The sequence below is a fragment of the Gasterosteus aculeatus genome, chromosome 17 (assembly GCF_964276395.1).
Source record: "Gasterosteus aculeatus chromosome 17, fGasAcu3.hap1.1, whole genome shotgun sequence".
Lineage (NCBI taxonomy): Eukaryota > Metazoa > Chordata > Actinopteri > Perciformes > Gasterosteidae > Gasterosteus > Gasterosteus aculeatus.
Genome location: NC_135705.1, coordinates 14,641,329 through 14,710,846, shown reverse-complemented (window position 1 = coordinate 14,710,846; position 69,518 = coordinate 14,641,329). Strand labels below are relative to the sequence as shown.

At 42.2% G+C, this 69,518-nt stretch overlaps 6 protein-coding genes and 1 long non-coding RNA gene across 11 annotated transcripts; 5 read left to right on the top strand and 2 right to left on the bottom strand.

The window, feature by feature from the left end:
• The first annotated feature begins 23,413 nt into the window (after positions 1-23,413).
• Positions 23,414-25,479, top strand: msx1a (muscle segment homeobox 1a). Its single transcript, XM_040204997.2, has 2 exons — positions 23,414-24,051; positions 24,260-25,479. The coding sequence occupies exons 1-2, from the start codon at positions 23,619-23,621 to the stop codon at positions 24,673-24,675; spliced, it is 849 nt and encodes a 282-aa protein (XP_040060931.1). The 5' UTR covers positions 23,414-23,618; the 3' UTR covers positions 24,676-25,479.
• Positions 25,480-31,477: 5,998 nt separating this feature from the next.
• On the bottom strand, positions 31,478-33,347 carry cytl1 (cytokine like 1). 2 transcript variants are annotated; one of them, XM_040203424.2, is made up of 4 exons: positions 33,040-33,347; positions 32,838-32,882; positions 32,337-32,483; positions 31,478-32,239 (listed from the first exon to the last, which is right to left on the bottom strand). In XM_040203424.2, the coding sequence occupies exons 1-4, from the start codon at positions 33,184-33,186 to the stop codon at positions 32,138-32,140; spliced, it is 441 nt and encodes a 146-aa protein (XP_040059358.2). In that variant the 5' UTR covers positions 33,187-33,347; the 3' UTR covers positions 31,478-32,137. The 2 variants fall into 2 exon arrangements, with proteins under 2 accessions (XP_040059358.2, XP_077947830.1); XM_078091704.1 differs by having other exon boundaries at positions 32,838-32,879; positions 33,040-33,223.
• LOC120834985 (uncharacterized) lies at positions 32,363-36,555 on the top strand. The gene is made up of 2 exons (XR_005714523.2): positions 32,363-32,502; positions 36,073-36,555. It is a non-coding gene; the product is annotated as an uncharacterized LOC120834985 (long non-coding RNA).
• LOC120834980 (limbin) lies at positions 33,456-44,056 on the bottom strand. Of its 2 annotated transcripts, none has more exons than XM_040203414.2 (23): positions 43,534-44,056; positions 43,099-43,174; positions 42,655-42,836; positions 42,426-42,482; positions 42,125-42,311; positions 41,905-42,005; positions 41,697-41,762; positions 41,448-41,582; positions 41,028-41,170; positions 40,443-40,767; positions 40,098-40,337; positions 39,667-39,842; positions 39,218-39,377; positions 38,891-39,067; positions 38,492-38,802; positions 37,982-38,156; positions 37,318-37,458; positions 36,856-37,083; positions 36,545-36,777; positions 36,366-36,453; positions 36,051-36,226; positions 34,430-34,531; positions 33,456-34,239 (listed from the first exon to the last, which is right to left on the bottom strand). In XM_040203414.2, the coding sequence occupies exons 1-23, from the start codon at positions 43,756-43,758 to the stop codon at positions 33,819-33,821; spliced, it is 4,125 nt and encodes a 1,374-aa protein (XP_040059348.2). In that variant the 5' UTR covers positions 43,759-44,056; the 3' UTR covers positions 33,456-33,818. The 2 variants fall into 2 exon arrangements, with proteins under 2 accessions (XP_040059348.2, XP_040059349.2); XM_040203415.2 differs by having other exon boundaries at positions 42,655-42,797.
• A 51-nt stretch (positions 44,057-44,107) lies between these two features.
• Positions 44,108-51,584, top strand: evc (EvC ciliary complex subunit 1). Its single transcript, XM_040203416.2, has 20 exons — positions 44,108-44,771; positions 44,880-44,978; positions 45,199-45,285; positions 45,576-45,799; positions 45,913-45,997; positions 46,132-46,230; positions 46,313-46,441; positions 46,545-46,706; positions 46,825-47,041; positions 47,802-47,950; positions 48,051-48,149; positions 48,327-48,539; positions 48,703-48,812; positions 48,990-49,191; positions 49,347-49,571; positions 49,652-49,787; positions 50,640-50,742; positions 50,861-50,987; positions 51,073-51,169; positions 51,251-51,584. The coding sequence occupies exons 1-20, from the start codon at positions 44,592-44,594 to the stop codon at positions 51,397-51,399; spliced, it is 2,892 nt and encodes a 963-aa protein (XP_040059350.2). The 5' UTR covers positions 44,108-44,591; the 3' UTR covers positions 51,400-51,584.
• An 865-nt stretch (positions 51,585-52,449) lies between these two features.
• Positions 52,450-56,784, top strand: minar1 (membrane integral NOTCH2 associated receptor 1). Of its 2 annotated transcripts, XM_040203419.2 has the most exons (4): positions 52,450-52,583; positions 53,344-55,336; positions 55,924-56,142; positions 56,464-56,784. In XM_040203419.2, exons 2-4 carry the CDS (start codon positions 53,354-53,356, stop codon positions 56,656-56,658), a joined length of 2,397 nt encoding a protein of 798 aa, XP_040059353.1. In that variant the 5' UTR covers positions 52,450-52,583; positions 53,344-53,353; the 3' UTR covers positions 56,659-56,784. The 2 variants fall into 2 exon arrangements, with proteins under 2 accessions (XP_040059353.1, XP_040059352.1); XM_040203418.2 differs by lacking the exon at positions 52,450-52,583 and having other exon boundaries at positions 52,858-55,336.
• Positions 56,785-59,357: 2,573 nt separating this feature from the next.
• Positions 59,358-66,954, top strand: LOC120834983 (rac GTPase-activating protein 1). Of its 2 annotated transcripts, none has more exons than XM_040203421.2 (17): positions 59,358-59,780; positions 60,149-60,255; positions 60,771-60,973; positions 61,134-61,288; positions 61,497-61,566; positions 61,694-61,747; positions 61,966-62,043; positions 62,244-62,358; positions 62,471-62,607; positions 62,701-62,865; positions 62,951-63,046; positions 63,179-63,377; positions 63,532-63,637; positions 63,873-64,005; positions 64,120-64,228; positions 64,418-64,526; positions 65,625-66,954. In XM_040203421.2, exons 2-17 carry the CDS (start codon positions 60,171-60,173, stop codon positions 65,698-65,700), a joined length of 1,890 nt encoding a protein of 629 aa, XP_040059355.2. In that variant the 5' UTR covers positions 59,358-59,780; positions 60,149-60,170; the 3' UTR covers positions 65,701-66,954. The 2 variants fall into 2 exon arrangements, with proteins under 2 accessions (XP_040059355.2, XP_040059356.2); XM_040203422.2 differs by having other exon boundaries at positions 59,526-59,780; positions 60,152-60,255.
• The last annotated feature ends 2,564 nt before the right edge of the window (positions 66,955-69,518 follow it).

Genomic DNA, 69,518 nt, shown 5'->3' with positions numbered 1-69,518 from the left:
GCCCTTCTACCCTGAATGAAGCGGTCCACAGCAATTTACTGCAGACATCGCTTTGAAGTGTCAGAGAGAAGTCCAGGTCCTGGACTGCACTTTTTGGACCACTCACCCTCTCCCTCTCCTTCCTCTGTTCTTTTTCTTTCTCTTGCCAACATCCAACGGCCAGCAGGACAGTGTGGACAGTCCAGCCGGACAGCGAAAGAGTCTTCTTGAGAACATTAAACGGTCAGCATCTTTGCTTTCTCCCTCTTTCCCTCCCTCCCTCCCGTCTAAGTAACAGAGGCATGCAGCGCTGGCATGTGGATAATCAGCCATGGGGCCCAGTGACATCAAAAGCTTGGAGAGCCCCTAAGAATACAAATGTGAGGCCTAATGGTACACTTCATTAATGTCCTCCCCATCAAAGGCCACTTTACTGACTTGGGAGATTGACTAATTTACACATTGTGGGAAATTGCTCCCAGCCATGCGTAAAACTGCCAAGCATTTATATAGAGAGAGTCAGGGAGAGAGGCTGGGGGGAGGTAAGTAGAAGGGACAGCCTGGGTTCTTTTTTCGAGTACTTTCTTTAACTGTTGGAAGTGGCTGAAGGCCAAGCCACACTATCACACATACAGCACCAGGGTGTGCACGCCTTTGTGTCTCATAAGGATTATTACTTTAGGCATTTCAGTGCTCTATCACCTCCCCCCCCCCTTCTTCTCTTTCTCATCCTCTTCTCTTCCCCCCCTGCTGATCCACTTTTCCCCCCCAGAGAAAGGAATAGTTCAACATTTCGCAGGATGGGCTCCTTTGCTCTTAAGATGAGAAGGTAAATGTTTATACATTTAGTGTGGAGTTGGAGCCAGCCCCAAGGAACAACTACAACATTGTTATAGCACCAACAATAGGAATTGCAGGTCAGGGAAGGGAAATATGAATTCATTCGACCCAATAAAAAACAAGAGCCATAACGGTACATGTTTGTATTGTCTTTACAGTGTGTGGTTTTAGGCAACAGTGATTATTCTGGCGCTGATGTTAAACACTAATCAGATGCAATCCACTTCTTTCTTTCTCTTTGCAGCAAAACATGAGTATAAACATTTTTTCATAATCACACACATCATCTACACGCACACACACACACACACTCAAAGTCATATTACTGTCATCACCTGTTATTACAAGCTGGAGTCATGTGCAGGCCAGCATGTTTTACAACCACGTTAACCATTCTATGGGGACTTAAGTGACTGCTTGAGAAATCTTTTGTAGCTGTCTTACATACATGTTAGTGTGAGCATGCACCATAGGTGTGTGTGTGTGTGTTTGAGGGGTCTGGAGGAGTTAACGCCTGCTTTGGGCCCTCACACCTGCAACACAGAGCGAGCCTTTCAGCAGGCAAATTATATGGCTTTAATTTGTCCCCTTAAAACAGTGAAGCTGGCCGCAAACACTGATGCCAAGAGCTGCTCGACTGTAGCATTGAGGAGAATGTTAAAAGTGTGTTGAGTGTCTGTATATGTAGCACAGCCCTGACATAAGTAAATACACTGCCTTGGGTGGAACACCTGTTTATGTTGGAGATGGGGGGAGCTGACAGATATTATAAAGGAGTTCTGAATGTTTTCCATGTTGCCAGAAAGTAGCAAAGAAACTTTTTCAAGAAGCCGCACTGGCAAAAGCGCTTTGTGTCCACAGTGCTTTGCCAGTGGACCAGGGTAGGCTGGCAGGAAGGGAAAGACTAATGTGTCTCGTTTGCAATCTGGACAGAGTTCTGTAGTTGGCCCAGTCTACAGCGGAACACACTTCAGTCATTGGCTGGTCAACAGAGACGATTTGAATATCGTGACTAATTTAACCAATTAAACTGTCAAAGGCTTATTTCCAATGGGCCTTTTTTGCAGGCTGCTCATCCATAATGCTCTCCTCTGTTTAGATTAGATTAGATTCAACTTTATTGTCATTGCACAGAGTACTGCTACTGAGGCAACGAAATGCAGTTTAGCATCTAACCAGAAAGTGCAAGAGTGCCGATAAAGGGCAGAGTATGTATATGTGGTATATATAAATAAAAAGTTGTTAGACTAAGTTGACTAAGTTGTTAGAACTGTACAGGTCTGCAGTCGTAGGTGAAGAGGGAGTAGAGGAGGGGGCTCAGCACACAGCCCTGTGGGACACCGGTGTTGAGGATGAGGGTTGAGCAGGTGTAGTTCTCTCCAACCTGACAGATTAGGGTCTGTTGGTTAGAGAGTCCAGTATCCAGTTACTGAGGGAGGTGTTGATGCCCAGATCCTTGAGTTTGGTGGGGATGATGGTGTTGAATGTTGAACTGTAGTCTATGAACAGCATTCTCACATATGTGTTGTTATTGTCCAGGTGAGAAAGGGAGGAGTGAAGTGCAATGCATCAGGGCCAACGGCCTTGCGTGCGTTGATCCAGCTCCGTTCAGCACATACGTCGGTGGGAGAGAGTGTGAGAGGCTGGTGGTCTGTCGTGAGCACAGCCTTGATGGCCACATCCTTATTCCCCCTGCCGAAGCGAGCGTCGAAGCTGTTCAGCTTGTCAGGGAGGGAGGTGTCACTGCTTTGCGGGGTAGAGTTAGTTGGCTTGTAGTCAGTGACGGCCTGGATGCCTTGCCACATGCGTTGGGGGTCGGAGTCACTCTTGAAGTGCTCCACGATCCTAAGCTTGTGGCTGTGCTTGGCCTTTTTGATGCCCCTTTTCAGGTCAGCCCTGGATGAGCTGTATAGGCCTAAGCATCACCTGATCTGAAAGCAGTGTTGTGTGCCTTCTGGTTGGGGAACGTGGTGATCTTTTTGAGGGTGGTGACACTGTCGACACTGGTGTAGATATAGTCCACAACAGAGGAGGCAAAGGCGTCTCTGTGGGCGTCCAGTGTGGCCTCGGTGGCAAACACACTCCAGTCCAAACCGGAGCTGTAGTGCAGAGTCTGCTCCCTCTGGCCATACTTTAACTGTCCTCACAGTGGGTTTCACCCGTCTGATGAGAGGTGTGTATTTTGGAAGAAGAACAATGAGAGGTGGTCAGACTGTCCTAGGTGGAGGAAGGGGGCAGCTTAGTAAGTGTCCGCCATGTTGGTGTGTTACCCCAGGGTTTGACTTTAACACACTCCATTCACGGTGAAGTGGGGCAATGAGCTGGCTGCAGTAGAGTATGTAAAAGCATAGCCAGAGGCTCCACTGGGACAAGCAGATGAGGGGGGATCTTTACAAATTGAACAATGAGGTCAGTATATGCTGTTTCAGACACTGTTGGATGCATGGAAATCAGAAGTGGTCGGGGTGGTTAAAACCAAATTAACTGGAATTATATGGAAATCTTGATAAATAAAATGTACTACTTCTGAACATAATTAGAAAAACTCCTGGTATCTGTAGTTAGATAGCTGTTTGTAAATTAAGATATCTGCGCAAAATATATGCTTTTCCTGCACATCCTCTCCGCTTGTCTCAGCTGGGCTCGGGCACTGTCCCAAAGCGGCGGGTCTAAGAAGCAGTTAGCCGAATAATGATAAAGTTAATGAGTGACGTTAAAATTTCAGCATCCTAAAATACACTGAGTTTTGAGCTCGCCCTTCGCCGACCTACGCTGCGCTCTCAACAGGATGAGTCTTTGCATGACGTGACCGTGTTAAAGTTAACATCGCTGCCCAGTTGTGACGCACAAAGGACTGCGGTGAAGACACACAAATAGGACGTGGATGAAAACAGGCACATTTTAATCAAAATAATTCATAATTGTGTGAAGTTTTGTGGGGCTTTTGAGTTGAGTTTTTCCTCAACGCACTATATATATATATATCGATATATTGATATAGATAGATAGATATATATTAATGTATATCCGCAGCCGGATGTGGTTGTGCACATTTGACACCATGGGAATGCAGCATGTTAATCATGTATTTACATGTTTTGTTTATGTATATGTGTGCTTCTTTCTTCAACCACATCATTAGGCATCTGTTATAGAAATATTCGGGTCATTGCAGTTTGCAGCCAACATAGATATCTGAGGTCTAGATAATGACAGTATCAATCGGCTCATTGTATAAACATGCAAAACATGTTTCATGCCTGGCTCTGTATTATTCTGCGATCAAACATCAACATACAGCATACATGCTGTCGAACACAAAGAATAAACATGTACAGGTATTGACAAAGATTAAGGTAACAAATGTGGATCATTGTGGGAAAGTTAACACACGTCTCGTTGAACATGAGACTTGCTACGTATGTATTTCAGTCATAATTATACAATTCAATTCGTTACTTTCATTGTTGTTATAACTGAAGTAGAACCACACTGCAGTCATGACCAACCAATGGAGACATTTTGGGAGACTGAGGGGAAACTTGACATCAATAGACTATAGTCAGGTCTCGTGAACCTGAAAGGGAGCGCTTGAATTCACCTTTTGTCCGTCCCTAAACGAGACGCTGGGGAGACTGCGACAATCTAGTCCGCAGATCTCAAAGAGAGGGAGAGCCACGCTTGGATTAAAGTAATGCGGTGCTCCTTGTTGAACAAATTCGCCATTGTGACTCGTTAGCCTGAAACTATGCACATACCTGCTTTTGGGGAATGCATGTGAAAAGGCGGTCTGGGGTCTCTGCCAAGAGGAGGGATGGGGTGGTGAGGAAAAAGGAGGGGCTCCACTTAATGGGTCACAAATTCACATTGAGAGGAGCCACATCTGCATTTTATCAGCAGGGCCCAGATAGTGTTACTGGGGACGATTGTCTGCAGATTGGCTACTCTGCCTTTTAAAGTGGTAAATTGTTGAAGAAAAGCAGAGCTGCACACAAGATGACGTAGCAGAGCGCTGCACGCCACTCACGGAGAATAGTGGGCAAACACCATTGAAAAGAGTATAATGAGTTTGAAGGATGGATTTAAATACTATAGACACTATTTGTTGTCAAAGTATGTTTGTGCAGGAGCATGTCGATACAGTCACATGCACGTATACAGGCATTGGAACAAGACAAGTCAGATTCAGACCATTTCAACTAATCTGTACTATACTTTACAGCTCAAGCCAATTCTCTTTATTTACGCTCCCCGACATCAGTAGCATCAGTGGTAATTTAGCAGAAAGCTGTTATCTGCTCAGACGTGATCTCTTCCCATGGCTGACCCAGAACATCCTCTGACACATCTTCTCCACGTGGAGCTGTGGACGTGGGGGCCAGCGTGGCCTCACAGCGAAACAAGTCCCAGGAGGCGTCCGAGTCCCCAGGGACCTCTTGTCTCTTCCCCTCCGCTTCATTAACATCTTCCCCCTTCTTTCTCCCCTTTCATCTGCAATCTATCGCTGGCTCCGAGCCCCTGCATCCGGGAATATGGTGAATAGGGGTGGGAGGATATAGACAGAGCAAGAGCGGATACGGGAAGAAGCAGAATAAACATTACAAAGAAAGGGGGGTTTCATTTCATTTTTTTAAGACATCTTCTAAACAATACAAATTGACACGATAATAGAAAAGGGGGCAAATGTTGCCCATTGGATGAAAGAAGTATATTTAACATAGCAGCTCAGGTGGTTTTAAACAACAATGTGGTTCATTTTTCTTCTCACAGCGACTTTCTCTGCCGGTGACGGGTTCAACTGAAAACTGGACTTCATCATGTATAGAACATGTAATTAGATATGACAGGCCAATAGCATTTTGTAAATTAAGTGGACAAAAAAATTGGAAACAGGGATGAAAGCATGAAGGGAAAAATGTATCACATCTGCAAAAAGCACTTCAGCGTTGATGCTGCTGGAGTTGATTCTCAGGTTTGCATTCATTATGTACCACTCGTTTTAACATGATCTTGATTTTGTTGTTAATTTAATTTGATTGTTCCCCTCTATGACATCAACCCCCAGTGAATGAATAAATCAGAAGGCCACATTGAACAGCTCAACAGACACAGCTTAAGAAAAGAGACAAGGGAAAGTTATTTCATTAGTCTTCAATGCAGCGGGGCCCATAAAAATGCTCCGCTGAATCTCCTCACTTTATCTTAATTGTCCAAGCAAATGGGAGGGAGAGCCATTCCATTTTTTATCACCTCTATGCCCTCTAATGATGTTTATGAAAAGGATGGGAGTAAACAAATTACTTGAGATGGACAGGATAACACACACACACAAACACACATGTAACTTCCACACTTTAAAGTGGCATTACTTTAAGTAAAACTCAAATTCTATTCTATCTATTGTTAGATGTCGCAAAGCATAACTTTGGGAGATCTAACAACGGCCATTTCCGCTAGATGTTATATTGCATTTGTTTACATTATTTTGACTTAATGAAATAGCGGGCTTCCTTTTGGATAGAGAATACAACAGTGACTGAAGGTGTCACAGTGTAGTAAGGAGAGCTCAAAGCACTGATAGGACAAGGTATCTGCTTACAATGTTGATTCACTGCCTCTGTGGCCCCTGGAAATTATACAAATATTTCAGACCTTAAAAACATCCGCCAACATAAATATTGCCCATCACTACAGTGTGAATGAGACCTTCACGTCGCTTGTATGGGGCACAATCATGGCAGCAAAATAATTCAAAGTTGCCTGTTATCACACTTACAGATTCTTTTTAAAATCCTAAATTCATTTTAATATTTAAAATGTTTCCTTGGATTGAAAAATGAAGCTAAATGACATGTAATTACTTTGAGCTATGTATATTTTCAAATTATGCTGTGATTCGCTGGCCAGACATTTGATCCCAAATTTAGCAGTTTCACCCAACAAGCGTTAGGTAACCGAGGCTAATTTATTGCTTTATTAGGGGCAGCTTGGAAAGGCATTTTCCCATTTTTTCTGACCTCCGACAGACGCACACCTTCCCTAAATGCACCAATAAATGGAAACATATACACACATAATAATCTTTGTTTATGTGCATTTCTTCTGTCTGTCTGTCTCTCTCTCACACACACACACACACACACACACACACACACACACACACACACACACTCCTTGCCAGGGCCCTTATCGCCAGACTCTCATGCATCCCCAGACTCCACTAATCAAGACAAACTCCAGCCATTCCCCTCACCCCCAAAACCCACCCTATCATATCCTTCTCTCATTCCTGCCTCCCCCTTTCCTCCACCCTCCCTCGTCCCCTCCCACCTGGCCCTCTGTGGCTGTTGGGCCGCACGGGGTCCTGCTGTAATTGGTTTAGACATAATTTACTGCCCACTTGGTAATGTAGCATTTCAGCATCTGATAAAAATCATATCAAGTCACAGCAATGGGCGCTACGGCTTGAAAGGGACTCATTGTAATCGTTTAGATACCAGAGGAGGTTCCTGCTCTCTCTCACTCAGCTACAATCTCTTTCGCTCCCATCTGTACTTCTGTTTCTGTCAGACAGAGACACACACACAGACACGCACACACAAAGAATAAGATATATAAAATGGTATATTCACCTAAATAAATTTCTCGGCTGTCATTTCACTCCTTCCTTGTTCACTTTACTCTTTACTGTGGGCTATTTGCAAGGTTGAAGAGCAAGCACTGTATCCATTATTGTTAAAAACTCATGTTACCCCCTTGACTACTTCTTTTTCTTGTTGAATAAGAGAGCAATAGAGGTAAACATGGGACTGGGGAGAAGGTCACTCTCAGAAATAGGGAGTATAATAAGGAAATGCACGTTATGTGAAGTTGAATTGATGAAATGTTATTATTGTGATTAATGTTGTTTGGGGCTTCACATGGAATTGCAGGAAGTGCGGCTGTCTTTTCTCTCTGTACTCTCAGTGAGCCATAAATTGAGCCTCGGGCTGATTTTGTTGCCACATTTGTTTCCACACTATCACTGCTGAGCTACTGTGCACTGTGGTTAAGAAATGATAGGGTTCGTCTACACTGGAACAGCGAAATGTGCTGTTTGTGGGTCAAACATACAACCTGCACATTACATTATTTTCAGAAATAAAAATCACTTTATTTTTAAAATATTGGGTATATTTTTAAATATACCCAGTTGTGTGAATTAATGTAAGTATTATCAACAACTATTGAACCTTGACAGAATCTGAGAGCAATACATGTGTATTTTAATCAATGTACATAGACTACAAACAGGAAAACTGAGTTTGGGTTCAGAGTTAGTCATACTCCTCAAGTTTAAAGGCTCTATATAACCGGATATTGAGATAATTGGTGCGATGCGTTAGGATATTAACTTTGGGTTCAATTGTGTGTGAAAGGACTTTTCTTCCAGACCCATGAGAGCGGAAAGGAGGCTTATGAACCAGCTAATCCAATGATAACACTTATTACCCCTTAGCTTGCAGACTTTGGTCTTGAACTATGTATACCTTTCCATATTAGAGTATATCTACGCAGCATTATTTGAAAAACTGATAATGTTAATTATTTTAAACCTTCTCCATATCACCCAATTAAAATGTATAGATTACAAGACAATATAGGTCTAGTAGATTTCATTCCATATGTGATAAAGAAAAAATAAATAACAAAGGGCAGCACTGAATTCACTTTCAGAAAGAATAATAAAGATAAAAACGTTCACCCGCCCACAGAGTTGAGACATTGAAGACTTTGTCTCTGTCGGCATGGGTATTTGAGATGGAAAATTAGTGACCCTATTTCCAGGTCCTGGTGTAGATAGCTATTAGCGCACAATTTGCCGCGTGTTTTATGAGCGGCACTAAATCTGTTTTCTATCAGTGTTAGGGAAAATCCTGATGCCCTCTTCGGGTTTCACTTACATTTGGTGCATTCAGCTCTCTCTTCAAGGCTCATCTGCTCCATGCTTGACCACACAAAGGAAGAAGCCACTCGGCTAACAAAGACGACATCTGAACACTAAACAGAGTGGCCGAGTGTAGAACCGTGCAGATAAGTAGACAAGTGATCAGGCTGTGATCAAAGACTCAACAAATACTTCCAAGGAGATTCTTTTCTTTAAAACAACATGAATGATTGCGCTAATTATCAACTGCCAACTCCCATTCAACAAGATAAGCACTTACTGCTCCATCTGCATGTGATGTGTGCGAGGAGAGTTTGAGCTTCATCAGCTGTTTGGCCTTCTCTATTTGTTAACAATAACTACATGAGCTGTATCTGCTTTTGCTTCTGCAGATATCTGGATTTTAAGAATCATGAAGGTTTTGAATTTTCAAGCGAAAACATTTTCTTGTTCCTTCCCAACGTGTCCCAATTAGACGCAGGGCAGAGCGAGAACCAAGGCCCAACCTGACAATTCTGCCACAGAGAGGTACCATCACAAACAAATACAATAATGCTCCATAACATTCACAACATTCGTAAAAATGATGCTGGCCAAAGCTGCTGTCAGGGTCAGGATGTGCCTCTCGCTTTTAGTGCGTTTCCATGTTACCCCCTCCTTGTGTTTCTTGTTTGGTGCCCAGTTTGTCCTTTTCTGTTTGTTCTTTTCTGTCTGTGTGTGTATGTTTGTCTGTGTGGCACTCTCTGCTGCTGACAATCAACGTGCACACCTGAGGTCCGTCCATTCATTTAGATCATGCTGTATATCTACACTGGATCTACAAACCAGACACGTCCCTTAGCCAGCCTTCTTTTGCACACGGCTCTGTTGTCTGTTCTAAATGTTAGATATAGCCACGGCCCCTGATTTGCATATAAGAACGTGAAATGTAAAACGGCATTATGAAATAAGTCTCTGGAAATGAAAAGTGGCATTATGAAATAAAAGACTCTAGAAATGAAAAGTGGCATTTAATTAGATGTATTTAATATTTATGTTTTTATTGCCTCTTATATTTATTTCATGATGTATTTCAAATGCATATTTCATGTATTTATGTATTTATTCATTTTTTTAATTTTGATTAATTTTGAGCCTTCCTCCACTGTCAGGACTGCAAGCTGTGTGATGGAGTCATGCTTTATAGTCTTACAAACGTAACATGGCAGTTGCAATATTATCCAGTGTCAGTCTACGTGTTATACGTGGCCTTTATGTTACATGAGAAAAAAGTTACATTTTATTTTTTGCAGGTTTGTTTATTTTTTCCCTAAAAGAAGTTGGAGATTTTTCTTAACACTCTACTTAGATAAACCCCGTCTTAACATCCTAGGCTTCAGCCCACACCCATGTTAATAAGTGCCCACAAACCACCCCTCGGTCCTGCCATCCCACTGGTAAGAAGTTACTCGTAGGTCTGGTTGGAGTTTCAACTGCAACCGATGGTGTCTAAACAGGTTATTTGTGCAAAAAAACAAACACAGTGCTGTCTGAGGTTTAACTGATTTGTTTCGGTGTCGTTTGCTTGTAGCAAAGGAGGCCGTCTCAGTGCTGCAAATCTCACTTGCCTCGGGGCCCCCATCCAAGTGAGAACTATTAGTACTCATTGTGAAAAGTGAGTTGTTCAAGTGCTCACTAAATCAAAGACAGACTTATATCTTCAGAGGAAGAAAGGCTGGTATGTAAAGCGGTGGTTTTTCTTGATCGTTCCAAAGTAAATAAGTTCGATAACTGTTTCCATCCACTTGGGTCCTCAATTGTCTGGGTCCTATTTACACCACAAGCTATTTAGCCATCTTACACCAACACATCCATGACCAAACATACAGCTGAAAGATATTGTACACTTAGAGAAAAACCTTGGGAGAGGCCAAATCTTGTTGAGTCGAAACAACAGAGCAAGGATTAGCAATGCGTGTGGCGACGTGGTTAAAATCCCAAATTCTGATTTGATCGCTTTTAACAACTTAATAATACGTACAAAAGGGCAAACGTGAGGCTCCAATTATAAGTGGACTGGAGAAAAATGCATGTGTTCACAGGATTCCTGCAGGACTGGAAACCATTTCAGAAACCAAAGGCAAGTTAGGTGTTATGCATTGCTATGGTTTGTTTAATGTAGCCTTTAGAAATCTGGTGTCACTGGCGGGCAGAGCAATTGCATATTAATCCCATCTAATGTGTTTCAAAACTGATTGATGGAACAATAAATTTGTATCGCCGCTTCTTACCTCCCGCGCTTGCAGCCGGTGGAACATAGTCAAACTTTCATAATCCTCTCACCCCAAAGGAAACTGCACAAGGAACTGAAACCTTATATCACTACTCGCTGTGGTCCTGATCGTCTGAATGGTGTGTGGACTCTCACCAGGCGCTCTCCCAACACAAGAGTGTGCACTAGATAAGACTTACGAGCCTCTTCAGAGTGGCGTTCAGCTGCTGTCAGGAGAAGTCAAGTGCAGCTCCTTGGCTTTGTTGCTGCCAAAATCGCTTTACATTGAGTCGTTCTTGAACTGCTCAAGAACCACGGGGCCATGCCATCCACCGCCTGAACGCAGTCTAGTGTCAAACCAGGGGATTAACTTCAGACCAATAACACGCAATTAGATTATTTCCCCCCCCCATCTTAAGCCTATTAAGCTACACACGAGCAGTCAGGGGTCGTGCTTTAGCTGAATTTAATTGTTTCTTATGCCCAATGAGCAGTGCACTGCAGGGCGCTCGGGGGGGTGGAAGAGGCCCTCGTGTCAGCCTCCAGTAGCCCAACAAAAAGCCACGCCCGAAGGGTTCACAAGCAACCGAGGTTGATCTCTGAGGTTCCTCGCCGGCGAGGGAGAAGTGGGAGCTCTTCAAACTGTAAAGTGAAACCGACACCCCCCCATAATCGTGTCACTTTACGCGTGTCCCCTTTCACGGGCTCGCTAATCCTGTTTCACAAAAATACAGAAAGTACCATGTCTCTCACTCTGAGGCCTTTCTCTGCTCGTTTTCCTTTGTATACATTGTTTACAAAGGCAAAAGCGTGTAATCTACATGTAGTTTGATCCACTTCTGTTGGCTGAGTGGCATTTCACAAAAGAATAGAGAAAGCAAGGTGAAATTACAAGTTCAAGTCCTTTGAGATTTTGATGAACGTGGTTGGAAAAAGAAAATAGTTGACATTTTTATCTCAGGGTTTTTAATATTTTTTGATCATTAAATATCATTACTGAATTAGAAAAATAACAAAACACAGCATTGTGCTTTCCAATCCCTTTTACTACAACTGCAAGTATAACATAGATGGCTTATGATTTCAGAAATGTGGCTTAACTGACCGTACAGTCTTATTCAGGTAAACAATAAACATTGATACCTATTCTTCTGATTACATTAACGTGCCAGGAACAAAATCATCTTCAAAGGGCTTCTCTGTACCCGCTTTCTCTTCAATTCGCCTGTCTCTTGCTCTCTTTTTTCACACCTTTACAATTGTAGGAATTGACAAATGACTTATCCATCCTTCCTTGTCAGGTGAATGCAACACCTTTGCCAGCAAATTGAATGAATCTATAAGAAGAGTAGTTAATCTTGTCATCCGTGTGGAATGAGCGACGCATACAGAACCTTAGTGGAAACATCACAAGTGGGAAGTAAAGCAAGTTATCATTTGTGTCTGTGAAAATAATTCTAATGCTCCCGTAGTGATTTTGCCGAAACGAAAAACATGACATACAGCACATAAAAAATCCACTGAGTCAGAAAACAGAATTACTGTATTAAATCCTGGTCACACTCCATGACACCAATCCTGGTATATCCAACAAATTGCTACTTTTAAAAGTCGATGGTCGAAACGACCATAATGAGACCAGTGAGCACTCAAAGACGCGTCCAGCCTCACGCGATCCAATCAGAACAAAAACAAACATCTGAAGCGGCAAACCCTCATTACACCATCATCGACCCAGACCCACACTTCAGTTTGAAACACTTCTTGATGACTGAACAAACAAATCTCAACATCTTTAGTGTTTGGCTTTCGGGGGGCAGATTAGTAATCATATATCTGTCCTGTTATTCTATGTCTGGGCTGGGAGTGGGGGTGGGGCGTGAAATACAAATGAAGGAGGGAGAGGGCTTGGTGGGCTTTTGCTGAAAACATAAGTGGCATGGCCCTGGTGACACTGTCCGTCAAATTGCGCTGTTCCTCTCTGTGTGCATTCGGCAGGGCCCCTGCAATGTTTCATTAAACAAGGAGCGGGGCCTCTGAGGAGATGTTTGTGCAGCCTTTGTGGCTCCACCACACAGCGAGCGGCGTACCTTGCCAACGCGGCCCTATGCAACTTTAATTAGCTATGCAACCCCAGCTCCTAATCCGTCTTAGTATGTATGTCTCTATGTGTGTTAACTCTTTGTATTTCATTAGATTTTGCTACAATAACCATTCGTTGCTGATGGTGGCTTCAACGTGTAGCAGTCCCAGGAAATGCAATGTGTTGCATGGAGGTACCGATACCCAGTGTTCTCATGTTGTATCTACAAACAAGAAATGGTTGCCATTTTTTGAGAATGAATCAGTTTTAAATATTGTCCAGGACTTTTAAGACAAGAAGGGGCAGCCAAAATATGCTTTTGGATGAAATATAGTTGGTTACCTTCAAAGCAAGATAATGAAACTCTGTGTCATTGCTCGTTGCACAATCTGAATAAGTCTGATTGACTTGACAGTTTCTCTTTATTTATTTCCTCTGACAAAGTAGCTGCTAAACAAGTTTGCCTAGTTCGCCCCGTAACAACCCAAGGGACATTCAATAAACTAGGTTAAAAATCTTAAGATGTATGACCTAGAAAACGTGAAAAATGTAACCTGTTCATTGTGACTCACTGCTGTTGGTGACTTGATCAGAAAGTCAAGCCAAAATAAAAGCATGCCTGAAAATTCACTGGGTCATTGCCGCTTGGTACGCGCATAGCTGCTTTCAAGTTAAGAAGAAAGTCAGACCAACTGAGCTGAATGGTATGATGTTAAACTAAATGAAGCATGGTTACATAAAAGTTATTCAATGATGCCGTCTGACTATTTCATCACAGGCTCGGTGCAATCATAAAGCCGGCCTTCCAGTAAAACATCTGAACCAGTTGAGGCGAAATACAATAAATTTCAATCTGCATGCCTCCAAATAATCACGTCAGCGTTTGTGATCGTGCGCAGTAACAGTAAACAACCATGTGTTGGAAGCAAAAACAATTACACAACGGTTACCCACATGACACAGAAAACATAAACCGAGATCCAGTTGTGCTTAAAAGGACCAAGGCTCCTGGTCACGGCCCTCAACTTCTACAGAGATAACCATCAGAGATATTGAAAAAGGGGGATGTGAAGATAATATGAAGCATGCAAGCCAGAGGAATCCACGCTGCCTTATAAGGTCCCGAATGGGGCCGCGAGGGCAAAGGGGTTACGGAGGGCACAAAACTGTGAACAGTACCAGCTCATCCATGGGAGAAAAAACTTTTGTATACAAAAGTGGAACTAAGAGAAGCTTAATAATTCATATCACGTGCCAAAGAGATTCCATTGTCGGTAGATCACTCGTCTCCCATCTGGTTCTAACGATCTGAGGTAAAGCCAACTTTTCTTCAACTTTTCATTTCAAAAACGGGGTTAGCAATGGAGTCAATCGCCATTTCTGAATTACCCATAATACCCCTATTCAAGTATCTCTCAGGGTTTTCCACTGAGCCATCCAATCCTGCCCTCCTACACGACGGTTAAAAGCTAGATCTATCACTAAATACCACGCTTGTACTCTGCTCATCTGTTCATTAAGTGAAATTGAATCATCACTCTCACAATTCCCATACGCTCAACAGAAGCTAGATATATACCTCTTTGGCTGGCTCCACACGTCCAGTTGTGTCTGCTAGCAATTAGTATATAGGTTTGTGCGACTCCATTGTTTGGACTGCCGGCCTCTCAGAGAGATAATGAACCATAATCGTTGAGTGACGCTATAATTGTCAAGGTGTATGGTGACACGACAGCCGACGCAATTACCCTACTTTTGACATCAACGCTCTCATTAAATGATGTCATCGAAACATGACACGTTGCATATACACACCTAGTCAGCCAGCCAACACACAACGCAATGAACACACAGTCTGTGAAAGGGTTTACACATATCTATATGTGCACCAAAGTTGCATGTATTACTCCACTGGATTTTTTTGGTGTTTTGAAAAGTCAGCAGATTACAACAAAAATCTGCTTATTAAAATACAAATTGTACTAATATTATAATTTATTCATGCAATAATATTATTAATATTATATTATCTACCCGTGTCCATGTGAAGAACTAATTACCTTTTTGCCTAAACCCTATTGTTTGCAATACATTATGAATACCCAAATCATCACTATTTTCAGATCAAACAAAGCCAAGAACATTTTATTTTCATTCCAGAAAGTATTTTTCAGAATCAATTCAACTTAAAATGGTGCCTGCTTCTCACTTTGCAAGCAGTCATCCAGTTAGAGGAACAAAGGTTTAGCTTTGCTTTTTCAGTCACCTCTGTGAAACTTGACCCATGCAAAGTGGCTGTAATATTCTTTTCTGTTTTCACTTAAATCTAGCTTAGAACTTCGTTTACAAGGTTCATGTGCAAAGCATTCAAAAGTATTTATTTTATTAAGTGCCAGCAGCTACTGGAGTGTTAGTCAGCACTTAAATATGTGCTGTAAAAATGTGTCAAGCAAATGACTTGTTACTGTTTTATTGTCACACCTAATACTATTAATCCAAATCCCTTGTCCCCACTGCACTTTAATGAAACTAAATTACGAAGCACTCAACACCCTTCTAGAACACAAACACATATTTAAATTGTTTTTCCTATTATATGACTCTATTGCTAAATATTTTCTTAGAAACACACACACTCTTTACACACACACAAACACCGACCAGCCAACACTCACAAACAAGAAAAAGGCTGTGACCATAAATAAACACATGAATTTGTAAGGTTGACTTTTGCAATTAGGACTGCAAGGGAGAATATATCTGTGAGAAACATTTTAATGAGCTTCTGGTAAGCATGCTCTCTAAAAAGAGCACCCCGATAACGGTTCATCACTCAAAAACTGATGTCGAGAAAATTCTCGAGTGTGTGAGATATTTCACTGGCTCCACTAAAGAGCCTTGGGCGTCATAAAACCTGAAGGCAATTAAAAGAGGTTATTTTTCACCGCCGTATCTCAATTCTGTAGCAATTAATCTGCCCAATTTGATTGTGAACGGCACAAATTAAACAATAAAGACCTGTCTAATGAGGGATTAATTATGGGTAGCCGGAGGGGAGTGGGACAGAGGCAACCGCCATAGCTCAGTGTCTCCTGCAGACAGCACAGGGTCATAAGGAAGACGGAGAGGCTCCTCGGCCATGTGGTCCCGCGCTGATAGGGCCCCCCTCATCACAGCTCAGTAGATCCACAGCCCATGGAGCCCATAAATGGGTGGGCCATAATTGAAAGTGCCAAAATCAATAGCGTTGACAGGCCTTAATTAAATTAAATATGTCTCCCATAGGAGCGGGGTGGGGTTGTGGAAGGAGCCGGGTACAAGTGCTGTTGCCCTGAGCTTACTGCCTGAGGAGCTGTGACCGTGGGGGAATCATGACAGCACTATTAAATGAGTGTTGTCATAACGTGACCACGCTATGACGTCATTAAACAGGCACTGACCTAGCAGAGGTGGCCTTTAGAAGCCTGTTTTCATCAACCACTTATTACTGCTGACCTCGGAGTACAAACAGCATAATGTCACGCGTCATGCCGAACTAGAGGCAACACTTCAGGTCACTTTCAGCCTGGCAAGTTTTGCAATGAGGTTTCTTTGCCCCACACCCAATATGTTGCACAGGTATCAACACAGAGGAAAGGACTACCTTGCAAACAAAATATAACTTTAACACATTGACGTTGGTATTTTCAGTTGGACTGGACCTTTAAAACATTTGGATCCAACCAATGTGACTGACAAAATGTCATTATTTTGTTAGACATTGGGCCTTCGCTCATAACTAACAAAGGGGATGTACCACAGTCCTGCATGCTGCAGACTGCTCAATGTGGGGTTTGCCGCACCCAAAGGATCCTGTGCTCCATTAGGCTGCCAGCCACAGGGAAACATGGAGAGGCAAAGGACATCACTTGTATAAAACTCCTCATCATTTTAGGCTTTTCCCATATTTAAAAGATTAAGCAGCGAGTCAGCAAAGGTTCACTAACAGAGTGTTCCTCTTGGTGGAGGCGGGCGGAGGACAGGGGAGGGTTAGAGGAGCTGGTGATGGGGGGCTAAGAGAGGCTCAACCCCCTCTGGATAAACTTGAGTTGCAGACTGTTGAGACTTGTGAGATTAGGATGGAGCCAAGTCTGCTGCGCTGTGATCTGAAGGACAGGGCACGCAGCGGCTCGCCGTCCGCTGTGCAACTTCCCAAACCCCCTGATTCTGCCCCCCTTTGTTGTTCTGCTTTTCTTTTCTTTGGCCAGATCTAAAGCGGGAGGGAACCACCTGAAATGATGAGCTTACGGTTTTATTTGTGAAGGGTGGTTTATGTACATGGTGTCACCGGGAGGGCAAGGCAGATATTTTGCAGTGATATTTTGTAATGGCTGAACCACACTGTATAAATCGTTATGATTGCATTTCAAATCCTCTCGATTTTATCTGATGTCAGTTAATTTCCAACACAATCACCTTGAGTTATTTATTCCTGCCTATCTTAAATGATCATAGTTTTCCAAGGGTAAAATTAATCTTTAGGGGATGGAAAATATTTTTGTAAAATGAAAATATATCTGTTTAAACATAAATAGTTCTATGTTGAACTCTGTAAAATATCGTTAATTACTGCATGAAATCCTGCTTGATACATTCAAACAGAAAAGGAATAGCTATGGTTTTAAAAAGAGGTCCTGTTATCTTTTTCTAAATTTTGTAAATTCCATCCGTTTACTTAAAAAGTGAAAAATATTTAAGTAAAAGTAAAAAATCAATAAATTGGAATTAAGAACATATATCAATCGCATTGTTTAGACTACAACAACAATTATAATAATAATAACAATAATAATAATTAAATAGTGGTTAAAACTGTTTTTCTGCTCTAAAGTAAGACTGAACATATTTTCATGATTGCTGCAATTTGTTTGGGGGGCTATTGTTGACTGTGTTTTGCTGTTGCTCATAATTTACTTCATCATTAACCGTCTTTTTGAACCCCAACATAACCATTATAGAAATGATTTGTTGCTCAAAAAATATTTCTTGTTATGCGCTTATTAGGCATTTAGTTTCTAATCAACAAGCGCACTTGCGTTTGAAAAAAGCCAAATGATCGATTTATCAAAATAAATCCCATAATTTGTCATTAGTTAATCATTCAATTTAGATGGCCCACATCATATTATCCAGGCCACTGATTTGCAAATGATTTTAGTATGCTTCCCGTTTAATGGCGTGAAAGAAATAAAGGAGATAATTCAATTTCACACCAATACCTCGGGTAATTGAGATGTCTTTGATTGAACGGTGGAATGTTGTAAATGTAAAAGCTGCAGTTTTATCTAAGTTTTACAGAGGAATCAACGGCGGGCAGAAACACTGATAGCGCCGCACACATCATGGAATTATTTTGATGTTAAAGTCATGCAGAGGTTAGGGTGTGAGGGATAGTGATCCTAATCTCACCGCGGCTCTGTGACCGCGCGTGCGCGCATTTGCGCGTACTTGTGTGAGTGTGTGTCCGTGTGCGGCTGAATCACGAAGGGGAAAATATATTTACAGACTACTTTAAATATATAAAGAGATGATACAAAAACCTCTCGACAAACCAATCAAAAAATGAGGATTTTAGCCTTTCTAATTACGTAAAAGTTCCTCGTAATTTGTATTTGAAAAGACAAATGTTTGTAATAATAATAATAATAATACATAGGCCCGGCAATTTTAGACACAAAATTGGCTACATCCATTCTACATTTTTAAATGAAGAAACAACAAATAAGTAATGTAAAACAACAAAGTAAGTAATCGTTGAGTCATCCATGCACATCACTATAATTGGGAATGTTGATCAGGCAGTTTCCAAATACAAAAAAGGGTATTTTGTATGCAGGTTGAAAATGCTGACACAGTGACCCACTAGAAGAAGTATTCGTCAGTAAATGATGCCAGCACACCGATGACATTCATTCAATGGTAATATTGTCACTGTACCTCGATCACCTCCATTGATATTCTTCAGTGACACCGAACTGGTTTTCATTTAGTGCCTTTATATTTAAACAAGCGTTGATTTTTTCCACGGGTGTGTGTTTAAATACCGCAAACTGGAACTGTTTGACAGTCCATTGACATTCCGAAAATATACATTTTAATTTACCTTAGACAAGACAACATAGATAAAAGAGGACATTTAATAACCGCAGCTGCAAGAATACCTTAGAGTGCCATGATATTCTGTTGCATGCAATCTTAAATCACCATGCATCATTTCCGAGTTATTATTGAAGCGATGCCAAGCAAGTAATTCTTTGAGAGGCTCCCTCACAATATGCCCCCCCCCCCCCTCTCCCCCCGCTAGGATGGCGACAGCGTCTTTCCCCCCCCTGAACCGCACGAGGGTTTTTATCATCACCGTGGGACGCATTCATTCTGCCTGTCAGCCGGGGGAAAGGTGAGGGAGATGAATGGGATGAAGTTCACTAAGCAGGGGATCTGATTGACTTGAAGAGTTAATAGTTTACCCCCAAAAAAAGACATCTATTTCTGCGTTTGCTTGTCTTTCTTCGAGCGGCTTCACATTGGCAGTCTGTGTTTTCTCTGTGCTGCTCTTTTCCTGCTGTTCACCGGGTCCTGTTGGACTGTACAAAATGCTTTAGGTTCAACTGTGATAAATTCTCTCTAAAGCACAAATAAATGTAGTGTTGAATAGTTTTATTAAACATCCATTTGGTACATGTTAAATGGTTTGTTTGGATTCACGTTATTTATGAGCTAACATTTAGCAGTTTTGACTAAATTATAATAGCACGTGTTACAGCATTTGAGTTGAATACTCAATGTCATATTTTTATTATGAATAACAATATTATTTTGTTATTCAACAACTTAAACTCAAGCTCAAGTTTTGCTGTCAATTTATCTGCCCGGGTTTTATGGTTGTTATTGTTGTTGTCATTATTTATTTATTTTAAGTACCACACTTTTTTTCATTTCATTTTCAGGATGTTTCATCGGTTGTCGATACAAAACGATAAAATGCAAACCTAATCTGCTATGTTGAAGGCGGGCTGCAGTTGTTATAAAAATGGTTTGACGTGCATTTCTCTGTGGTGGGAATGAGGAAACATAAACCGACTTGGTGATGACTACGGACACACACACCTGCCAAAATGACTGAAGCACTGCAGGAAGGCCCGTGAGCAACATGCATGAATTTCATGTCGAGGCGTAAATGACCGTGAGGCATTGTTACTAACCGGCAGCAAAGTGCCTGATGCGATAATTAATTGAAATAAGATACATTATGTATAATTATGGGGAACTTGAAATCGACCGCCGGCTTTTTTGTGTCATCTCTCCGAGTTGCTATGACGTTGCATCAAATTAATTTAAAATCACTCGATTACAGATTTAACTCTGATGTCACGTTTACTCAAATTAACTTTGCTTCTTCAGGAAATGTCTCCCAACATTTTAAAAATTAATTGTGATATAGGAGTTATATATGCTACTCACACGAGCGTCATTTTCCCACAGAAGAAAGTAATTTAAGAGCAAATGTAATGTAATGTAAGAGCAAATATGTTGCCTGAAAATGCCTTTTGACATCCCTCCCTTCTATGTCTCTACAGTCTAAATAGACAGACCCCGCATGAAAGGGGTTAAGACAACTTTGAGAGGGGGCAACAATGGCTCTTTGTCTGGAGTCCCTGCCTCCTTGACTGGGAATCAAAGTAGTTTATAAAGTTACACAAAGGCCCGATAGGCCTTACAGTTGTTTTGTACCTCAGCTTGGCCCTCATTTGTTTCCTCGGGATTTAAATGAAGCGTTATGGTAATCGTCTTCTCCGTGGACACTCGGTCTCCTCAAAAGGCCACTGTTTGGGATGCTAATTGCCACTAACATTGTTTTACAGCACCGACGTTGCTCTCGCCGGCCAGATAAACGGGAGACAAGGATAAACGGCAACAACGGACGCCCGCAGTCTGCTTAAATGTTCATCAAATCCGCTTTCCGGCGAGATCAGAATCATCTGATGAAAAGAATACGTGTTAAAGCCAACTAACATTAACCACCCGGTTATTCATCGTGTCACGTGTGATCATGTTTGCATGTTGTTCGGACTGACGATCTAATCAGAAAAAAAAAGTGTCCAACATGTGGGAAATAACCGATACGACAACGGCCCGCAAGAACTGCGCAAAACATTTGCGGGTTACACTTCAGCGGGAAAACTACGCGTTGTTGCCACACGTTAACGAACGGCTGGCGTTAATGCGTCTCACGTGTGCCTCTTTGTGTTAACGCAGTCTCGTTCAACGAGTTGCTGTCGGGTGGGTGTGGGGGGGTTAAGTGTCGGAGCCCCGAGCAGAGGGGAATACAGACGCACGCGGGAGCCCGGAGACGGCGGGGACTTCAAAGCCTTGGCGGCAGTGCGGCTCGTTCCACGTTGGACGCTTTAAGTGTTTCCAAATCCAACGCAGCTGCGCGGCGAGGCCCCCGTTTTACCTGCACGACACAGGATGTGCTGCGGAGGGAAACGATGAATTAAGCCCTGCGCGTTAAGGTCTAATAAAGCCATTGCATTGTAAAACACCAAAACAACTTTTTTTTTTGGGGGGGGGGGGGGGGGGGGGGGCGCCTGCGGCTGTAATTTAAATATGCATCTGACAAAGGAAAGACACTCTATAGCTGTTGTTCAATACGGTGTAATAATTACAACTTTATTTCCAACGCCATCGGTGAAACAACGAGACTTCAAAGACCCATTTCTTTTATTTGATTCCACTTCCCCTAAAATTACCATACAAGAAGGCCGAATAGCAAATGATTTACCTTATCGTGTGGTCTTTATCGCTCATGCATGCACAACAGGTAAAAGCCCCGTGTCACCTTGAATGCTATTGCAATGTTCGAATAAGCAAAAACATTCGGTATTTCAGCCATGACTGCACTACGGTCCATAAGTTAACATTTTATGAGGCATATTGGTTGAGGTCGGCGGTGCTGTGGTCCGGGAGAGGCTTATTTTAATCCCCCTTGGTGAAACGATCGCGCAGTGACGGATAGATTATGAGGATGATTTGGTTTGAGGTCTCACAATCCCCGCTGTGTTTTAACGCCTTGCATACTGCTGCACAAATCCCGAACAACAACCGCCTCGTCATAAGGGGGTCTGCGGTCCAATGTGCATCTTGGGAAACACTCGCACCGAGGAATCGGCCCCTTTCAGTCAGACCCTCTCCGAGAGTAGTGGGCGCTGACCTTTTCTTTCGAGGAGCACCGCCATATACACCGGTTTAGGAGCTAATTTGAATGGATGGGAATGGCGTGCGATCGGCTGGGAAAAAACTAATTTTTCATGCTGAATGGCTCGAGTGTCCCTGGGCTAGGGCGAGGAGGAGGAGGCGGTGCCGCGCTCTCCGTGCGGGGTTGAACTTTTTCAATAGTTTCCCTCGAGTCGAGCGCTTTGATCCGAGGACTGCTGGCGCCTACAAACAACATAACTTGTCTGCCCATTAGGAAGACTGACAAATCGTGACAGATCGTTCATGGTTGGCAATTAGCAACGCAGGCCCTTTCCCGAGGAACCGACTACGCAGCGACAAAAGAAAGGTGTTGTCTTTATACTCGCTAAGATTTGTGAATTTCCAATTTTAAACTGGGCTTTTTTTGAAAGGAAATCAGACAACGCCGCCCTTATATATTATATGGACGAGCTACAGCCCGTTTGGATCCATGCGGTATATCCCCTGCAAGATATAATGGTAATAAAAAAAAACACCCCCTTTAGTGACCCAAAATAATGAAAAGGTATATAGCAGGTAAATCAGTTAAATCCCTCCCTGGCTCCACCCCCCCTCCCTTTCCCCCGACTCCACATAATTCTTGACTTTAATGGATGTAGTCAAAGGGGGAAAATCCTCGTGATCCCTCCCCCAAGCCCGATAATTATCCCTAAATGACTACGAAGGCCTGTGTGTTTCAATCTGATTAGAGCCCCGCAGCCACCCATAAATAGCAGGTTCATCACACAAAGGGGAAGCAATAAACTGTTGTGCAACACTGAAGACTCTTTACCAGTGTTAGCACATGGCCAAGACCAATCCTCATTTAAGTTGTTGGCATAGAAGTTATTAAAAGATGGGATACACAAGATGAGCAATAATAAATATAAACATAATACCAGTAATGTGGATAGATATAACGTCAGTTTTGTTGGATGTAGTCTTAATGCAACATGGCCCATTAAGAGTTTGTTGTGTTTATGTCTATCTAAAGTTGCTTATTTAAAAAAAAAAAAGTAATTGTTGTTAACTTCTCCACGCAGATTTTTTTTCTCCTCAGCTAAGGACCGGCCCATCTCGCTCCTGATTGGCTGACCCGCTCCCGTGGCCTGCCTTATTACAGCCCTGCACCCCATTCCGGTCACATAAACATGAGGATACTGTCACGTTTGAGCGCCGCGCAATAACTTCTGTAGCGTAACTTCGGTGCCGTTCTTCTGCTGTACGCAGAAACAAGTCACTTTCCCCGCGCCGGTCGGACCTGTATGGCCCCATCGATCGCCATGTCAGCTTTGACCGCTGGTTTGAAAACTGAAGCTCTTCCTCCGCGTTCGGTCCTCGTCAGCAGAGACGAGATGCAGACCAGTCTGAGCCCCGCTAAGGAGACCGTGAAGCCCAAAGTCGCTATTTTGCCATTCAGCGTGGAGGCACTGATGGCGGATAGAAAACCTAGCAGAGAGGTGGTATCCCCGGATGCCACGTCCATTCCCGGGACGTCCCATGCTCTGGGAAAGGGCGCAAGGATGGGCTCTTTCGGTAGTCTGGATACTTCAGTTCCTGCTTTATCGATGGGCTCCTCGTTTTCAGTGGGCGACCTCATGAACATGCCAGAAGATGTGTTGATTAAACCCGAGAGCCCGGACAGTAACGAGAGGACTTCCTGGCTACAGAGTCCTCGTTTTTCTCCTACACCTCCACGTAAGTTTTGTGCCAGCTAGAAAACCTATTAAAACATACTAAACGTGTTCATTTGTGTACTCCAGTTGGGGTTTTAATATGATATATTTCTGATTCGACGCGTTGTTACAAACATACAATGATATTCGGTGCATTCGTCTTGGTGTTGTTTTGACATTGTGCATCGCAGATCAGGCTGTTAAAATTAAAGCGTTTCGTCCGCCTACAGGAAGGTTAAGTCCTCCTGCTTGTCCTCTACGAAAACACAAGACCAACCGAAAGCCTCGGACCCCTTTCACGACGTCCCAGCTGCTGGCCCTGGAGAGGAAGTTCCGCCAGAAGCAGTACCTTTCCATCGCCGAGCGCGCAGAGTTCTCCAGCTCCCTCAACTTGACGGAGACCCAAGTCAAAATCTGGTTTCAGAACAGAAGAGCCAAAGCCAAGCGGCTGCAGGAGGCAGAACTTGAAAAACTGAAAATGGCAGCTAAGCCTATGCTGCCTCCGGCTTTCGGCATTTCCTTTCCTCTCGGTGCGCACGTCCCCGCGTCATACGGGTCGCACCCGTTTCAGAGGCACTCGCTGCCGGTTTCCCCCATGGGACTGTACGCCGCGCACGTCGGATACAGCATGTACCACCTTGCTTGACACGGACGGAAGGACGAGGGGTTCAGTGGGACACAGGGGGGGGGGGGGGGTTAGACTACTTTCTGAGGGCCCCAAGCGACGGTGGCCCTCCGGACAGGTGAGGCCACACTAAATCAAAAGGCATGCGGGTGACACACCTCGAAAGGGGGCCCGGGCCTCCAAACAGCCGCTTCCTTTGAAGCTTGTTCACTTCTCTTGACCTCGCCAGTAAGCTCAGACACTGCAAAATGATCCAACTTTATTAGTCATTTTTAATTGAGTCTTAAAATCTGGACTAAATTGTAATGGAAATCTAGAGCTTAGAGATAAATCATATTTAATTGAAAACGATCTGACCATGAGTCTTAATGACTTTAAAGTAGAGGTTTTTGCGGTGCAAACATTTTAGTACTTGTATGGACGGTCGAGTGGACCACAATGAGTGCCTCAGTTTGTCAAAGATAGTTTCCCCTTCACCCACATCAGTCAGGTAAACAGGTCAATAAACCAGCTTCTTCGTGAGGCACACACTATTTTGTAGCTTCACATTTTGCACCAACAAACTTGCGTTGGGCTGTCAATTTGTTTTTCGCATTATGGATAACTATAGTGGGTTACCGAGTCCAGTGTCAATGAATGCTCTTTGTGAATTTGGAGAACCACAGCATTTGTTTTTATATAACAGCACTGTCTGTTGTTGGAATGGTTCCCTTCGAAAGGGATGTGTGTACTGTAAAATAATGTATATTTGAAGAATATCCTCATTTATATTATGAATATATTTGTGACATAACTTAACAATAAATTGTTTATTCTTTTTCATTACTCAGTTGTTAGTTTTGACTTGCATGGTGCCTATTTCATTTTTACAAACGCAGAGGGAAAAACTCAATTTACACTTTATTTTACTATATGACATTGCAGGTAATAGTTATTTAATTTTTATAATGTAATTGTACTTTTACTTCTAGGTTTGTATACCTGTTTGGGGAGTTGCAGCTTGTTGAATTTATCGCCTTTGAAGAAGTGTACATGGGCAAAAGTTGAAATGATTATGATTATTGGTCCTATCTTAAAAAAATCGAAAATAGCTACATTTTTCAGCGTACACAACATCACGCTTTTAGGAATGCCATGGAGGGGTCTGAAGGCTTTTTTTGACCCACGCCATAACAACATTGACAATATAATGTCCACATTTCTTCGCTGCTTTTGTGCAGCGTACATTTAAACTGCTAACATATCATTTGGAGGAATGTAATGCTACAGCTGTTGCCTATTGCTTTGAGACAACTAACCTAGATTTTGTTGGCGCCAGAAGAATTCAGGGGGTGGAGATGTGGAGAGAAGGGGGGGGGGGGGTCGCGCAACCAGTCGTGGACTTCAAAACACGCCGATAAATATTGGAGATTGCTTCCCTGGTTCAAATTGCTTGTAAACTACCCACCGGAGTGTCATTATGGAGTGTTTAGGGTGTAAAATGAGCCAGGTGACGCCCCATTGTGGAGAAGTCAGGGCGTTAGACCCCATGTGTACAAACACATTACCATCCTTTAGATGAGCGCTCATTTTCTGCCGTCAGGAAGACTTAAATGACAAAACGGCATTCCGATAGGGAGACAATTACAGAGCACTCCTGCGCAGTTTTAAAGGCTTTCTGTTGAGTTGTCTGCCATTCGGGCAAGGGTTACGTTGCAGTAAAATAATTGCTGTAATGAGCAAAGGCAATCTGCCGCAGACGGGGGCCGGCTCCAGCGAGGCTGTAGCTCCAGGCAAGGCGGAACTTTCATCATTCCTAAAATGTCAACGGGGGACTGGGAAGGGCAACACTTGTGTTCTCTGTGCTGTGATTTCCTCCCCAGAGCCGACAAGCTTCTGTCTCTATAACGTTCATTTAAATCCAATGTTTCCTAACAGTTTTAATTTGAGTCCTATAGTGGGTGATCTTTTTTCATTTATTTGGTATTTTATATTTTCCCCAGCCAATCTTACCCTGCGTTATTTCCACCGGGCATGAATTAATGCATACATCCGTGACAATGGGTTTAAATCACACGGATGGACGCTCTATCTGAAAAGGAAGAGAAACTTGACACAAAAGAGCCAAAGGGGATCCGTCCATTATTTCAACTCTTTTCATTCCTTTGTCCACGGCTCTTAATCCAGCCCGAAGCCCTGCAGAAAACAAAACGCACTTGTTTATGTCATCCAAAAGATCACAGGACGCTATTTGACTCTTCAGTTGAACTCCTTGATCCCCAACAAAAGGGAAAATGGTTTATTAGAAGTCACGTACAGCTCGGGGAGAGGACTGCGTGGGTGTTTAATAGACCTTCACCGTTATCAGATTTTCCTCCAAGACAAGCAGAAAATATTTTGATTTTTTTACAAGATTAATTTCTATAAATTTGTGAAAAAGTGTGCACCAAAAGTTTATTTCGGTGTATTCTTTAACACATTGTTTATTAAAGAATATTCAAGCAGACAAAAACACGGATAATGTGGCCAAATATATAACCATATAACTGGGCTTTTTTTACTATAGCCCTATTGATACTGATATTGATACTGGAATTAATTCAAGGACGTCACCAATTAAATATAAATAAACGGCATTTGTCTCTTCACTAAGAAGCATCAATGACCTAATACACTATCTGAACATTCCTTAGACTTATAGTGAAATAGATTTCAGTAACTGATACTTATGTTGTGCTGGTTATTCGTGCATTAGAGAGGTTGGCTACTGTCGTTTCAATCATAATATTAAAGAGTTTTGCTAAATACAACATTTTATAATAGGATAAAAAAATGTTATGAAATTAACCTAATAATAGATTCAAGGCAAAGTACATGACATATAAAAGCAATAGTGTTTCCTTCAGATACCACACCACCACCTTCTGTTCAAATTCGGAGTCACAAAAAAATGCTCTTTTGTTTAAAAAAACTGTATAATATTTGGAAATACACATATCACCTCAACACTTGACATCGACCCTAAAAAAATATTTTTCAAACTCAACATAAATGAATATATTTTACAATGATATTTGAGTAAGCCTGCACTTTCGAAGCCTTTTATTCAGAGTTTTCACGCGTTTTTTAGAGAGCCAAACAAACAAACAAAACAAACAAAATATTCACGGCAAAGAAATGAGAAAAAACGCTGCTTGGAAAAAACGTGAAGATAATGTGATTATGCCGCAATTCAGCCTTCATCATGATGAGATGCTGTACACGTATTTACATGCTGCTTGATGACAATATGTCCTCATGGAGAAAAGGGGGAAAAAAACGTATTGTATACAATTATAAAAAATACATACATCTAAATTATAGGCAGACAAACTTGAACGCACAGTCACGCTTGCCAATAAAAGTGCGTCACGTGCTCTCATTATTGACAACGCTGCAAGAATGTTATAAATCAATGTTCAGTTAACAGCAAAGATAGACATCACCACCAATTTCTCGTGGCTGCCTTTCCCAGAACGACCAATAAAATATCTTGCAGAAAACCAGATGTTCTTGTAAGCAATTGAAAGACAAACATTAGAAGTGGCCTGTTAAAAAGAGGAAATAAGGTCACCGTGCACACAGTAAAAGTCAATACAAAAGGCAAGACATACATTATTGCGTGGGACTTTATATTGAACATGCTGATAGTCAAGGTTGTATATGTCCACTGTATGCAATAAAGATAAACCCATTTATTGTTAAACAGTGGTCAACGTCTTGAAATGTTTCACAAAGATGGGCTCACTGTTTCCTTCAGCAGCTTATTTACTGTTTCAATGGCACACAGGGTCCACTAGAGAGCAGCCATGTTCTAAATATGGGAGAGTATTAAATTCTAAACAAAGTTACTTTGCAGCAAAAGTGTGGGGAGTGTGCCAATCATCTATTGGAAATTAAGAGGGGGTAACATTTCTTGTATTGACTAATGAGGGAACATTTCTTTTAAGATGCAATAAAAGTTCAAATTGCAATGGAAAATGGCCTGAAACCCCCCTAAACAAAACTGCATCACAAACTACATCAGCAATGCTTTAATGTAATTAGGCTTTGGAGCTGTTCTTTACAAGGTCATTTATTGCAACAAGGCAGAGAATGATTACGGTCACCCGTCGGCGAAGTTTTAAACATTTTATTGTGCAGCATTTTTGGTGGAGTGTCACAGCATTAGATTGTTAAATTATCCAGCCGCCTGTGGTTTTGTTCTTGTTTTCCCTCAATGAAAGAAATTAATATGGATTCTATAATGATGATCAATAAGCACAGCAATTAAGATAATTTCTTAACAAGGCACATGTTGCTGACTTACACTTTTGTTTTTGTTGGGCTAGTTAATAGTGTTCCAAGCTGACAGTTTAGAAGTGCAACCAGATGAAACAATTTATTTGCTTATTGGGTCAAAATAAACTGTAGGCTGGTAAATCATTACTGTGTTGTAAGAATAAAACTATTTCTGCAAAGTACTGATTTTAGTCCAAACATTTATCGAATAATCACATGGTTAATATTCTGCAACATTATGAAAAAAATCATGTTGAATCAACATGCTTATTAACATAACATTTAGTCTTGTCCTTTGACTGAAACGTTGTTATTTAGTGTTCATCCCAGCTGTTGACAGTTTGCACCGTTTTATCTTAAAAGCTGTAGATTGTACTTTGAGGTCAGTGTAACATCTCTATTTTAAAATAACATCTAAAACATAGTAATGATTACTGTCACTGAAACTAACAAAGCGAGAGAAAGTATACAGTTTAAACTTTAGCGACATAGAATGACTGAACATCATTGTCACCGGATAATCGGAAACCAGCACCACCTTGTGAAAAATGAAGCCACTGATGAAGCATTTCTTTGGACAAACCTGCAGCACTGCCATCAGTAAATGGATGCCCGTCGCATGGGGACCCTGACTCACAATCAGCATAGCGAAGTGTGCGAATGGCCTCGATCGGAAAGACCACCGTCTACTACTACTTGAGAAGGCAATCAATGATATTAAGTGTATGTTGTGAAAAGGTCATCTGAAGACAAGTCATTCAAACACACAAACGGTAATTGAATGAGTGAAATGATTTCTCTCATTAAATCAAACGTGTTCAAAGATGAAATCTAGCTTTAGATTATATTAGGCACGACAGCACCTATGGGCTAAAACATCTTGGCTTGTGTTGGAGAAGAGCACACATTTAAAGGATAAAATGCCCAAAAAGTCACAGAATACTTAAAATATGTGTATAAAATAGTTTACACAACTGCCCCTCTGTATGCAGATCGGAGAGACTGCCCCCAGAGGGCAGTAGAGGTTTTAAATGAAATTAGAGATAAGGATTTACTCCCAAATCTAACATGTAAATAACGGAAACTGCACCATTATTTGAGAGTGAAGAGTGTGTTTTTTCTTTTGACTTCACTTGCAGTCAAATGACATTTTGAAAACACAACAACCAGTGTAGTTCGCTTTGCAGAGGGAAAGGGCTTTTGTGCTCTGACCTCAACATTTCTTATTTGAAATGCATTCTATATTCATCCAGTGGATAAAACTTCATGTTGTCTCAATATTAATGAATTACATCAGTACTTGTTACAGGCCGAGTGGAAAACAGCAGGTGTCAAGTAACGAAGTACAAATACTTCGTTACTGTATTAAGTAGAAATTTTGGGTATAACACTAACCCTATTTTTATGACCTTTTACTTCTACTCCTTACATTTTAAAAATAAGTATCGTTACTTCCGGCTTCTCCAGATAAATGGCGCTATCCGGACAGAGTGAATGTGATTGTGTTTGGATGAGAAGTATAAACATTTAGCATCCAGACACCCGGTTGGTTTTCTCCGCGATGCGCCGGCAGATCGGAGTGACACCGGGTGGGAAAAGTGGTCGGTGGAAAGTTGGTATTTATCGACATGGAGCCTCCTCCTCTTCCTCCTCCTCTTCCTCACGCAGAGTCCATGTGACGTTAGATGAGTATATGACCGTGGGTTTGTCCTAAATGCTTTATTGAGAGTCTGGCACAACACAGCGACTTGCAAGCAGCGTATTAAATAAAGTGATGTGTGTCTTAATGCGGCTTTGGAAATGAACACAAAGGGATTCTGTATTTGTTCATAAAGCCTGAACATTCTGGTCATTTGGACAATGTTTTGATAACCGACCGCTGCCAGTTCAGTGTTTCCCATCATTATAAACCGGGGTGCGACCCCCCCCCATGACGTAGTAAACCAGGGGGAGACACTGCAGTCTACCTAATCGATGCGAACAACGTGTGTGTGTGACTCGTGTCACTGGAAAAATGGGTTGTGGTTTTATCTGTATAAGTTAGATACACGTGTTGTTTTGGTGTCGTGTCTCTGAAGGTCGCCATGTTTCCATCATCCCAACGGCAGGTCACGTGATCTGCAGGCACCTTCTGATCACATTGTAACGGACTGACGTGTTGTGTCAGCGAGGTTACGCATTAACAGTTTGTCCTTAATGGACTTTCTTACATTACTTTTACTTTTATACTTTAAGTAGTTTTGAAAACAGTACTTTTATACTTTTACTTAAGTAAAAAGCTTGAGTTGGTACTTAAACTTCTACAGGAGTCTTTTTAAACCCTAGTATATGTACTTCTATTGAATAATGAATGTGAATACTTTTGACACCTCTGGAAAACAGCCTCCCACATAGAAAAGGAGAAGAAAGGAAAAGAAAAAAGGACCTCATGCTGATTCACAGACTGGACAGTTTGTGTTTCCCAGAATCTTCTGGCCGACATTGAGGAACTTATTTAAGCAAGTAAAATAAAAAAAGTAAGAGCTTATGCATATAGTTATTTTTTATTACATACATGTGAGACATAATGTGTGTAGATAAAAACAGGGATTTTATTGATCAGTCAGATTTGCTCTGTTTTTCACCCAGTTGTTTTGAGAGCTTTTTGTTCAGCTTCAGCTGGAAAGTTATGTATTAAACAAAAGCAAGACAGAAACTTTTTAAGTGTCACAAATGTGAAAGAGCACACTCCACCAAACCTTTTTAACTCGTGTGTTCAGCTCTTCAAATGTTTTCAAAACGCTCCTTTAAGGCATCCAGGTCAGGGTTACTGCAATGCAACATATTTATTTTAATCAAACAGCAACCTTTAATCAGCCATGGTAAGTAAGCATCGCTTAAGCCCAGCTCACAAGCATCTCTTATTGCTTTATTATTCCAAGGTATTCATCGGCATGGTTGAAATTCAGCAAATTTCCTGTGGAAAGTTCTGCACTCCTGGCTGGAATGCAGCCACATATGTTCACCAACACGGGTCTGCAGCTGACAAAGAGCCAACTAGGTAGAAGCGGCGCTCTGGGTATCGTTTGTGATGCGTGTAATACAGGGCGGGCTGTGTTGTGTACATGCGTGACCATTCTAACAAATCACGGTGTTGTTGAATGTAACAGGGCGACGTAGGCCCGTCATCTGCAGTGTGTGCTGCTCATCTCTCCTCCTGCAGGAGCTGAAGCCGGTCTTCTGCATAGTGGGGCCTGGCATGTCCGGTGTCAATGGCCTCACAGTCATCTGTGAAAAACACCAGGTCCTGGAAACGAGGCAAAGACACGCGGTCAGGACACTGGAGCTTGAAAAACACGGATGTTATGCTCAAAAACAGCTGGGGAGTTTCTATTTGCTCTTACCCGATAACAGATTTTGTTGATGATGGTGTAGAGGTTCTGCATTTTACGTTTCAGCAGCAGCATTCTGGGACGCTCTCTGCAGTACTGGTTGGGATGGTTCAGGACCACGTACAGGATGTCACGCAGCTTGGTTGTGACGCACGAGTTCTAAAAAGAACATTCTGAGGTATTTACACTTTTTGGAATCTAGAGTAACTTTGTCTGACAGTACACGTTGATCTGCAATGTTTTGTTTGCCTTTGCATTGAAGAGTCACTGGTAATTGGTCAACTTGTTGATTGGGTGTTACATGAACCCCCTTAACTGTAAAAGTGACTTCACCCCAAGATCAGAGATACATATTTGTCCTGTTACCTGTAGAAGAATGTCCGTTTTTTACGAGTAACCGGCTCATTAATTGTTGACTTCAACAATTAATTGGCGCTTTGAGCACCACAATGAGGTACATTCTAGAATCATTGAATAACATCTCCTTCCGCATCTGGAGTGTTTGCAACTTACATGCACATCAAGGAAGATCGTGGGTAGAATGTCAGCGCAAGTCTTCTGCAAACCAACAAACAGGATCGTTACACAGAGTACCGCTCCAAACACAGTTCGCACACGCACACACGCACGCACGCGCACGCACACACACACACACACACGCACGCACGCACGCACGCACGCACACACACGCACACACACGCACGCACACGCTTACCGTGCGGTGGTACGTGTGTATTTTATCCAGCAGGGACATGATTTCTGCGCTCAGGCCGAGCGCTCTGGAGTAGCAGGTCGGCGGCGCGCAGTCCGACAGCCGCACGAAGGCGAGGAAACACACGAGGGAAGCGAGTCCGGGCTTCATGTCGGGGAAACGCCGCTGATCCGTCTACGGGGGCTTAAGTAGGGAAGAGGAGGACTCGCGGGCGGGTTGGAGGGGGCCGGGGGGACGATGACGTGAAATGCGCAGCGAGGCAGAGGGAAACATTTGGGTTCAGGTGGTGTTTTGAGAGCCAACTGTGTTCTCACGCGCTCCAAACACGGATGTCCTCCTTTTACCCGGTTGCGTGGCTTAAAATCAATACAATTGATCGATACCAGCTGTTAATGAACGATTGTTTGGATTTGCAGTTGTGAGGTTCATCAATGGGAACAAAGCAATGTTTATTTTACAAAGTTAATATAAACTTTTGAATGGAATCACAATGGAATCTGGTTACATTTCTAATGTCACTGTGCATCTTGAATTTAGAGGTATATGCAATCATCACAGCAAATAAATGTACACAATACATTAGTAATAATAATTTTTAAGGCAGTGCACACTAATGCTACAGGAAAGGGCTTAACTTCTTCTCCAAAACCCAATCGATAAATTGCTAACATTTTCAACGAGATTGAACTGGACTCCATTCAAACCAATGAACTGTTTGTCAACTACGTCTGTACTACTACTGTAATAGTATCATTCCAAAAAAAACCAAATGTCTGTAAATGTCAAGGTAGATTTGTTGGAGCCACTGAGCCTTTCTTCAGATTGAGAAAGTTCTTTTTCCTTTTTCTTTTTGGTGCCTCTGCACTGCCGCATGCTTCAGGTGGATGCCGGAACACAAACAACCTCTCTTCTGTAGCAGCGACGCCCCGTGCGGTGCTGGCAGAGGAGGGCACCATGTTTTCCTCTGCTGCGCTGTGTAATGTTTCATTCACTGTGTTCACGACACTTTCTTTTGCAGGGTGCTTCGGCTGCTGTGTAACTGGGTCTTCAGTGACGGCAGATTTATCAATAGTCCGTTGTGCTTTCCCTAAACCGGCCTCCCTCTCGTTCTCTTCAACCATCGGTGGTGCAACATCTCTTGGAGGCAGGTCACGGGATCTGGGGAGCAGTTTTTCCATAAAACTTTGCCTCTTTTCCTGGAGTCTGTAAGATTTAGAGGACAGAGGAGCTGTTGTGAGTGGGAGTGTTAAACTGCTGACCACATGCATGCAGTCACTATAGCTCAGGACTTGACTCGGATGATGAAAAAACTGAACTACAAATAACTCTTGGTTGTAGCATAACGTCCATAAGTAGCAGCCAGTAGGAAAAAACAGAACTGTGTTTCACTCACCTCCCGCTTTCCACAGCGCAGCTTGGCATATTTGGCATATTTTTATGCAACACGTCGTCTCTCAGTTTCACAAGAAGAAGTCTGTTCACCCCCCCGGCACACCTGGTCAAAAAGTTAGCAACATATTACGAAGCTGGTAACTGCGATTTGACCTCTGCAGACAAAGATTGGCTTTGATTAGAACATGTTCAGGGAACTGAAACACTGTGATGGCTTTTCACCGGTTCAGAGGGAGAGCTTTGTGATGTTGTCTATTAAGGTAAAAGATTACATCTTGAATTTCTTACTGAGTAAGGTACATCGTGTTAGTCTTGTGTAATTCAAAATGGTCCATCCATTATGGATAATTACAACTACAAAACCACACAAGACTCATTTTGTTTAGGTGAATTATTATTATAATATATAAGTGTAGTTGCTTCAAAATGTACCTATTGTAATAATTACAACTATGTATTACTTTAAGGTCCAAATGAGCAAGACATGGTAAAAAAAAAAAATCCAAAACACAAATGCCAGACATTTAAACGCAGACCAAAAAATCTGAAGTCAAATCTGTCTGAATGTATCTTGTGTTTCGGTATAGTTCTTTCATACGTATCAACACCAGCTCATCGGATCGTTGTCTCAACTGCTGTGGAAGCCCACTAAACCACTGTCCTCTGTCAGTCGGTCACAGGACATAAAAGTTTCTGTTTACAGTCAACTACACGGTGATAAGCAATTTTGATCAAGAATCTAATCTTAGAATTTCAGTATTGTATAAAAAATCCAGTCAATATGTCTTGGAGTTTCACATCTTACGGTTTACATGAACTCACATTAGTAAGATAAAAGAGCAGGTAAACTCTGTCCTACAAACAAGAAGCAGAAACAAGAGCCGAAAAAGAAAAGAAAAACACATGTCTTGCATATTGTTCCAAACTGAGCACTTTCATTTCCTTGTACTTTGGCCAGACAGCTCCTTTCCTCCTGCACGCCACATTATTCAGTGAACTAATCCAAACTCAGCGGGGGGACCAAACTTAAGTGTTCCATTGTATCAGGAAATTAAATGATGAGTAGAATTGTTTATTCTACCCGTCGTGGCTCGGGGAAAACAACCCTTGTGGAATCGTGCTCAAACAGTATTTCAATTTCAGATAATGATCAAAGATGTTTTTGTTTCGGCCAGCTGTGTTGAAATGCTGATTTTTATTAAATCAGTGACTTTACTCAGAGAACTACTTTCTTAAACCACATAACTGCGTACTTTGGGCTAAAAGGTTTTCCTTATATTAAATCTGTTCAGTTTTTTCCCCCCCTTAAAAAGATTGAGGAAAGGAAAGCAACAAGGACTACACTAGTGCGCAACAAAGGGTTTTGTTTGGCCTCTGCACCAGTTGGCAACCAAACTCAAAGCTCTATTTGCAAGTTGGAAGAGCATATGATGATGGGAAATCCTTCTGCTGCACAGGGCTTATTGAAACAGAAAATAATCCTCTCAAATAGAACTATACATTTATGATATTATACTAGCAATAAGTTTGGCCTCATGATAAAACACCCCTAATGTGACACAATACTGTGCAAATTGAAAATATAAAACTCTAAGTATGTCGATCCTGAACCTGTCTCTTACATGGATTGCTTCTGCTCTGCAGATGATGCAACAAGGATCTCTTTGGGGCAGAGGGCGTCGGTGATGGAGAGGAGTTCGCTTTCAGGCAGGGGGGGGAGGAGGAGACGCAGGGCCTCCAGGAGACCCTCAGCGGACACCTGACTCTGCTTCACCAACCGAGATGCAAACTCCAGATCCTGTGAGGAAACGCAGAGGCAGCTTCAACACACCGTTTCTTCTACTTGTCCCTGTATTTTCCCATTCCGTTTATATGACATTGTGTTCAATATAACATTGAAAAGAAAAGAAAGAAGAAAATGTTCCAGAAATTCCAACCTGGTCACAGTTTGCATAAAGCCTCCTGAGCTCCAGTTGCTCTTTTAAATCCTCCATGGCTTGGTCGTTGCTTGTCATTTCCTCCAACCTGAGAACACCACAGAGTTTCGACACTGTAGAATTTGGCGGGCCTGTGTCAATAAATACTCCTTAAGATAAAACTATTTGAGAGGGCTCACCTCTCGGCCAACCGTGTGATGACCTGGTCCCTTTTGTAGAGTGCCTCCTGGAGGATGGACGTCATCCTGCAATCCGGCCGCAGCTGAAACAGTTTCTCCAGTTCACTTCCCTCCTCAACGTCCCCAGAGTCCCCGCTCTGTGTTGGATTTGACTCGACTTTGGATCGAGACCTTTGCAGCACATCCAGCTCCCTCCTCTCCTTTTGGAGCTGTTGTTGGGCTTCATCTAGGCCCTGTGGGGAGATTCAAATTACATGAGAATATTTTATTTGAACCGTATTATATGTCTATATGAGTAAAGCACTGCCTACCAAGCAATGGTTCTGTATACTCTGTGCCATGTCTTGGCTCTCCAGGCTCTTTCTCTCTCTGAGCTGCTGAATGAGCAGGCTGGTCAGGGCGAGCATTGCTCTGGAAGTCTCCAAGACTTTGGTCCTCCTCTCTGCCTTCTGGTAGTGGATGGTAGCCATCTGCATCGCCAGGCTGTCGCCCTGAGCGTGCAGATCACTCTCCCTCTCCGTACGCATCTCCTCCATCACCTGCCAACATTAGGATGGATGTACCTCAGTCACTTGGTACGAACTCAGTCCCAATCTAGACATTGAACTTTAACACAGATAGTGTTTTGCTTGATCGGTAGCAGATGGCTTCTGCTACCGAGTTAACGTTTGATAAGTTAGAATATAAATGCATGCACCAGTCCTTTCTTGCTTTTTTAGTAACTTTATGCACTTATAAAGAATTTATACAAAAAGGTAATTTTGCGGCCTTACCTTGTCCATGACGGCCATCTCCATCTCCTTCTCCCTCTCAAAAAGTTGGACTCCATCTTCAAGCCTTTTCTTAAAAAGTATCAGGTCAGATGCGTCTGTTTTCTGTCTGGCCTCGCTGGATTTCCCCTTAGATATAGAAGTCTGCCAAAAAAAGACGTATCCAAATTACTCAGAGAGTGATGCTATGATGTGAATAAAATGAGAACACTCTTTAGAGGCCTGTTCTATAATTAAATAACAATGGGCACATTTGAGACTGATCACAATGTGGCTGTTAGCATTCTCTCTTTCTTACTCATTGAAGAAAATATTAAATGCATCATTGTGTACCGCTTTAGTTGATCTGATTCGCTTTAAACTGTAATAGCATCATGGGGAGATTTAAACAAGAAGGTACCATCTCTTTGCTAACCTTTAGCCCAGATTAAAATAAATTAGCATGGAAACCTACTTTCCACAAGAGATTATGGTATGTAATACCTGTGGAAGTTAGGAATGGGGGATTTATGCTGCATATGGTAGACTGATTCAATAACACGTGGTTTGGATCACTTTTGTAATCCCTATTCTTTTACAATTCATTGTTCTTAAACAGAGTTCAATTATTTTACAATTCCTAACAACATAACAACTGGTTTTGGTAATTGTTGTTGTATGTGTTCACCATCTGCTGCTCCCTCTCCTTCCTCCAAGCTGCCAGAGCGGTGTGGAGTTTGGTTCTGGAGACAGCGTGGGGCAGCACCAGACACAGGTCCATCACAGACAGACACTTCTGAAACTCCAGTTTCATCCGGAGCCGATCATCCTCAGACAGAGTCAGCTGGGACGAACACAAACAACTAGACAGGAAGAGAAAGGGCAGGCGGATGAACACACCGGGGTTCCCCCGTGACACTTTACATGTCTGTGTTGAAAGGAGAATAACATCAATTTGCGATGGTGTGATTATTGCTTGATGACGGGGGGGGGTTATTGAGAAACACTCTGCTATCTAATAGCTGCTGAAAAGAGTAACGACATCTGGCATCAACTGGTGTAAAAACACAGTCCTAAATTAGTCAGAAAAGGCTCATTCCTTCTCATGTCTTAATCTAATCTATGCGAATAGGAACACACAATACACTTTTCTTTGGATCTCCTGAAATAAAATGACAAGTGTTGTTGTGTCACTGACCTGAAGAAAGCTCTGCAATGCGCCCTGAGCTCTCTCTGCTCCTGCAGCTCTCTCTCCATGGCCTCCCTGAGAGCAGCTCTAGTGCAGCTGAGCGTGTGTAAGGCGGCCTTGCCTTCCTGGTGCAGCCTTTCCTGGCCCTGTAAGAGAGTGCTCCCTCCTTGTCCCTGGACTTGTCCAGGTCCTGCCTGTGGTTCCAACTGCGGCACGGCACGTTGCGCCCCTGGAGGCAAGAATGTTTGCAAGGCCTGAGCTGCAGATGGTTGGATGGCTTTGATTTCTGTTATGGCAGCTTGAATCACACGCATGGTCACCTATAGAACAGGGATAATCAAACTAAATAAATCTTTTAAAGCGAATGGGTCACAGGTCTGCCCGATTCTGTAATGTCAAGAGTGGCACCTTGCGGATGTCTGCAGTAGCCTCCTCATCCAGGTTGTTGATAAGCTCTGCTAGTTCCAAACTGTGAGCTGTCAGGAAGTTCTGCCAACAGTGCAGGTGATGAGCTATATCTTGCCTTCCCTCCAGATCCTTGGACACACCCGACAGATCCTTCTGTCTCTGTTTGTGGACCCGTAACTGAAGAAGGTAGGGAGATGGATTACAGATGGATAATAGTTAAGGTATGAGATCAACAGGTTTTGTGGTGTCAATATATAAATGTGTGTATGTATGTATGTATGTATGTATGTATACATATATATATCCAGAAATGTTTGATCTCCTCACCAAGTCAGAGATGAGCTCCCGCCTCTTCTTTATCAGTCCACAGCGCATGGCTCTCCTCTCTTGGCTCAATGCCTCTTCCAGTCTCTGCCTCACCATTACCAGCTCTTTCTGGGCCTTGTCCTGCAGCTGGTCCAGCTGCTCTGAAGGCACACTGCCTCCCCTGGTGGACAAATGAAAGCATGCCAGGTTGAAAAAAAACATAATATGCGAGTTTGAAGCTGCCTACAATATTGAACTGCTAAGAAATGGTCACTTTATGAAAATATTTTCTGTAAAAGACCACAAAAATATTTTCTTTTCTTACATCACAAATAGAAGCACTACTAAAATGTACATTTATACTGTAATATAATTTTGCTTAGCCACATTTATAGTGTAGTGTAGTGTGATCTAAATAGGAAATAATCATCACATGATGTTTTTTACTGGTAAATCCATTACGCTCCAACCTTCTGATGTGAGTAAACCAGCTGTCCAGATTGCTGGAGGTGCTGGAGAAGCTGTCAGAAATCAGGTTGTTGAGGCTGTGAAGGCTGTGCACCAAGAACTTCCTCTGTGCATGGCGTTCAGCGAGCACGTAGCGCTGGTTGGCGAGGACCACATCCAGCACCTCCTCTAGCTGATCCTGGTCAGAAGAAAGAAGGGCATGTCTTCTAGTGTCTTTTAAATGTTTACTTCATATATCAATAATAACAAATACAGACAGCTGAAAAGTAGAAGAAAAGAATAGAGTAAATACATAATAGACAAACACCGTTATATTTTATGTTGGCCCTGTTTGCAGGCGTCAACAAAGCTCAAATGAAGCATGCATAACGATGTCACGCAAATGTTTAAGTGTAATGTGTCACAACTTTGGAAGTAGGTTTTGGTTGCTTACCTGAGAGGCAAAGTAATCGTGCTGCAGACTCTTGGCTGCGCTCTTCTCCAGCTCGCCCATCCTTGTCGCCTCTTCCAGTTCTTCAGAGAAAATCTTGTGCAACTCCACCCGACGCCACTCAACAATCTGCCTCTGAACCTTCCCTGAGGCTTCCTCATGTCTGACCAACAGGATGCGCTGGAGCCGACTCTGGCTCAGCTTGTGCAGCTTCTCCAGGAGGACACTGCAGTGGAGGAGTTCCTGGTAACAAAATTAGATAGAAGTTAATAGAATGTAAGGACTGCAATAAGCATATCATATCAGATGCACAGGAAAAACGGCAACAAATATTTGACTTTTGATTACCTGTTGGTTGGCATGTTGACACAGCAGCTCGGCCTGGGCCTTCTGAGCAGCTTCTGTGCGGTGCTCTGCTTCCATTTCTTCCCGAGTCTCCTGGTTGCAGCGGCCAGCCAGAGCAGCCATGCGGGCTCCTCGCTCCTCCTTCAGCCGACCCTCCATGCCCAGCATCTGTCCGTGGAGCACACTAAGGAGCCTCTGCTGGGCCTGGGCACTTGCCTGGCCCCGGGAACGCAGGCTGCCCAGCAGGGAGGACATCACGTCCCTGTAGATCTGAATCCGCGTGGCCTCCAGGTTATTGGTGGCGTGCAGCAGGGTGGACATTTGGAGGCTTGAAGGGATGAAATGCAGAGTAAGCAAGGTAAGCTTGTGCGTTCTTAGTGAGATGTATTATAAAAATGTCTAATATTTGTTGTCTTTGGGGAATTTGGAAATAAAATGTATGACAATAAAAACACATTTAACTGTAAGGGAATTTGATTTTATAATCATTACTGGATTGGGTGGCGCATTATAAAACGAACATAAAGCACTGGTGAGTTTTTATCCGGAGCTACAACCGACATAACGGATTGTTGAAGTTTTACTCACTTTTCCAAAGCTTGGTACATGTTCTGGGGATCCTCCAGCACCATTGTGTCCACCATCTTGTCTTCAAATGCGGCCTCATCCTTTACGGCCTCACTCATGTTGCATTCTGCATATTCAGGTTCTGAATCACCTCTGTTTCTCTGCTGCAAGAAAATACAAGCACATTGTCTTGACGCATATCTGAAGTAAATAAAAAATAAATAAAACAATTGTGAAAAAACAGTTCATTAAAATAACTGTAATACACTTTTCATTTCTGGTTTGGACCAAAATGTCCTTTTAAAAAACATGCATCAACAACCCTTTTATAGCATTAACATAGTCATATACTGTTTATGAGCTCAAGTAATTAACACATAAATCAGGTTTTATTAACTGTTTAAGCTTAACTTGAACAAAATATATTTGTATTTGTGGTACCTTTTGTTGAAAAAGGTTCAGCCTGGTTCTGAGACCTATCAGGTTCACGGCCAGAAATCCCAGCGACAGCAGCATCAGTGTACCAAAGAACCCAGCAACAACTCCAGCTAAATGGACCCCATGGTTAGGATGAATCTAAAAAAGAGGGTAGAAACATCACACTTCTCATCAAATCAAATGTGTATGACATAAAAACTAAAAACGTGCAACGCTTGAAGCTGAAAGTGTGTTTCCAGTTAAACAACTTACCCTATCGGTGGAATTTACCCTTAATGTTAGATTAGCCGTTAATGGACCAAACATACTGACATCGTTCTGTGGAGTGGGAAAAAAATAATTATTGGTAAAAATAAGAGAGAACTTGTTCTTATAGTTCTGCAAATGCTGAGCCTGACATATGAGATTATTAACATTTGGTGGAATCTTTTTTAAGTTAAAAAGAGCAGAAAAACAACACCTGTGAGGCATTGGAGAAGGTGACGAAAGCTGGAAGGTCCATGACTTCACTCTTATGATTCCTTATGTGAGCAGTATAGTTGACAACAAATTGGGATCCAGCTAAAGAAGTAAAATAACATGTTATTTATTGTGATTGCAGGATGCCAACATATGTAATATTTTACATTATAAAGTTAAAACCAGAATAATCTCGAAAACAAATTGACCCCCAGGCATACCAGACAATGAATCAATGGCAAACGTCTGGTAGCCTCTTTCCACCACTCGGCCGTCAGATTTTATGGGTACAACTCCAGCAATGGAGTCCCGGATAGCCACCTGGGACAGGTTGGTGCCACCCAATGGGCCCATGTTGTGAATCAGCAGGAAGAACGTCAGTTGAGGAGGATCAGTGTCCATCTTCACCTAAAGAACACATGATTGAGTAGAAGGAAGAGTATGAATAACTGCATGGTTCTTCATTACTAAATAATAAAGATGAATAAAATGGTCCATATTCACACAACTGGTCTGATGTACCTGTGCACACTTGTGAAATTTGACTCCAAATGCGGGTGGAGGCGCCATACTCTGAGTCTGCAGAGACATAAAAAACAATTGATTTAGTTATTTAAAACAGAACTAATTGTTAAATCGGTTTGAATTAACGTAAACATAACAAAGTGCATTACTACATTTGCATACTCCATGAAAGGCATCCATTGTGTACACTGATTAAAGTGACCAAAAGCCCCTCTCCGAAACACACCTGAGGCAGAGGGAGGCTTGGGTTGTATCTGGTAAGAGTGCTTCTGCGGTTCCGTCGGTACAAGATTTTCGACATGAAGGTGAGTGGTGTGTAAAAAGCGTGGTCCCATGGACCAGCAGAAGCTGAAGAGGAGAGTCGGCGCTCTGCAGACAACAACATGGGCCCATTCATGTCTGTTGCACCTGTCAGGTTGAGCATAGGGTGTTTCAGCAGTCACTTACAAAGGCTGAAACTGACCATAAATAATAGACAAATGCATAGTATGCATACAGTTTTGTATTTACCGGTGTGCTAAAGAGTTTGGATAGCAGTCTACATGTCATAAAATACATTAATTACACATCCTAAACCTATACTTACAATTGTTCATCTGGTGTTTGCACATAAAGAAGTTGTGCAATTACTATTTTGTTAACGCATAGAATTGAGGAAAAAACAACAAACCGTCCATCCTAAGAAATGCCTGCTCAGCTGATTTTACAGCCTGGTCCTGTTGCATTACATGGATACTGGAGTGCCTCTGACAATGGAAAATTAGACACAGTACATGTAATATTAGGCATAAACAAGGGCACTGCTCAAGGGTGATAACATATGAAATGTAAATCTAACTATTGGATGCAGGAAATAAGGTAAAACAAAATAAATAAAGTACCAGTCAAATGTGTGGACACACTTTCTCACTGAATTGAATGAGAAAATGTGTGCAAACTTTTCACTAGCTACTCAAATCTCTCCTTAATTTGAAGAATACCGTTAAAAGGGAAATGGCGTGTAGCATTAGCGAATCACCGGACATATCAGCTACTAAAGTCAGACCAGGTGACTAGTTGAAGGGGTGGATCGAACAGTATGGACTCGCACCATAAGGTCACTCACCTCCTGTGACGGTAGAGTTATGAACCATGACGCGTCCCGAGATGTGACGTTACCGTTACAACGGCTCTGATGCGCCGCACTGGACTCCAACACAACGGCAGTTAACGGTTCGACAACGCGACAACAACGGGAGTCAACAGGCGGCGGACACAAACACGACACTTGGATGTCCAAGAGCATCAACCATATTGCGATGCTTTTCGCGATAAAGTCTACCTGAAGCATTCGTACATTGGTGTGCCACTCTCACCGAGGAGGGCCGCTAGCTAGCTGGCTGCATTTCTGCCTGTGAAAATCATCGACGAAAACATTCCAACCGCTTTCTTGTTGTTGTAAAAGTTAAATTGTGGAAGCATTTCCGGCAGCACACAACAACGTCTTCCATATGTCCACACAAAACAATGGACGCCATTTCAAAGAAGTGTATACGAAAACAGGTTCCATGATTACCGTTGCCACACAACTTCGGAAAACATTTCCAAAATTTGGGAAGAACGGGAAACTCCTCAAGGAAAGTACATTAATTAGTTTCCGGTTAGGATTTTCAAAATAAAGTGTCAGAGGCGAACTCGTTGGATTATCAGAAATATATTTACGGATGGAATGCACAAATATGCAGAAAAAAACTAATTATATTTCGTTTTTTCACATCTTATCCACCTGTATTTGCCTCATTATCTTTTTTACGGGGACACTAGTATCCTTTCTAAAATAATGATGAGTGTGCTTTAACTAACTGAAGGGAACTTCACTGATTTTCCGGATAGATTATCGGTGGCTTTCCTGTCTTCCCGAGTTCTGTCTTTAATGGGGGAAAGTTTATTTTTCCCGAAAAAGTTGCAATTGAAGGTTTCTAATATTTTTAAATGGATAACCTTATAGACTGAAGAACCATTTTCAATCAAATGCGAGCAAAAAAACCGCCAGCGTCCACAGCCAGAAGCTAACATTGCGGTTCCTTGAGATGAGTCGTTAACGGTTACGCGTTAAATGTTAGCCGCTATCCACCACACATGCTAACGTTCAGAAACGCAGGTTTTCTCCCGGCCAGGTGAGTGATGACAGCGCAGGAACTGATAGCGGGATGCAGCACTGACGTGTTGGTCGTTTTCGCCGAGTCGCTGCACATTTACACAGGGCTGCTAACAGTGGCCACGTTGTGTGGGGTGCTTTCGGGAGTACTTTCTGCTGCTCTTCTCTACGTCTTCTGCCTGAAGCCTTTGCTGTTGACGAGACAAGTAAGCAAATCACATGCAACCTCTGTTTCTCCTCCACACAATCGCACGTCTTATAGTGTGGTTATATGCCACTACAGTGACACTCTTCTCCCGCATCAAATTGTCAAGGGTCACAACGCGAGGCGGCTGCTTGAACCGCACGACGGGGAACTGGACGTAAACAGCAGCGGCAGGAAAGAGGCTCCGACCGCCACCGCAAATGATAAAGTATTCTTCTCTTTAACATCTAATCCACGTTTGGGACTTTTTGTAACGTTATACGCGTGGATGTTAAATGTGACAGGAAATATGTACAGGTCACTTGATTTAACACAATCTCCTTGATTTGACTGTCAAACACTTTCAGTGTTACCCATGTTTGATGTCTGCACTACTAATCCTCAACATCCCATTTAAGATTTCCCATTTCTGTTTACTAATTGTTCAGGAAAAGAAGCAGCCAACCATGAACAGTGATGTGGCTGCATTTGCATCCAGAGCAAAGGTGGTTTATCCTATCAACCAAAAATACAGAGTAGGTATCATAAATATACAGCATATCTCCATAATAACAAATACCTTCAGGTGCACAAGGTCATATTTTATTTCAGCCCAAATAAATGCAGAAATTGCTGTTTGGGTTTGGTAAACGAAAGTGTTTTAAACCGTAAAACGTTAAGCAATAATTATGCTGTTTGCTGTGGTCGCATAACACAAAATGGTAACCCTTTGCAAACAATTGCATGTGTGATATATTATATATAGTTGCAATCAATTGGTTCATGCTTACTTCACTCAGCTGCAACCTTTTTCTGAATTTGTCAGCCTTTAGCAGACGGAGCGTCCAATCCATCACTGCATGAGCACTCCAAGTTGCCGGCAATGCCTAACAATGAGTCATCCTCTTCCACCGATGGAGAGTCTCAGAGTCAAGAACAGGACAACGACGATAGCAGTCACTTCATCTCCTCCTCACTGTTCCCCAAGAGCTTGCAGAACCAGAGCTTCACCAGGGTCTCTTACTACCCTCGCACACTGACACAGCCAGGGTAGGAACCAGTAGTCTCTAAATGTTAAGCAGTAACCTTGCTCACTAATCTTTCAGCAAGTAGGCACAAACCCTAGTTTACTGGAGGCAATAACACACATGTGATCTATTCAGTTTTGAAGGTAGGATCAGTCTCTACTGTTTGGCTCTGCAGGATGTCCAAATGCATTGCTCCCAGCTTCAGGAAGAAAAATGCCTCGTGAGTTTTTAACATTGTTCTTTAACACAGCATTATAATATTCAATTAGTATATTTTCTTAATTCAAAGTCAAAGTTAAAAAGACAGAACGGTTTGTTTTTAATTTTCCCATTTTATCTTTTTTTCTGCTACAGATGTTTCTCCAAATGGTGAAAATAATATTCAGTGGTCGTTTTCCAAAAGACAAAAATGAGGCTGACTTCTTCAAGAACATTCTTCAAATGCAAGAAAAGGTCGGGCCACATCAGATGTCTACTGCACATTCATACACATAGATACATGCATATATACAGCTGTTCTCATCTGTCATTTCAGGAACTGAATGAGCTGAAGAAACAGTTGCCTACCGGCCATACTGCTAGCGAGAAAAATAATGATGCTCCCTGTACTTTGGAGGAAATAGAGAGAGCTCAGAAAGATCTTCTTGAACGAGGCTTTCAAGTGGTAGAGAGAGAGAAATTATTTCACACCTAATTTACCTTAATACTCATTATTTACAAACACCTGTTTTTGCATTGCCGATTCTAATGTCCATGTCTCTTCACAGTCCAGATGTTTCAGCAAACAGGTGGAGGACTTGTGCCAGCATCTGCTGAGGAAGACCAGCGTTTTCTCTCCAGATGAAGCACAGGATGTGATTCTCTCTCTCATCCAGACTCTGCTGTTAGTAGAAAACCATCTGATGAACACGCAGGAGGCTGATTTGAAGGTAAAGTACTACTAGTTATTCGTTGGCACGACATTCATTTTGCCTCTTATCCCTTGTGTCATCGTGCAAAGAACTGGAAATACTGGAGGTGGAAATACCTGTTTTCTACTTCTCGCAGGGTATCCAGCAGAAATTGTTGTGGTGGGAGGAGTTGACGGGGCTTCTTCAATCCCAACCTGTCCTGCTAAATCGGGAAGTGTCTTTGAGGCAGAGCTTGATAGCAACAACACTCGAGCAGCTGACAAGCGATGACGTCTTGACTTTCAGCCACATGGAAAAGATACTCTCAGAGGTTCAGGCAACTCTGACTGAAGGTCTTCAACTGTGCACACAGGGTAAGACTTGTCGTGAGAAAACGTCAGTTTCCTTTAGTCAATTCACTGCACACTATCAGGTCCAGAGACAATGGACAGAAGGCAGGTTAGAAAGAGCCTTTTGTAGGTTAAGCAATTGGATTGCAGGAAAAAATCAAAATACACTAAACACATTAGTAAGTTTTTTTTTTTACCAAGTTTAGTAACACAGTAATTGAAAATACTGACATTTCACTCAACTGGTTTCTGGGGGCAGGTATCAGTGGACAACAACTAACCTACTTTTCAACATTAAATGATGTACACTCTCAAAATAGACCCTTTTCCTGGACTCCTCCTCTATTCTCTGGATAATGAAATAAGGTCATGAGGTTCTTTGAGAACAGCACATAATATCTATTACACTATTCCATTACCATACACTCGTATGTGGCTAAAACAGTTAGTTAATTAGACGAGGTACCTCATCCTAACTTCTCTGCTGTGTTTTGATTAGTAAGTAAAAAAACAGTAAAGGTAGCATTGAATGTTGGTCCATCAGAATGAAAGAAGCAAGGATTTTTTCAAGATATGCATGTTTAACAGCGTTATTGGGGGGGGGGGCATCATTGAACATAATACATTTTCCACCTTTTAGAACACTCTTTAGACCATATAAAAATGCAGCTACGACGCACCTGTTGAGTAAGTAGCGTCTACTCATCTGTTGCAGAGACAATGTATGTTAATCATCATCATAACATAGTAATTTCGCTGTTATCTTCATGCTGTTATGTTTCAGAGTGCATGAGGAAAACAAAGGAGCTGGTGGATGAAAAGAGCAGCACATTAGAGTCCAAGAGGAAGAAGCTTTTGAGGAGCCAGACCAAAGAGAAGATCTGCGCCCTGGAACTGAAACAGACTTACAATGACCTTAAGCAGCTCACCAAGGTTGGAAGAATTTGCTTCCTCCCATTACTGGTACTTAATAAATAGGCCAATAAACTATTTGCAGACTACATTGGCATCTAAATGTAAACCTTCCCTTCAGGTGTATAAGGAGCTGCTGACAAAACACAGGCAGCAGATTTGTAACTTGGAGCAGCAGCAGGACAACAAGGTGGCTGAAGCCCTCTGTGATCATTGGAAGGTAAAAGATTAAATACTACATTTTGTGTACACTGTGCCGTTCAGACTGTAAATAAATCGCGGATCCCCAGAGCCACGACTCCCAACCGGCGACCCCGACCCACCAGTTGAGAACGACTGTGTATCGAGTATTGTATTGTACTGAGTATTTACATTATTTATGTTTTTGTGTCTGCAGAAACTCCGTGGCTCCTGGTCAAAGAGGCTTGGTGATCTAGCGAAGGATGTTTTTCTCACCTCTGTCCCGGCCCTGTCAAAGGTCTCTGCCGAACGTTGCGAGAAGCTGTGGTTGGACCTGGAGCAGGAGCTGGTTGCACATCTGCAGCAGGCGGAGTGCACTACCAAGCTGCAACTGGAGGACATGAAGACTCAGATGGACAAAGAACGACAGGTAGACTGTTTGGTATCCTTCAGTTCTGGGCACCTTGATTCTTTTATCAATGAGGATTCTTATTTTAAAAAGTCTCTCTTAAACCAATGTACATTAGATATTTTCAATAGTTTATTAAACTAAAGTCTTTCTGCTTTTTCTAACAAAGTGTATTTTGTTGTAGGTGTGGAATGAAGAGATGGTTTTGGTGCAGTCCTGTTTTAAACATCTGGGGGAACAACAGATGACGATCCTCCGGGCCATGGTGGCCAGACAGAGCTACACACTCAACAGGTGAGATTGGAAAACCTCTGCCAAAAATTATTGATAACGTATTGAGTGCAAAAGATTGCCTGATGAAGAATAAAACTAAATCGTCACTCAGAGCAAAATTTACAGCCACATCCACTTATCCAGTATGAAAATCCATGTTTGTTGTTATTTGGAAATGATGCAATATCTTCTTCTCAGCCACGTTGGAAGGTTGATAGAGAAGAAACAAGAGCACCTCTTGGTGGCTGTGCAGAGGTACTTTGTGGTCAGACACTTTACTCTGCACATGCTGAAGGAGATGAGACTGTCAAATCTGAAGGAACTTTCTCAGACTGATTTCAGAGCTGTGCTAATGGAAGATCCCAGTGAGAACCAGCCCAGTGTCAGTTCAACGCTCAAGGTGGGGAAAGATGGCTTCTTTTTATCCATATCAATACTTTCCTTTAAGGACACCACAATGGTCACTAGATGCAGCATGTCTCATATTCCCTTGTCTAACATAGTAGCCAAGTTCACAGCCAAATAAACATCGTTGTTGTCGGATACCGATCACAGAATAACAGTGCCAGCCTAGCAGAGAGGCATCTGGGCCCAGAGAGTCAGCTTGTTGGACACAGCTTCCAGCAGGAGTTCCTGTCTGAATTGGAAACAGGGATGGAGCTTCTCCAGGGCCATGCACAGCTGGTGGTAGGCAACGCCCTTAGCCACGCAATCCGACAGATGATGCAGAACCCACCTGCTGAGTCGCAGACTTCCCCAAAACAGGATGACGGTTTGAAGGTTGTGTTGTGAATTTGAATCATCTTTCTACTTTGGGCATGTTTGCTAAGCAACTTCGAGTAACATTTGTTTCTCACTAGTCCCACTTGACAGAGGCTGCCTCGGAGAGCGTGTATGTGACCAAAGATTCTCTCACTGCAATGGTCCAAAGCTACTATTCCCACCTGAAGGACATCATCCAAAAAAATGAGCATGATCAGGTTAACATAAACCAGGGTGAGATCACAACACACATGCACATGGTCACATCTGCATGAACTCAGATGAACCTGGATCTAGACAAAGTATATGTAATAGATTATTTCATTAGGTCAAAGGCAAACTTTGCAGTACAATAATAGCCAGGATTGTTTTTATGTAAAGTACTTCAGACCTGTAGTTTGGTTCGGACAAAGGGGTAAAACAATCTGGTTCCTGTTGAGACTGACTTTTTACCATCAAACAAAGAAGAGTTAACATGAAGGCATACTGACCGGCAGGATTGATTGGACAGTTTTGGCTATTGTCATCTTGTATCATCAGGACGAGGAAATAAAAGTTAAGTGACTAATTGAAGTGTATGCAATCCTTATCTTTCTGATGCATACATTATTGTTCTTTTCTGTCACTTAAGAGCTCACAAAGATTATAAACAATTATGAGACTGTCAAATTGTTATTCACCTTATTTAACAGGACAAAAAGGAGGCATCCTGTACAGTCGTTGGGTATAATTGTTTTAATGAAGCATACAGAGCTGTTTAGTTCATTAGTTAAGGAAAATGTCCATATGTTAACTCACAGTTTAAAAATAAAGTATAGTTATACATAGAATTTATAATTCTGAACATATTTGAGCAGATCTATTTATTACTAGTAGAGCTTTGGAAATCCTCCTAAATTTACATTATGCTATCATAAAATCATGTGTCCGTGCCTTTTGGTTTGGTTGTTTCGTCAAATGACAACTTTCTCACAAGCACCAATGAACTATACAAACCAGGCAAATGGTTTGTTTTAACTAAACCAAACAGCTTAGGCGTGAAAAAACCCTCCAAGTTAAAGTGTGTTAATGTTACTGTTCCTTCAGAGGTGAATGAGAAACAAGAGAGCAGCAGTCAGCTGAGCAGGTCCTTGCTGAGGGAGCTGGCGAACTGGGGCAAGAAACCCACTTCTGCTGAGTTTCAACAGAGGTGCAACAACCATGCACCACACTACACTCTTTGTCTGCACTGAACACTTATGTCAGTCTTAAATAGTATTCAATAATCATAATTTAGGTTGTTAATTTAGTTTTTTTTGGTGACTCAGGGTTGAATTCCACAAAGGGAGGGTGTTGGAGCAGTGTGATTTGGACCAGGAAATGATATATGAGGAACTTAGGCGGAAGAAAGTAGCCCAGGATCAGAACACCGAAAGTACCAAAGCACAGCTGCTGGTTAGTATGTTTTATGTATCACGTACTTCCCTGCCTGACAGCTTTCTCATATTTTCTGTAAGCACTGCGTTGTTGTGTCCAATAGGAGGCAGAAGAAGGCTTCACAACTGAGCTGGCAGCCTTGGCCCGGGTCTCTCCCCAAAGAGAAGTCTCAGAACTCAGCTGTGAAGGGGACAACAATGGTAAGCAACTTTTTACTCATGTTGTAAATCTATGTTTTCACCATCCCTCTGTCTGTCATTCATGTTGTCATGTTTCAACAGGTAATGAGAGTGCAGCTATATTGGACTTGCTGTCCCTGAACCCGGCATTAGATCCAGCCTTGAATCCTTCACTGACGCCAACCTGTGTGGCCCCAGTGGGGAAATTAAAACCAAAGAAGAAAAGAGACCGAGAATCTAATCTCAGCTGAAACCGCTACACAGTAGCTTTTACATATTTGTTGTGTCCTGTAAAACATTTATTTTTTATTATAGTTGCTGTAATGGTGCTGTAATGCCAATTTTTGTAATGCCAGTTTTTACCAAAGGTGTCTAGGAGGGTACTAGGGAGTTGTTTGCATTAAACAAGATGGATCTTTCCCTTATTTTTGTATAAGTAGACAGTTGAGTCGAATATTAAATGTTTTTGTGCTAGAACAAGGTGTTGCAATATTGAAAAAATAACCACTCTTCCTCAACTGATAGATACTGAAAAAATAGAAAAGAGCACATTACGTGTAGAATACATCATTCAACTTTTGTAATTTGTTCACCTTGCATAGAGAAACGCCATTCCCCACCCTGACAGTAATACATTACTGTCCTATACCTACACCCACATACTCATTCACTGCATTGATTCCCAGTGACTCCTGAGTACATGGGATGATGGATGGGCCCCTCTGTGAGCTCTCCGATGAATTAGAGATGTCCAATCTGATTGTAGCGGAGTGCCACCACTCGGCGATGAAAGCCTTGTGCTTTTCTTGCTCTAATGGAGTACAACCCTTTATGGATGATAATGCAGAGTAATGGTAAAGTCTTTGGGCGCTGAAGTCTAGCAGACAGTTCTGTGCATGCAGCAATGTAGCAGATAATTTACTCCAGCTCGTATGGTTTAGTGTCAGTTTGGAGTGTCAATTAGCAAACATCAATTTTTAAACTGGCCTTTTATTCCTATGTTCAATTTGCACACAAAACCAATTATTGCGATGGCACCCTGAGAAAATATACTCCTCGACTTGACCGACTGCTTCACACTGGGATGTCCTGCTAACAGGGTGTTTTCCTCCGTTGCATCACTCAGAAATGGGAGCGCACTGTTGAATTTGAAAGTGTGGCCGCTTGTCTGTGATGGGGGGAAACCGTTTGGATGTATTTTGAGGTCCCTTAGGGGACTGCAAGGACTTGTGGGAAGATGACCTAATTTCTAATTTTCTCTCCTGGCTGAGCTGTGGGCTGGTTGCTGTTACTAACAGAGAAGCACATGAAAGCAGTGTAACAGTATGAGCCGCCCGCCTCTGTTTGCAATATGGCCATGCTGTCGACATAAAACTGGATTCCATTTGTCATTTTTCATGGACGCAGGCCTGACTTTATCTTTCGTCTGATCCAGGTGAGTGGAATTACACACCTCTTGGTGAGTTGCGATAACCCAAATTGAATTTGCAACACGGACATGTCGTTGACACTGTCCCAGCTGTCATCCAAAAGTGGATCAAATAGCAGTAAATAGTGTTAGTCCTGCCCTGTTCTCGTCTTCGGAGCGTTTTCACATATGGCTGGAATGAAGTTAATGAATGCATGTCCGTATATTGAACACATCTAGCACGTGTTGTAGTGTTTAGTAGTAGCCAGTCTGCCCCGAGGTTGTTAATGGAAATGAGAAGATTAAAAATGTCCAGTGAGGTGCAGCTGTGCGCAGTGTGACGCCGTCATCAGGTCAGATGATCAGTTATTTTAGGGCACAAAAATAAGGTCACTTTCCAAATTCGCCTGTCAAAGGGATTTTTCTATCACAATTGAAAATGTGTTATTTAATGTCGACCAATTATATGATTATTTGCTGTCAATGTAACAGTATCAGATCTGAAACACTGTTGTTATTGGACAGATGTGAATCATTCAAACCTAGGACTCCCAATTCGTTTTTTAGTACAAAACATCTCACAAATACCAGTGTTTTATTTCTATACATTAATATGAATATGTAACCTACAATACACTTTGATATATTTACATAATATTATTATTACACATATTCTCTATACTTGTATTGTTACATTGACGTGTTTATTTTAGTGTTTTGGAAAATCACATTTGCTGCTATAAAAAAGCTGGCTTGGCCTCACTAACTGCCTGATTTTCCCGCTCAGGTGAGGAGCCATGGCTAACCTGCAGCAGGAATATCCTGGGGTCCTACTGGGGATACTGGAGGAACTGGCCAATATGCGCCAATGGCTCACTTTCCAGGATCTTTGTCGTATGGTCAGCGCCCGCTTCGACCTGGAGCACCTCATCGAGCTCAGGAGTCTGCTGTTTGCTGCTGCCAGCCAGGACCCCTGTTTCCCAGCTACTCTCTTCAGAGATCGTGTTTCCACAAAAGGCCAGGGGCTTTCCCCGATAGGCGTCGCTGCTGATATTGTGACTATCTTCAATCTTATTCAGATGACGGTTGGCGTCCCTGATGACAGCCAACCAATAAGAGCGCAGATGGTCCTCCCTGTCGACCAATGCCCAGGCCCCAGTCTGCCTGGAATACAGCAGCTGAACGTTTCTGGTCGAGAAAGAGTGCGTGCCCACTCTGACTCCAGTGGCCGGCCTATTGATCAGGACTTGCTGTCTCCGAGATCTAATTACTCAGGCCACAAGCGAGCAAGTCTTCCCCCGGATCCCATCTCACTTGTGTCCTCCCCTCCAATCAGGGCGAGGGCTGTGTCTTTCGACTTGCCTCACACCACACTTTTCTACCCCAGTGGCCAAATCCCGAACGAGGTTATGAAAAATATCTACTTGCCTTTGGAGACAGACAGTGAGTCCAGTGTAGACTCTGCGCCGATGGAGGTGTTTGACGATGAACAGGGATCGTCTGTCGACCAGAAGAGAGACATCTTTAGGAAGGACTTTCACAACCGGCCGCCTCTGATACCCCAGGTGACTGTTAACAGTGAGTCTCCCAGTCCTAACAAGGATCAGAAAGGCTTCGACAATCGCATCTTTGAAACCATCCCGAATCCTTACCCATCACCAGCACCAGTCAACCAATCGCCGGAGCAGAAGGCAAAACGTGAGAGCCTTGATGACCTACAGGACTCAACTTACTTCGGACCGCGGCCAATCCCAGAGTGGTCGCCGCGGCACCTTCAACCTCCGAGGACCAAGAGGCCCATCTGGAGCAACAAGAGTCACAGTCTAGAGGACCGAATAGGCCCTGGCAGTATTGGAATGGGAATGGAATCACAAGGGGGGCAACTTCCAAGAAGATCAAGCCCTGCAATCAGCAAATTGGGGGAGTCCTTAAGATGCGACAGTGAATTGTCCATTGCAGTGGACGGAGTAAAAGCGCAAGGAACCCAGACGGACCCACCAGACGCCCGGCGTCTCCGCAGCCTTGTCCACGCTGACCGCTTCTCCTTTATGACGTCATTAGACGACCCTGACATCGGTGAGGATGACATCAGTGCCATCTTTCGTTTCTTAGATGACATAAGCATGTGTGGTTCCACAGCAGTCCTGCACCCTAGTGATGGACCAGGGGCCATTAACCAGGACACCCACGAGGCAAGACGTGGCCGCCTAGGTCAACTCCAAAGGCTTTTCCACTCTCTGGAAAGCAGTGATGATGGGCTCCAGGCCAGTGTCTGTAAGCTGCTGCTCCGTATGAGCCAGATAGAAAGACAACTGGACTCACTGAATGATGTCAAAGCTGAGATTTCCCAGGTGCTGTCAGCGCTGCAGCGGCTGGATGAAAAGATTCAGCCGCCTATCAGTGGGGATGGACAAGGCAGCGGAGGGCGATGGCTGGAGCCTCTCAGTGGTGTCTCCTCTTTCATCGGCCACCCTATAACCCCTTCTGAGTCGTCAGAGCCTCAGCCTCTGTCTGTGTCTGAGCATCTTTTTCCAGGGATCAGTACTAGTAGTCTGGACTGGAACCAGTGGAACACTCCCGTGGAGCAAATAGAAAGCAGCAAAGGTCCAGCCGATTCAGATGGGGGGAAAGTAGGGAAGAAGGATGCATCATCTGGTCGTGCTTCTAAAAGTCAGCCTGTAGAGAAAAATATGTCTGATTCAAACTCGCTGAATATTTCTGCAAGAGACTGGACGGTGTCATTCTCCAAAAGTAAAGATGGCAAGTCTTCACATGGACAGGTAGAGTCATTTTACTGTGCGCAGTTTATACTATATTTTGAATGAAACATTAAGAAATAAGTTTTACATGAGTATTGTCAGTAAAGGGATCCATTTTGAAGGCAAAAGGACAACCCTTGTGTATAAGGTGTGACAGCAAGATGTGTTTGGCCTGAAGCTGGTGGTCTGCTGCGCAGTGTGATTTAGTTATAAGTTGATGAATTAGGCCACTGGGATGTTGGTTTAAACCTTTACAATGAACACTGTCATATCTTAATTAGGTTTTTGGTTTTGTTTCTTACTGCTACGTCTCCCCTCTTGTTTATGGTGTTATTGCTTGTGTTTGTTTTTCCCACCAATGTAAAGTGCCTTGTAAAACGCTCTACAAATAAAATATTATAATGCAAAACAACTATAGAGAAGTATAAAGTGAGAAGGACATGGAGAACACATAGTGCAGAAGTTAATATATAGGAATCCATATGACATATGTGCAAAATTTTAAATAAAATGTTATACAAAGGACTGTTTGGTCAGGACTGAAAAGAAACATTATATCAAATATTTTGTATATAATACATTCTATGAAATGTTTGTTTTCTTTCTAGGCAGATCGATCAGGCAGCACAACTAACCTCATCTCCAGAAAGTCCTCCAACCTGGTAGAACAAGTATTTAGTTCGTCTCTGTTCCACCACAAGGACAGCAGTCTGACAGGAGGGCTAACCTCTGGGAAGGTCCTGGACCCCAGATTTTCCGAAGGTAGGGGAAGGCCCATATGGACTGTAGATGAAAGAGAGGCTCGAATCTCCCCTTTGGACTTACAGGTAAGATTTGTTATAAATGCTACAGTAGTTAAATGCTTTGAATCCAATTCTCCTTCCTAGCCTATCTTTTGTATAAAGTCATGGGTTTCAGTCTATAACCCAGTAAATGTGATGCGTTTTCGGATTGATTAGTATAATAATATTAAACATCATCAAAACAAAAACAACAGTGGGTTTCTAGAATACAATTATGAAATAGCACATTACAAATGAATAATGCATGCAAGTGCAGGAAACAGCAATTTACTTTAACATTTGGATCTATATTTTATGTATGAGTGTGTAACTGATCTGATTTTTATATGACCTTATGTCACTTAGAACCAGGAGTCTCTAAACCCCAACAACATGGAGTTCTGGATGGACGACATTTACACTCCAGGCTACGATACTTTACTCAGGCGTAAAGAGGCGGACCTCCGCCGGGCCAAGGTCTGCAAGCTGCTTGCGGTCATTGCCACTGCAGTGGTTATTATTGTCATCATTGTCATTCTCATTTGCACCGTTGGGTCATGAAGACCTTTACAACCCACATTATTACCTGCCGGATATCTGCTGTATTCAGGAACCTGCACGGCGGTCTCATGGAGATAAGATGCTGACCGGGACTAAGACAATAAAGCTGAAGTGGCGATCAGTTAACATTCAATAACCCTTTTCAGTTGTCAGCATGCAGCACCATTACTCAGGACCTCCAAAAAACAGGGTGGTTCTAAATGTAGCTTATTTTTAAATCACTTATCTCTAACATGGTAAGTAATCTCCCATGTTACGTTGTTCCCCCTCTACTGTCTTTTGTATAATGACTTTTGTTTTTAATATTTTTCAATAGCTGCAAAATGAGGCATTTAAGGTATGACTGTTTCACATAATTGTCAACTATAGAAGATTTAATGATTTTAGTGATAACAAGCGAATGTAAAAGTCTGTTTCTTTTGTTTTCTCATTTTAAAAATAGTTTAATCACTACATAAAAGTTGTACATCTTCTTTTCATGAATAGTAATGGATTCTATCAACAGGAGCGTTTTTACCTTTTAGGTTGAATGCTCTTTTCCTTTACTTTAACAACACAATATACTGATCGAACCAGTTTAAATTGAAAAAAATCTTATTTTTATAGTGTTTCTGACATTTTTCAAACTGGATACCAAAAACTGTTTAAACCACTCGTGAATGTATTTGTGATGGAGTGTTTGCTAAGTGTCAGGTTTCACAACCCGGGATGAACTAAATGTATTGTTGTTGAAGCACAGAAGGAAAGAGGGAGCCTTTTCCAGGAAACGCTCTCTGAGTAGGAGATTACACTTGTAATTCAATTGATACGACGTTTGGAGTGCACCTACGCACATTATTCCATCACTGCAGTCACTTGGCGTACGCGGACCTGCAGACTCCCTTTGCACAAACAGATTCATCTGCGTCCATTCAAAGATAATTAAAATAATCTTGTTAGTTGTGTGAAATTCTATTTTGTTAAAGCATTCTGTTGTGCCAGACTTTGATGTGTTGGCACAAGAAACATGCACACTTTCAAAATATGATTAAATGTAACCTAATGTGTAGGAATTAAAAAATACATTTGTGGAGCTTGTAAGGCTGCAATGCAAAACAATTTGCATATTAGAGTGGTTCAAAAAAGAGGCACACTTTACAACACGTTGTAATCTAATACAACTCCATCAGTAGCTGAATAGTGAAATCAAACATCTAACACTATCTCGATAATAAAAGGGTAAATGTATTGGATTGCATCAAGTTTTCCAGGTGTTCATGTTTTTTTTTGTCCCTTTCTCCCACACCCTTAGATATAGATACATTTGTTTCTGTTCAACAATAGATAAGTTATTTTCCCCTTGAGACACCAAAGTCGGCAGAGGCGATATAGGTATCGTTGAGGGGAATGAACTAATGTGCATGAAAATGCTTGTTTTCTTTACTTGTTTCCAGATCCTTAAACTTTGCTTTGCTTTGTGTGCACAGCTATTCAATGGATGTATAGAGGATGTGTTCTGCTAGCACACATCTTCCTAAGTAGATGTATATCTGCCAAGTGTTCCCCATGAGGCTGTTTGTGGATCCATTACCTTTCCAATGGTGCCACTGAGGAGGCCAAAGCCTTGGTCAGCACAAGCTGCAGGTGCTTCCTCTGAAACTTTGGTGCATAAAAGCCTGCTGACACTTTTTCCATTCCTGAGATGCACTTGTGAAATGTGGACCTTGCTGTAGCCTAGAAGTCATGCATCTTTTAGGCAGACATCTATAAATCTGTGAACTCAATATTCAGGGAAAATGTGTGCAGGTATAACAATTTACCTGTCTGACCTGTCTGAAAAGATTCTAAGGCAAAATGGTGACATGCCTTTTACAACATGTTTGATCTAATAAACAATACATTTGCATATGTTATAAACATATATTTAAAAGCAACCGCTCCTTTTCTGCTAGATGAATTATTTCCCTTTATTCCTGGTGGCGTTGCTCTTGATGCCAGAATACAGATTAATGCAGACAGTACTAATAGTCCACTCAGTCTAAGAAAGAGTCGACAAAGATTGATGTATAGAGAGAATTCCGTCATATTAATGATCTGTGACTGGAGGAAATGTACATATAGAAATAAATAATTGACTAAGACAGAGAGTGCATATTGACTGACAGATACTATTATCCCAAATCACCTCTAATGTACGTTCAATATTCAAGACACACACGCACATACGCACAAGTAAACATATGCACGCACGCACACACACGTACACAAATGGACACACACGAATACACAATGTTCTGAGGACAAGTGTGGCCTTCCAATGCATTTCAATACACACAAATCATGTATATTCTTTTTTTTAATGTATTCTAAAGTGTTATGGACACATACATGTAAATTGTTTGCAATTGATTGTGTGTGTGTGTGTTTGTATGTGTGCGTGTGATACCACCATTAAATGTTGCACAAGGCTGCTGCTGCTGCACCCAGATATGCCATCCAAGGCTGATTAATGACTCCGTTGTGAGCATCCCATGTGCCAGTCCTACAATAGGACGCAGTTAGTGACTGTTTCAAAGGATTTTACCATTTGACACATATTTTTCCCCTACTCAATTGAGTACTCACACAGCCATGAAAGAGGAAGCACTAATACTGGACTGAAACAAAAGTCCAAATACTTTCATGTATTTAAAAAAAAAGTTGTTAAAGCTATTGTAGCGGTTCCTTGGTTCTAGTTTAGAAGCAAGTATTTTAAAGACATTGATAGCACAGCTCAGCACAGAAAAACCCTCCAGAGATTCTTAAAACTGAAAAATCTGTAATGTTTTCTATGCAGTCACGTATTATGTATATCGCCGATGTCGACCTCTGAACCCTGTTTTGGGAACCAGAGGACACTTACCTGCAGTTACAGCCGCGATCCTCTGCCGGGGAACAGAGCGCTGCAACTTCCGGCAAACAGCGAACAACGAAGAAGTAAACCGGCGCTGATTTTGAACTTTTAAGAAGAATGTGCAAACTTTACCAAGTAGGTGTGGCTCTGCTGTTACTGGTGTGGGAATGAACTGAACGTTGTATTCGTGAACCTTTGCTTTAAACACTGGACGTTGTAACCACACCATCACAGGAAAAACATTACACAAGTAAGTGTTTCATATTTTGCACAACGGAACGCTGGTCAACGTAGCCGACGTTAAGTCAACACAAACATGCTAATGTTAATGTTAGCATGCCGATAGCTTCATTGTAAGTGGAGTAACGTTAAAGCTATCGTCACATTTACTCCGCTAACGAGCTTGGAAGCTGTTTCGAAGATAACAGTAGCGTCTACTTAGCTCTCATAAAAAGTGACGTTGTTTTTCTTTATTTCTGCAGCTAATGCAGACCTATCTTTACGTTGAAGGTATGATGTTAACGTTAGATAATAATGAAGTGTTAGTATAACTAGCTAACGGGCTAAAACGTAGAGTAACCTTCTCTAGCATTGTTAACAAACCCTCCCATTCCCGAGGAGCTCCATGCTGTAACACACGATGGAGGCGTCCGTGGTGAACCTGTACAACCAGTTCCAGAGCCTGAGAGCCCAGGTGGACGGTCTGAATGAGGGCATTGAACCACGTAAGTTATTTACCAACTTCGCTTCAGTGTTTGTCACAACTCCGAATCTTTGAATGTCTTTCCAACTTCTCCAAACGCGTCTCTAGAAGGCTGTCCGAGCTGCAGTAATTGTGTAACGTGTGTGTAGTTGGTTCATGTTTCTACATTATTGTCGGTAACGGCCACAGGGCGATGAATGCAGGAGTGTAGAGTCTTTAGTACCTTCAGGATAGCAGGACTGGTGCACCACATGAGCAAATGGGGGTGGAATAGCTATTGGAGGGTAGTACAAATTTCCATCTCAATAGCCCAGATAATGCAATACATTTACATTGTCCCTGGCAGGAAAGCACTGTCAGTCATTTGTTCACTCCACTGCAGAGTCCTTTGTACTCGATCTCGAGGTATTTAACCACATCTTTACCACTGCAAAGGCATTTTGGAGCCCCTATACATATAGCCACCTGCCCACCGCAGAAAACAACGTATAGTTTGAAAAGCAGCAGTACAACAATCTCTTCCATCTTCTTTTTCAGAGTTCCTTCAGATGGCTATTCACTTTGAGGAGTGCCGAAAGAAGTGGCTGAGAGCAGGCGAGGAGCTGGTCTCCTGCAGAGAAGTGTTGTCGAAAGCAGAGACGGAGCGGGGAGCCCTGGAGGTCAAGCTGAAGCATGCCCGCAACCAAGTGGATGTGGAGATCCGCCGGCGGCAGAAGGCGGAGGCAGTTCACGAGAAGCTGGTTGGTGCAACACTATTTAGTAGTCTTTTATATCTGTGATTGATTTTATGGCATCTGGGTTGAATAATGTGTAAAAATAAAATGTGGTCTGCTTACTGGATAACGGTCTCTTGTCATAAAAAGTTGGTCACTTAAAACTCATGTCTTATGGTTTCAACAGGAACGTCAGCTACAGCTGATCAGGGAGCTGCTGATATCGGAGAACAACGGTAACAGTGTCCACTTGAGTGAGGAGCAGCGCTCCGCTCTGGCCTTCCTTAGTGCCCACTCACAGGCAGCACAAGCTGCTATGAGCAACGTCAACACCAGTCGAAGGTCAGATCCTCCTTCTCTGGTTCTGTAACAGCTACTGATAAGACAATAATAGCAATTTTGGGTGTTCATCTGACCACAGTATCCCATCCTTTTTTGAACGTTCACATTGAAAAAGGTCCCTTTACGAGTACACTTTATGAAATTAGTGATGGCGCTGCCTGCCATTACCTGTATAAAACGTACTTGCTGACATTACTCTATTTCTCAGGTTAACTACCATTGATGAATCAGCTTCTTTGCTGTCAGACATCAGCTATGACCAAACGGATGACTCTCTGGTATTTTGACTTACGTTCTTAAAAGCATTGCTGTATCTTTTAGGGGAACTACTGATTTAAGATCCAATAGCATACATTTATTCAGGGTCATTAAGTGCTGTGGTTCATGTATCGTATTAACTTGTAGGACTGGGATGCTTCTGCGATGAGGACTGTGAGACTGCGGAAGCGCCAAAAACGAGTGAGTTGTGTTTTTTTAAATCATGTATATAGAACTGGTGTCTCCTTGAGTTCATTAATGTTGAACTAATTATGTGGATTTGTTTCAGGCTAAGTGTAAACACAGTGTGGTTTTGATTAGTATAGTTTTCTACATATTACCAGAACTCTGTTTTGTTATTTGGTGTACAGCCTTAAGCGGGTAATCCATAAAACTGTTTATTTATGTTTATTATGCAGCGTTCCTCCAGAAAACTCTCTGAGGTTCCTCCACTGGCAATGAAAAAACCTCGCTCCACTGGACGAACATCAGAAGGGGTAATGCTGACCCCCTCTTCTAAATGTGCTGTATATAACACAACACTTGACAAGAAGTTGTCTGTAAAACAGTTTTTTTTTATTATCAAAATGACATACAACTTAAAAGGCTTTCAAGTGAAAATAAACCTATTTTTCCAAAGAAAAGCAATTCATATATTTTTTTCAATTATTAATTACACTTTTTATAAATGATTCAGATGAATGAGTCTATAGTGGCAAAAACCACGATCACTGTCCCAGGGAATGGTGGTGTTGTCGAGGCGGTCTCCACCATTGAAACGGTTCCTTACCGAACACGCAGCAGGAAGAACGGTGAGAATTTTGTAGATCTTCTGTATGTTCCCTTTTGACTGATTGCCTGAACATTTTTTTAGTTTCTTCTAATGGATTTGCTGATGTTACCAACATGTGATTGCGCCTACAGTTGCTCCAGCCTGGGGTGATACAACCACTACTGACCAAAGTGATGCTCAAAGCACACCAGTCTCCATTTTACCCATCCAGCTCCAAACCCTCAGAACTAATAGAGGAGGAAAGACACACCAGTTCATCCCCAAAACCGTAAGATGTATATTCATTGATACTCAACAGCTTGATCACCATTGTTGAAGTACCTGCGCTCACCTCTGGCTACGTGTTCCTTCACTAAATAAGGTGATAAAGTCTGAGTTCTGCCTGCCATGTGGAAGAAGAACAAAGTTTGGAAAGATGTACCTTCGCTGCCAGGATTGTAAGGTGGCGACTCATCCAGAATGTCGTGCCAACTGTCCTCTGCCCTGTAATCCGCTAGTCCTTAGCACTCCCGTCCCGAACACCGAGGTAAATACATGACATGTTTAAATTATTTTTTCACTTTTTGTCATTACAATAATGTTTTGGTTAATTTTATGTAATTATTGTGCAGAACACCTTGGCTGACTTTGCTCCACTCAGCTCCCCAAAGATTCCTGCATTCTTACTCTACTGTATTAAGGAGATTGAACACAGAGGCCTACATGAGGTGAGAGAATCTGACCCTCTTACTGCATTACAATGGATATATTCTTTCTAATTAGTTGTCTTATTGTGTGCTGCGGTATCACAAGCAGTCAGACAATGAGAGCTGGTTTTGTTTGTCTTTCCCTGCCCCCAGGTTGGCCTGTACAGAGTCTCTGGCCAAGAGCGCATGGTAAAAGAGCTGAAGGAGAAGCTGATTAGAGGAAAGACTGTGCCTCCACTTCACAAAGTGGATGACATTAACGTTGTCGCCGGTGTCCTCAAAGACTTTCTCAGAAACCTCCCAGAGCCACTGCTCACCTTTCATCTCAACAAAGTGTTCATGGAAGCAGCTGGTGAGTCTTTTAGACGTAGAAAATAGTTGTTAATGCAACATTATGCTGTATAAGAACAAGCATTTACATCAATTGAACGATTGAACTGCTATTAAATTACCTGTGTGTGTGTGTGTGTGTTTTTCTTTTACTTCGCTTTTTTTGTTTGTTGTAGAAATCCAGGATGACGACAACAGTCTGGCCGTTCTTTATCAGACCATCAGTGAGCTGCCCCAACCCAACCGAGACACACTGGCCTGTCTTATGATCCATCTGAAAACGTAATTATGTTATTTATAATTGAAATCATATAGTTTTATCCTGTTATACTGCCATCTGTTCTGCATTATTAAATCGTATTAGTGTAAACAACTACTTGTGCGCTAGAGGGACTTTTATCAAAATGTATAGTGTCATACACAGGCTTGTTGTAACGTCCTACCTCTCTGCAGTACACATCAACTTTCATTTTAGTTAAGAACGCAACCTTTATTTTTGATCCTTTCCTTATTCCAGTGTTTCTGAGTGTGTGGATACCAAGATGGATGTGAACAACCTGGCCAGAGTGTTTGGCCCTACTCTTGTGGGTCATGCTGTTCCCGACCCAGACCCTATGACCATCCTGCATGACACGAGCCGACAACCACGGGTAGAGTGAATGACGATGAATGCGTGTGCTTTTGTTTACTTCAACATCCGTATTTCTTTTTAGTCTTTTTGCTGTGGTTTGATATTAAGTGGTATTTATTTTTGTGTTTTTCAGGTTGTAGAGCGCTTGCTTAGTATTCCAGTAAACTACTGGGGCCAGTTTGCTTATCCAGATAATACGAGCATGGACAATGCTCACCACGCTGATACTCCGGACCACAATGGTAAATCAATGGAAAGGGGATTACAAAGGGTAAAAGTCTGTCAAAAAGGAGAAACTTGAATATAAGACATGAGAAAAAACTGAAGAAAAGGAAATAAACGATCAGGGATTTACCTTTTTTGAGGATTAAAAATCTTGAATTGACCAAATCACCTGTGTTGAATTGTGTTCTTCTTTCATTTAACTGTAGTGAGCATCTTGGGACCAGTGACTACTCCAGAGCACCAGAGGATGGCCAAAACACCCTCTTCCGGCTCACTTACCCAGCGCATGAAGCAGACCCTCTCCAGCTCCACAATGTAAGCTCAAAACGGCTGCAGCTCACAGCGAGTTTCAGAGTGATGCAGTTGTAATTTTCCTTCTTGGCGCCCCTACTGTATATGTGTCAAAGATGTATGTGTGCCCATGGATAAGTGGGTGTTAAATTGAAGAGGGCTCAGGTGCGTTGCTATCTTGAAGCAGCGGAGAGAGATTACGCCGTTGACCAACAAACATCTGGTCTAAAGTCAATGGAGTATTTGGCTGCTATTTAAAAGGGGCCTTTGGCTGGTTCACAGCTCTGCTCTTACACACATAGCTGTGCTTTCCTCCTCACTTGAATACGTTATCAGTGCCTCGGAAGTGGAATCCAATTGGATTGTTTCTGATCCAATCTAAACATTTTCAAATTTTAACTATTTTATTTACCATTGCCGAAAAAAAGACCTATCCAAAAATATTCTTCCTTAGTCCATGTTTTAACTTTTAAGTGTGTGCAGGTAGCGTTTAAACTGAATGGAAGAAACCCTATAGCTTTATTTATCTCCTGCGTACAACAGAAGTTGGTGCTATATATGAAAATTACAAATAGATCAATAAAAGATCAAGGAACGTCAATGAATTGAAGAGACTGCAATGTCCCCTTGAATATAATCTCATAAATGTTGAGCAGGCTGGTGTAGTGACGTAAACGCTCATCTCTGGCGGCTTCACATCAATTCTAAGCTTTGAGCTCCGTATCAACTCGGTGATCAACATTTAATTGATGCAAGCTGAGTTGTTCCCATATAAATATTGGATTCCTGTTTGTACCTTTTTTAAACATTCATCCTCAAAGTGAAATGGTAAATGGACACTTGTATAGCGTGTTTGTATTCTTATGGCCACTGTCATCGCTTTACACCACATGTCAACATACACCCATTCACACTGATGAAGAGGCCACCGGGCAGGCCTACGCCCGCTCTTCACATTCTAATCTGAATTTGTACACCAATTTCGGGGCAATTTTAAGTTCAGTGTCTTACTGAGAACACTTCGAACATGCAAACCTGATCACACCAGTTCTGCCTCTTGCGTTGGCAAAAATAGCTTTTACTGATCTCTAAATGCTGCCATCTGTCTCTTCCGATCCTCAGATTTGGGAGCAAGAGCAAAGCATCAGCTGCCTCTAACCGCCAGGGAAACTTCTTCGCCTCTCCACAGCTGAAGTAATCGTAGAGGATAAAAAAGAAATAGAGTTCACCCATATTGTATTTCTGGGTTACTTGTTGCAATACCTGAAGATATATTCACAAAATGATGTGTGAACCCTCTGTGCATTTAAGCATGTAACAATTTTATTACCACGTTTTTTTATTAGTCTTTCTAACCTGATTTTTGGTTTTGCTTCTTAAAAAGAGATTACTGCACGATTGTTTAAGTTTGTTTTTATGTCTTTGAATACTAATGATTTATTATTGACCAAAACTGGTGACGTCTGTGATTTTAAGAAGTTTAAAGGCTTTGACAAGGCAACTGTTCTAAAACATTTTAGTAATTACATGCTCTACGTTTGTGTAAAACAGGTTTATTGTTCAGAAGCTGTGCTTTCACATGTGTTTGCCCCTATTTGAACCTGTGGTTGTAACCACGGCGACAGAGTTGCTCAAACACACGTGAAATACACTCCTGCATTAGTCAAAGAGCGCTTTGTTATTGGCCAGTGTCTTTGTCTTTTAGCATTGGTTGCCTTGTCGTTGTCCTAAAACTGACATCTTTTGTTTTCATGATCTAACAATGTTTTTTTTTATATTTATGTTGATTGTGTGCTATGATCTATATGAATCGTGACAATTTTATATAGTAAAAATACTGCTGTCTAAACACTGATACTAAATGGGAACAATGTTGCATTTTGCACTGTGTGACAATCAGTCTAAAAAAACGCACGCCCCTAGAGGCTGCTGTTGCACCACTTTTGAAATGCAAGCCATAACCAATGAAGATGATCTACTGCTTATTATGCACACAGCCACTGAGTATTACTGACTCGTTACAATCAACAGATTGACAATACTGTGAGTTATTCTTTTGACCTACGACGGTTCAGCAAAGATTTGTTTCAACCGCAAGCCGGAGGTCTGAGACTCATCTGTGTGGTCATCACAAAATACAATCTGGAGCCTTATTAAAATAGATTTGCATGCTCACTGATTTATTTTTATTTTTATATTTGTGTCCACGTTACCATTGTTGCACAGATACGTCATCAGCAATGGACAAGATGTGACGTTTGCGATGAGATTTCCTCTCTGCTGCATTCAATATCACGTTTTTAGGATGCTGCAGATATTAGTGATGATGGCATTACTTGCACAATATTAGCTACCCAAAGGAGAAATATGTTGACAAAGTGATTACAGTATTTAGGCATTAAAACCAAATGTAACCATGGTTTGCCTGGAAGTAAAGAAATGTCAAACACGGGTTCTTTTGTGTCTTGGTGGGTGTTGTTCATGCATGAGCTGGCCATGTGGGTCCCTGCAGAAATGAGGCCCGAGAGAATGTGATGTGCAGGTCTGTTACCAGCTATTGAACCTTACACCTGGACCCGGATTATTGTTACCTAATTTGTTATGAGCATATTATTAATGTCTACTTCATCCAGCATAACAGCCCCCTTCATCTTCATCTCCCTGATTGAAATCGAATGTTGGCCATTGGTATTGGAGATCTTCAGTAAAAGAGCAAAGCTCTATTCCACAGCTGATGTGGCACTGAATAATAATGCAATTTGGCTCATTGTTCCAATAGTCATTACAGCTATTTCCATAGTCTGGGCTGAGTGGGCAGGTGATGGGGGCCTACATTATTATGAATTAAAGCAGGGACTATTTATACTTTGTATTGTTAATCCATTAACGGTTACTTTGGAGAGTGAACCCATTGACATACATTTTGTATGGCCTCATTCAATACGAAGCTACAACACACACACGAGGCCCGTTGACATCGGAGTCCAGCTGTTTGGGAGAGAAATGAAAATATGCTGTGCAGAGTTCATCCATGTTTGTGTGGCTCTTCCTTTCTCTCTCTCACACACACACACACACACACAGACACAGACAGACACAAAGAGCCATGACCGACTGCAGAGAAGAACCTCGGAAAATGTTTGAATTTCAAATCAACATTAATAGTTCATCAGCCTGAAATAAGGTCTCCCGTGTGTCGATCTGTCGTCTCATGGGGGGGATTGTGTGTTTATTTATTCTGTATGGTGCAGCGTACCCTCGGCGGCTACAGACATCAAACAGCTGGCTGTGTGCAGTGAGTCTCTGTAGCTCCGTATTCCAGCATGCCCCAGTGTGCAGTGATGGAGCTCCACTCTGCTGTGGGACCGACGAGGGCCAAATGAGTAACTAGTCCAATTAAGAGCTCTTAAATAAATTACAATGTAAGCTGGTAAACACACAACAACAGCAGCACCATTTAAATCTTCTATTTACAGAGTGACCTACAGGCGGTGGAGCCAAAGGATATAACCATCTCTTGAAGCTGAATACAATCAATAGGTTATTAAATTCATAAGGTTTAGTTAAGTTATTGACTGATTGGAAACACAGGGCATACACGTTGAGCGTTGTTTGCTCGAGGTCACGGTCGATAATGTCAGTACCTCAGACATGTCGACTCAATAACTGCCTGTCAAATCCAGCCATCTGATCAGGTATCTTATTAATAGCTTTGTTAAAGCAGAGAAACATGTTAACCAGTAGAAAAATAGTTCTGTTATTTCTTCTATTAGACTATTTGTGTATGCACATTTACACATTTTGTCACTTGCTGGGGGGCATTTCTATGTTCCTGCTGTGCTGTTGTAGAATCTGCTTACTATTTTTGGAGGATTCAATGCTGGATTAAGCAAGGCATCATGCAGATTTGCTTTTGAAATCACATCAAAATGGGCAAGGGGGAAGGAGCAGTCTGTCAGGTTTAGAGAATATATGCAAATTCATAGACACAAGGACAGGGACCAATGTACCGCTTCCTTAGCAGGATAAGCATGTGCTCAAAAGTGTCCCCCAGATTGGTTCCTGGAACCGTTTGTAGTGAATAATATGACAGATTGAGTGAGTAAATATGCTTTTCTTTTAATGAATTCAACATACAACTCTAAAATACCAAACGTTCTGCAGTAGGCCTGTGCGAGTCCTGAAAAACAGTCAGTGTCCGATCTAGACCCAGCTAAAGTCAGGGAGGTTTTTAACTGTAAATAATTGTATGGCTTGTTGGCTTTCAGGGCTCCTGCTCTCAGTTTATCTCTTCTCTCTTTTTTCTCCTCTTTCCACCCCTCCTTTGAATCGAACCACCGTCTTAGCTGGCTAGCATGCATGGTCGATACCTTGTTACCACGGAGAAATCAATTATCTCGGCCAAGCAGCAGGGGAAAGCGGCAATAATGAAAGAAGGCTCCTCCTTTCCAGACAATGGCCATGGTCATTAAATATGAATTTATCATTGGCTGAGGAGATTTATAGAGCGGGATGAGGTTCACGCTCTCTTAACAGCGTGCATAGGTTCAAAGGCTGGTTACAAATTAGCAGATAAACTAAAAGTAAACTAAATGGGTAACAAGTCGTTGGGACTGAGTGGTTATTTCAGCCTCTGTTGTGTTGATGCAACTGATAAAGATGGGACAATATACTAATCGGATGCCTTTAGATGAAAAGATTGTCTTCACATTTGACATCAACAGCTGCAACTTTAAATGGAGAAAAAAAAACTGGAAAGAAGGAGAAGGAGCGAACGTGGAGGGAAGGAATGTGTCATGTATAATCTGGGTTTGCTCTTAAGGCAGCAATAAATTCCATTTTAATGGGGCACTACAAGCAGTAGCAAGCACTCAGCAGTCTGTTGTGTTTGATGCCAAATTGTGCAGAATAAACAGATTTGCTGTGCAGCTGGTCTGAAACACACAGCCCCTCTCTCACACTGACTCTTACTCACTTGCTCTGTCTCTCTCCTCATCCCCCACAACACACACACAC

Coding starts and splice junctions, on each gene's coding strand:
- msx1a (XM_040204997.2), top strand. CDS start 23,619: ATGGCCCCATCGATCGCCATGTCAGCTTTGACCGCTGGTTTGAAAACT. Junction 24,052..24,259: donor TTTTTCTCCTACACCTCCAC/GTAAGTTTTGTG, acceptor GTCCGCCTACAG/GAAGGTTAAGTCCTCCTGCT.
- cytl1 (XM_040203424.2), bottom strand. CDS start 33,186: ATGAAGCCCGGACTCGCTTCCCTCGTGTGTTTCCTCGCCTTCGTGCGG. Junction 32,883..33,039: donor TACACACGTACCACCGCACG/GTAAGCGTGTGC, acceptor GTTGGTTTGCAG/AAGACTTGCGCTGACATTCT. Junction 32,484..32,837: donor CGATCTTCCTTGATGTGCAT/GTAAGTTGCAAA, acceptor TGTTCTTTTTAG/AACTCGTGCGTCACAACCAA.
- LOC120834980 (XM_040203414.2), bottom strand. CDS start 43,758: ATGCTTCAGGTAGACTTTATCGCGAAAAGCATCGCAATATGGTTGATG. Junction 39,378..39,666: donor TGGTTTACTCACATCAGAAG/GTTGGAGCGTAA, acceptor TTTGTCCACCAG/GGGAGGCAGTGTGCCTTCAG. Junction 36,454..36,544: donor ATCACACGGTTGGCCGAGAG/GTGAGCCCTCTC, acceptor TGGTGTTCTCAG/GTTGGAGGAAATGACAAGCA.
- evc (XM_040203416.2), top strand. CDS start 44,592: ATGACAGCGCAGGAACTGATAGCGGGATGCAGCACTGACGTGTTGGTC. Junction 44,772..44,879: donor CTTTGCTGTTGACGAGACAA/GTAAGCAAATCA, acceptor CAAATTGTCAAG/GGTCACAACGCGAGGCGGCT. Junction 46,231..46,312: donor TTCTTCAAATGCAAGAAAAG/GTCGGGCCACAT, acceptor CTGTCATTTCAG/GAACTGAATGAGCTGAAGAA.
- minar1 (XM_040203419.2), top strand. CDS start 53,354: ATGGCTAACCTGCAGCAGGAATATCCTGGGGTCCTACTGGGGATACTG. Junction 55,337..55,923: donor GCAAGTCTTCACATGGACAG/GTAGAGTCATTT, acceptor TTTTCTTTCTAG/GCAGATCGATCAGGCAGCAC. Junction 56,143..56,463: donor TCTCCCCTTTGGACTTACAG/GTAAGATTTGTT, acceptor TATGTCACTTAG/AACCAGGAGTCTCTAAACCC.
- LOC120834983 (XM_040203421.2), top strand. CDS start 60,171: ATGGAGGCGTCCGTGGTGAACCTGTACAACCAGTTCCAGAGCCTGAGA. Junction 62,608..62,700: donor ACCAGTTCATCCCCAAAACC/GTAAGATGTATA, acceptor TCACTAAATAAG/GTGATAAAGTCTGAGTTCTG. Junction 64,006..64,119: donor ACACGAGCCGACAACCACGG/GTAGAGTGAATG, acceptor TGTGTTTTTCAG/GTTGTAGAGCGCTTGCTTAG.